Source organism: Brienomyrus brachyistius, chromosome 13 (genome assembly GCF_023856365.1).
Source record: "Brienomyrus brachyistius isolate T26 chromosome 13, BBRACH_0.4, whole genome shotgun sequence".
Lineage (NCBI taxonomy): Eukaryota > Metazoa > Chordata > Actinopteri > Osteoglossiformes > Mormyridae > Brienomyrus > Brienomyrus brachyistius.
In genome coordinates, this window is record NC_064545.1 from 4560717 (window position 1) to 4632805 (window position 72089).

A 72089-nucleotide genomic window follows, 5' to 3' on the forward strand; every position below is an offset into this window, starting at 1 on the left:
CGTGTTAGCATATTAGCGTATTAGCATATTAGCAAATTAGCATATTAGCATATTAGCATATTAGCATATTAGCATATTAGCATAGCATATTAGCATATTAGCATACTAGCATATTAGCGTGTTAGCATATTAGCATATTAGCATACTAACATATTAACGTATTAGCATATTAGCATATTAGCATATTACCATTGCATATTAGCATATTAACATATTAGCATGTTAGCATATTAACGTATTAGCATATTAGCATACTAGCATATTAGCATATTAGCATACTAGCATATTAGTGTATTAGCATATTAGCATATTAACATATTAATATATTAGCATATTAGCATTTTAGCGTGTTAGCATATTAACATATTAGTGTATTAGCATGTTAGCATATTAGCATATTAGCATATTAACATACTAGCATATTAACGTGTTAGCATATCATATTAGCATATTAGCATATTAACATAGTGTGTTAGCATATTAGCATATTAGCATATTAATATATTAGCATATTAACATTTTAGCATACTAGCATTTTAGTGTGTTAGCATATTAGCGTATTAGCATAATATATTAGCATACTAAGATATTAGCGTGTTAGCATTTTAGCATGTTAGCATTTTAGCATATTAGCATATTAACATTTTAGCATACTAGCATTTTAGTGTGTTAGCATATTAGCATATTAGCATATTAGCATACTAGCTTAGTAGCGTGTTAGCATATTAGCGTATTACCATATTTGCATATTAACATATTAGCATACTAGCATACTAGCATTTTAGCGTGTTAGCATATTAGCATATTAGCGTATTAGCATATTAGCATATTAGCATACTAACATATTAACGTGTTAGCATATTATCATATTAGCATATTAGCATATTAGCATATTAGCACACTAGCATATTAGCATGTTAACGTGTTAGCATATTAACATATTAGCATATTAGCATATTAACATATTAGCATATTAGCATAGTAGCATACTAGCTTATTAGCGTGTTAGCATATTAGCATATTAGCATATTAGCATATTAGCATAGCGTATTAACATATTAGCATATTAGCATACTAGCATTTTAGCGTGTTAGCATATTAACGTATTAGCATATTAGCAAACTAGCATATTAGCATATTACCATAGCATATTAGCATATTAGCATATTAGCGTGTTAACATATTAGTGTATTAGCATATTAGCATATTAACAAATTAGCGTGTTAGCATGTTAAATGCCATAGCATGCTATTAGCATGTTAGCATGTTAGTATATAAAACGCTTTAGCATGCTCAGATTAGCATATTAGCATATTAGCATATTAGCATATTAGCATAGCGTGTTAGCATATTAGCGTATTAACGTATTAGCATATTAGCATATTAGTATATTAGCATACTAGTATATTAGTGTGTTAGCATATTAGCGTATTAGCATATTAGCATATTATTGTGTTAGCATATTAGCATATTATCATATTAGCAAATTAGCATATTACCATAGCATATTAGCATACTAGCATATTAGCGTGTTAGCATATTAGCGTATTAACGTATTAGCATATTAGCATATTAGTATATTAGCATACTAGTATATTAGTGTTAGCATATTAACGTATTAGCATATTAGCATATTATTGTGTTAGCATATTAGCAAATTAGCATAATACCATAGCATATTAGCATACTAGCATATTAGCGTGTTAGCATATTAGCGTATTAGCATATTAGCATATTAGCATATTAGCATATTAGCACACTAGCATATTAGTGTGTTAGCATAGCAGCATATTAGCATATTAGCATATTAGCACACTAGCATATTAGTGTGTTAGCATAGCAGCATATTAGCATATTAGCATATTAGCATACTAATATATTAGCGTGTTAGCATAGCGTATTAGCATATTAGCATATTAGCATATTAGCATTATATCATACTAGCATTTTAATGTGTTAACATATTAGCGTATTAGCATATTAGCATATTAGCATAATAGCATATTAGCGTGTTAGCAAATTAGCGTATTAGCGTATTAGCATATTAGCATATTAGCATATTAGTATATTAGCATATTAGCTTATTAACGTGTTAGCATATTAACGTATTAGCATATTAACATATTAGCATATTAACATATTAGCATATTAGCATATTAGCATACCAGCATATTAGCGTATTAGCATATTAGCATATTAGTATATTAGCATTTTAGCATATTAGCATTTTAATGTGTTAGCATATTAGCATAATAGCATATTAGTGTTTTAGCATATTAGCATATTAGCGTATTAACATATTAGCATATTAGCATATTAGCATATTAACATAGCATACTAGCTTATTAGCGTGTTAGCATATTAACGTATTAGCATATTAGCATATTAGCATATTAGCATATTAGCATACTAGCATTTTAGTGTGTTAGCATATTAACATATTAGCATATTAGCAAATTAACATTTTAGTGTGTTAGCATATTAACATATTAGCATATTAGCAAATTAACATATTAGCATATTACCATAGCATATTAGCATATTAGCACATTAACATGTTAGCATATTAACGTATTAGCATATTAGCATATTAGCATATTAGTATACTAGCATTTTAGCGTGTTAGCATATTAGCGTATTTGCATATTAGCAAATTAACATATTATCATATTAGCATATTACCATAGCAGATTAGCATACTAGCATATTAGCATATTACCATAGCATATTAACATACTAGCATATTAGCATACTAGCATACTAACATATTAGCATATTAGTGTATTACCATATTAACAAATTAGCATATTAGCATATTAGCATATTAGCATAGCATATTAGCATACTAGCATATTAGCATGTTAGCATATTAGCATATTAGCGTATTAGCATATTAGCATATTAGCATATTAACATACTAACATATTATCATATTAGCATATTAGCATATTAGCATATTAGCACACTAGCATATTAGCATGTTAGCGTGTTAGCATATTAACATATTAGCATATTAGCATATTAGCATATTAACATATTAGCATATTAGCATGCTAGCATACTAGCTTATTAGCGTGTTAGCATATTAACATATTAGCATATTAGCATACTAGCATAGCGTATTAACATATTAGCATATTAGCATATTAGCATATTAGCATATTAGCATAGCGTGTTGACATATTAGCATATTAGCATATTAGCGTGTTAGCATATTAGCATGTTAGCATATTACCGTGTTAGCGTATTAACATATTAGCATATTAGCATATTAACATATTAGCATATTAGCATATTAGCATATTAGCATACAAGCATATTAGCGTGTTAGCATATTAACGTATTACCATATTAGCATATTAACATATTAACATATTAGCGTATTAGCATATTAGCATATTAGCATACTAGCATGTTAGCATGTTAGTGTTTTAGCATATTAGCATAGCATATTAGCATATTAGCATGTTAGCATATTAACATATTAGCATATTAGCATATTAGCATACTAGCATAGCGTATTAACATATTAGCATATTAGCATACTAGTATTTTAGCATGTTAGCATATTAACGTATTAGCATATTAGCAAATTAGCATATTAGCAAATTAGCATATTAGCATATTACCATAGCATATTAGCATATTAGCATATTAGCGTGTTAGCATATTAACGTATTAGCATATTAACATACTAGCGTATTAGCATATTAGCATATTAGCATATTAGCATATCAGTATACTAGCATTTTAGCGTGTTAGCATATTAGCGTATTAGCATATTAGCAAATTAGCATATTAGCATATTAGCATATTAGCATATTAGCATATTAGCATAGCATATTAGCATACTAGCATATTAGCGTGTTAGCATATTAGCATATTAGCATACTAACATATTAACGTATTAGCATATTAGCAAATTAGCATATTAGCATATTACCATAGCATATTAGCATATTAGCCTGTTAGCATATTAACGTATTAGCATATTAACATACTAGCGTATTAGCATATTAGCATATTAGCATATTAGCATATTAGCATATTAATATACTAGCATTTTAGCGTGTTAGCGTATTAGCATATTAGCATATTAGAAAATTAGCATATTAGCATATTAGCATATTAGCATATTAGCGTATTAGCATAGCATATTAGCATACTAGCATATTAGCGTGTTAGCATATTAGCATATTAGTATATTAGCATATTAGCATATTAGCATACTAACATATTAACGTGTTAGCATATCGTATTAGCATATTAGCATATTAGCATATTAGCACACTAGCATATAAGCGTGTTAGCATGTTAGCATATTAGCATATTAGCATATTAGCATATTAGCATATTAGCATATAAGCATACTAGCATAGCGTGTTGGCATATTAACATATTAACATATTAGCGTGTTAGCATATTAGCGTGTCAGCGTATTAGCATATTAGCATATTAACATATTAGCATATTAGCATACCAGCATATTAGCGTGTTAGCATATTAACGTATTACCATATTAGCATATTAGCATATTAACATATTAACATATTAGCGTGTTAGCATATTAGCGTATTAGCATATTAGCATATTAGCATATTAGCATACTAGCATGTTAGCATGTTAGCATATTAGCGTATTAGCATATTAGCATAGCATATTAGCATATTAGCATATTAGCATATTAGCATATTAGCGTGTTAGCATATTAGCGTATTAGCATATTAGCGTATTAGCATATTAGTGTACTAGCATATTAGCATACTAGCATATTACTGTATTAGCATATTCGCATATTAGCATACTAGCATGTTAGCATATTAGCGTATTAGCATATTAGCATATTAGCATATTAGCATATTAGTGTATTAGCATATTAGCATATTAACATATTAGCATGTTAGCATATTAGCATATTAGCATATTAGCATAGCATATTAGCATAGCATATTAGCGTATTAACATATTAGCATATTAGCATATTAGTTTAACATATTAGCATATTAGCGTATTAGCATATTAGCGTGTTAGCATATTAGCGTGTTAGCATATTAGCGTATTACCATATTACCATATTAGCATATTAGCATATTAGCATATTATCATATTAGCGTGTTAGTATATTAGTGTATTAGCATATTAGCGTGTTAGCATATTAGCATGTTAACATACTAGCATATTAACGTGTTAGCATATTAGCGTATTAGCATGTTAGGATATTAGCATATTAGCATGCTCAGATCAGGCTGAATCTTTTGATCTACGTCTTCAGCGCCTCCCAGATTCAGAATCTGCAGTTATCTGAAAACTTAGCATATTAGCATATTAGCATAACAGCATATTAGCATATTAGCATATTAGCGTGTTAACATATTAGCGTATTATGTTAAATGCCATAGCATGCTATTAGCATGTTAGCATATTAGTCTGTAAAATGCTTTAACATGCTCAGAATAGGTTGAATCTTTTGATCTAGGTGTACATCGTCTCCCAGATTCAGAATCTGTAGTTATCTCAAAACTTAGCATGTTGGCATATTAGCGTATTAGCATATTAGCATATTAGCGTGTTTGCATATTAGCGTGTTAGCATATTACCGTGTTAGCGTATTAACATATTAGCATATTAGCATATTAACATATTAGCATATTAGCATATTAGCATACTAGTATATTAGCATACTAGCATATTAGCGTGTTAGCATATTAACGTATTACCATATTAGCACATTAGCATATTAGCATATTAACGTATTAACATATTAGCGTGTTAGCATATTAGCATATTAGCATACTAGCATGTTAACATGTTAGCATATTAGCATATTAGCATATTACCATAGCATATTAGCATAGCATATTAGCATATTAGCATATTAGCATATTAGCTTAACGTGTTAGCATATTAGTGTATTAGCGTATTAGCATATTAGCATATTAGCGTGTTAGCATATTAGTGTTTTAGCATATTAGCATATTAGCATATTAGCATATTAGCATAGCGTATTAACATATTAGCATATTAGCATACTAGTATTTTAACATGTTAGCATATTAACGTATTAGCATATTAGCAAATTAGCATATTAGCATATTACCATAGCATATTAGCATATTAGCGTGTTAGCATATTAACGTATTAGCATATTAACATACTAGCGTATTAGCATATTAGCATATTAGTATACTAGCATTTTAGCGTGTTAGCGTATTAGCATATTAGCATATTAGAAAATTAGCATATTAGCATATTAGCATATTAGCATATTAGCATATTAGCATAGCATATTAGCATACTAGCATATTAGCGTGTTAGCATATTAGCATATTAGTATATTAGCATATTAGCATATTAGCATACTAACATATTAACGTGTTAGCATATCGTATTAGCATATTAGCATATTAGCATATTAGCACACTAGCATATTAGCGTGTTAGCATGTTAGCATATTAGCATATTAGCATATTAGCATATTAGCATATTAACATATTAGCATATTAGCATACTAGCATAGCGTGTTGGCATATTAGCATATTAACATATTAGCATGTTAGCATATTAGCATATTAGCATATTAGCATACTAGCATAGCGTGTTGGCATATTAACATATTAACATATTAGCGTGTTAGCATATTAGCGTGTCAGCGTATTAACATATTAGCATATTAGCATATTAACATATTAGCATATTAGCATACTAGCATATTAGCGTGTTAGCATATTAACGTATTACCATATTAGCATATTAGCATATTAACATATTAACATATTAGCGTGTTAGCATATTAGCGTATTAGCATATTAGCATATTAGCATACTAGCATGTTAGCATGTTAGCATATTAGCGTATTAGCATATTAGCATAGCATATTAGCATATTAGCATATTAGCATATTAGCATATTAGCATATTAGCGTGTTAGCATATTAGCGTATTAGCATATTAGTGTACTAGCATATTAGCATATTACCATAGCATATTAGCATATTAGCATATTAGCGTGTTAACATATTAGTGTATTAGCATATTAGCATATTAGCATATTAACAAATTAGCGTGTTAGCATGTTAAATGCCATAGCATGCTATTAGCATGTTAGCATGTTAGTATATAAAACGCTTTAGCATGCTCAGATTAGCATATTAGCATATTAGCATATTAGCATATTAGCATATTAGTATATTAGCATACTAGTATATTAGTGTGTTAGCATATTAGCGTATTAGCATATTAGCATATTATTGTGTTAGCATATTAGCATATTATCATATTAGTAAATTAGCATATTACCATAGCATATTAGCATACTAGCATATTAGCGTGTTAGCATATTAGCGTATTAACGTATTAGCATATTAGCATATTAGTATATTAGCATACTAGTATATTAGTGTTAGCATATTAACGTATTAGCATATTAGCATATTATTCTGTTAGCATATTAGCAAATTAACATATTACCATAGCATATTAGCATACTAGCATATTAGCGTGTTAGCATATTAGCGTATTAGCATATTAGCATATTAGCATATTAGCATATTAGCACACTAGCATATTAGTGTGTTAGCATATCAGCATATTAGCATATTAATATATTAGCATACTAATATATTAGCGTGTTAGCGTAGCGTATTAGCATATTAGCATATTAGCATATTAGCATTTTATCATACTAGCATTTTAATGTGTTAACATATTAGCGTATTAGCATATTAGCATATTAGCATAATAGCATATTAGCGTGTTAGCAAATTAGCGTATTAGCGTATTAGCATATTAGCATATTAGCATATTAGCATATTAGCGTATTAGCATATTAGCATATTAGTATATTAGCATTTTAGCATTTTAGCATTTTAATGTGTTAGCATATAAGCATACTAGCATATTAGTGTTTTAGCATATTAGCATATTAGCGTATTAACATATTAGCATATTAGCATATTAGCATATTAACATAGCATACTAGCTTATTAGAGTGTTAGCATATTAACATATTAGCATATTAGCATATTAGCATATTAGCATATTAGCATATTAGCATACTAGCATTTTAGTGTGTTAGCATATTAACATATTAGCATATTAGCAAATTAACATATTAGCATATTACCATAGCATATTAGCATATTAGCATATTAACATGTTAGCATATTAACGTATTAGCATATTAGCATATTAGCATATTAGTATACTAGCATTTTAGCGTGTTAGCATATTAGCGTATTAGCGTATTAGCATATTAGCAAATTAGCATATTAGCATATTAGCATATTAGCATATTACCATAGCAGATTAGCATACTAGCATATTAGCATATTAGCATATTACCATAGCATATTAGCATACTAGCATATTAGCATACTAGCATATTAGCATACTAGCATATTAGCATACTAGCATATTAGCATACTAGCATACTAACATATTAGCATATTAGTGTATTAGCATATTAACAAATTAGCATATTAGCATATTAGCATATTAGCATAGCATATTAGCATACTAGCATATTAGCATGTTAGCATATTAACATACTAACATATTATCGTATTAGCATATTAGCATATTAACATATTAGCATATTAGCATATTAGCATACTAGCATACTAGTTTATTAGCATCTTAGCATATTAACATATTAGCATATTAGCATACTAGCATAGCGTATTAACATATTAGCATATTAGCATATTAGCATATTAGCATATTAGCATACTAGCATAGCGTGTTGACATATTAGCATATTAGCATATTAGCATATTAGCATATTAGCGTGTTAGCATATTAGCGTGTTGGCATATTACCGTGTTAGCGTATTAACATATTAGCATATTAGCATATTAACATATTAGCATATTAGCATATTAGCATACAAGCATATTAGCGTGTTAGCATATTAACGTATTACCATATTAGCATATTAGCATATTAGCATATTAACATATTACCATATTAGCGTGTTATCATATTAGCGTATTAGCATATTAGCATATTAGCATACTAGCATGTTAGCATGTTAGTGTTTTAGCATATTAGCATAGCATATTAGCATATTAGCATGTTAGCATATTAACATATTAGCATATTAGCATATTAGGATACTAGCATAGCGTATTAACATATTAGCATATTAGCATACTAGTATTTTAGCATGTTAGCATATTAACGTATTAGCATATTAGCAAATTAGCATATTAGCATATTACCATAGCATATTAGCATATTAGCATATTAGCGTGTTAGCATAATAACGTATTAGCATATTAACATACTAGCGTATTAGCATATTAGCATATTAGCATATTAGCATATTAGTATACTAGCATTTTAGCGTGTTAGCATATTAGCGTATTAGCATATTAGCAAATTAGCATATTTGCATATTAACATATTAGTATATTAGCATATTAGCATAGCATATTAGCATATTAGCATACTAGCATATTAGCGTGTTAGCATATTAGCATATTAGCATACTAACATATTAGCGTGTTAGCATATTATCATATTAGCATATTAGCATATTAGCATATTAGCATACTAGCATTTTAGCGTGTTAGCATATTAACGTATTAGCATATTAGCAAATTAGCATATTAGCATATTACCATAGCATATTAGCATATTAACATATTAGCATGTTAGCATATTAACGTATTAGCATATTAGCATACTAGCATATTAGCATATTAGCATATTAGCATACTAGCATATTAGTGTATTAGCATATTAGCATATTAACAAATTAACATATTAGCATATTAGCATTTTAGCGTGTTAGCATATTAACATATTAGTGTATTAGCATGTTAGCATATTTGCATATTAGCATATTAACATACTAGCATATTAACGTGTTAGCATATCATATTAGCATATTAGCATACTAACATATTAGTGTGTTAGCATATTAGCATATTAGCATATTAACATATTAGCATATTAACATTTTAGCATACTAGCATTTTAGTGTGTTAGCATATTAGCGTATTAGCATAATATATTAGCATACTAAGATATTAGCGTGTTAGCATTTTAGCATATTAGCATATTAACATTTTAGCATACTAGCATTTTAGTGTGTTAGCATATTAGCATATTAGCATACTAGCTTAGTAGCGTGTTAGCATATTAGCGTATTACCATATTTGCATATTAACATATTAGCATACTAGCATACTAGCATTTTAGCGTGTTAGCATATTAGCATATTAGCGTATTAGCATATTAGCATATTAGCATACTAACATATTAACGTGTTAGCATATTATCGTATTAGCATATTAGCATATTAGCATATTAGCATATTAGCATATTAACACACTAGCATATTAGCATGTTAACGTGTTAGCATATTAACATATTAGCATATTAGCATATTAACATATTAGCATATTAGCATAGTAGCATACTAGCTTATTAGCATGTTAGCATATTAGCATATTAGCATATTAGCATACTAACATAGCGTATTAACATATTAGCATATTAGCATACTAGCAAAGCGTGTTGGCATATTAGCATATTAGCATATTAGCATATTAGCGTGTTAACATATTACCGTGTTAGCGTATTAACATATTAGCATATTAGCATACTAGCATATTAGCGTGTTAGCATATTAACGTATTACCATATTAGCATATTAGCATATTAACATATTAACATATTAGCGTGTTAGCATATTAGCGTATTAACATATTAGCATATTAGCATACTAGCATGTTATCATGTTAGCATATTAGCATATTAGCATATTAGCATATTAGCATAGCATATTAGCATAGCATATTAGCATATTAGCATATTAGCATATTAGCATATTAGCTTAACGTGTTAGCATATTAGTGTATTAGCATATTAGCGTATTAGCATATTAGCGTGTTAGCATATTTGTTTTAGAATATTAACATATTAGCATATTAACATTTTAGCATACTAGCATTTTAGTGTGTTAGCATATTAGCGTATTAGCATAATATATTAGCATACTAAGATATTAGCGTGTTAGCATTTTAGCATATTAGCATATTAACATTTTAGCATACTAGCATTTTAGTGTGTTAGCATATTAGCATATTAGCATATTAGCATACTAGCTTAGTAGCGTGTTAGCATATTAGCGTATTACCATATTTGCATATTAACATATTAGCATACTAGCATACTAGCATTTTAGCGTGTTAGCATATTAGCATATTAGCGTATTAGCATATTAGCATATTAGCATACTAACATATTAACGTGTTAGCATATTATCGTATTAGCATATTAGCATATTAGCATATTAGCATATTAGCATATTAACACACTAGCATATTAGCATGTTAACGTGTTAGCATATTAACATATTAGCATATTAGCATATTAACATATTAGCATATTAGCATAGTAGCATACTAGCTTATTAGCATGTTAGCATATTAGCATATTAGCATATTAGCATACTAACATAGCGTATTAACATATTAGCATATTAGCATACTAGCAAAGCGTGTTGGCATATTAGCATATTAGCATATTAGCATATTAGCGTGTTAACATATTACCGTGTTAGCGTATTAATATATTAGCATATTAGCATACTAGCATATTAGCGTGTTAGCATATTAACGTATTACCATATTAGCATATTAGCATATTAACATATTAACATATTAGCGTGTTAGCATATTAGCGTATTAACATATTAGCATATTAGCATACTAGCATGTTAGCATGTTAGCATATTAGCATATTAGCATATTAGCATATTAGCATAGCATATTAGCATAGCATATTAGCATAGCATATTAGCATATTAGCATATTAGCATATTAGCTTAACGTGTTAGCATATTAGTGTATTAGCATATTAGCATATTAGCATATTAGCGTGTTAGCATATTTGTGTTTTAGAATATTAACATATAAGCATATTAGCATATTAGCGTGTTAGCATATTAGCATATTAGCATATTAGCATATTAGCATACTAGCATAGCGTATTAACATATTAGCATATTAGCATACTAGTATTTTAGCATGTTAGCATATTAACGTATTAGCATATTAGCATATTAGTGTATTAGCATATTAGCATATTAGCATACTAACATATTAGCGTGTTAGCATGTTAGCATATTAGCATATTAACATATTAGCATATTAACACATTAGCATACTAGCATACTAGCTTATTAGCGTGTTAGCATATTAGCATATTAACATATTAGCGTTTTAGCATATTAGCATATTAGCATATTAACATATTAGCATATTAACATATTAGCATACTAGCATACTAGCTTATTAGCGTGTTAGCATGTTAGCATGTTAACATATTAGCGTATTAGCATATTAGCATATTAGCATAGCATATTAGTGTATTAGCATGTTAGCATGTAAAATGCATTTGCATGCTATTAGCATGTTAGCGTGTTAGTATGAAAAATGCTTTAGCATGCTCAGATCAGGCTGAATCTTTTGATCTACGTCTTCACCGCCTCCCAGATTCAGAATCTGCAGTTATCTCAAAACTTAGCATGTTAGCATATTAGCATATTAGCATATTAGTATAATAGCATATTAACATATTAGCATACTAGCATATTAGCATATTAGCATATTAGTATAATAGCATATTAGCATATTAGCATACTAGCATATTAATGTTTTAGCATATTAGCATATTAGCATATTAGCATTTTAGTGTGTTAGCATATTAGCGTATTAGGATATTAGCATATTAACATTCTAGCATATTAGCGTTTTAGCATATTAGCATATTAGCATATTAGCATACTAGCTTATTAGCGTGTTAGCATATTAGCATATTAACGTATTAGCATATTAGCATATTAGCATATTAGCATATTAGGATATTAGCATATTAGCATACTAACATTTTAGCGTGTTAGCATATTAACGTATTAGCATATTAGCAAATTAACATATTAGCATATTAACATAGCATATTAGCATATTAGCATATAAGCGTGTTAGCATATTAATGTATTAACATATTAGCATATTAGCATATTAGCATATTAGCATATTAGCATATTAGCATACTAGCATTTTAGCATATTAGCATATTAGCATACTAGCTTATTAGCGTGTTAACATATTAGCATATTAGCATATTAGCATATTAGCATATAAGCATATTAGCATACTAGCATTTTAGCGTGTTAGCATATTAACGTATTAGCATATTAGCAAATTAGCACATTAGCATATTACCATAGCATATTAGCATATTAACATATTAGCGTGTTAGCATATTAACGTATTAGCATATCAGCATACTAACATATTAGCATACTAGCATATTAGCGTATTAGCATATTAGTGTATTAGCATATTAGCATATTAGCATACTAGCATTTTAGCATGTTAGCATATTAACGTATTAGCATATTAGCATATTACCATAGCATATTAGCATACTAGCATATTAGCGTATTAGCATATTAGTGTATTAGCATATTAGCATAGCATGCTAACATAGCGTGTTAGCATATTAGCGTATTAACATATTAGCATATTAACATATTAGCACATTAGCACATTAGCACATTAGCATATTAGCATTTTAGCATACTAGTATTTTAATGTTTTAGCGTATTAGCGTATTAGCATATTAGCATATTAGCATACTAACATGTTAGCGTGTTGGCATATTAGTGTATTAGCATATTAGCATACTAAAATATTAGTGTTTTAACATATTATCGTATTAGCATATAAGCATTTTAGCAGACTAGCATTTTAGCATACTAGCATTTTAGCATACTAGCATTTTAGCGTGTTAGCATATTAGCGCATTAGCATATTAGCAAATTAGCATATTAGCATATTAACATATTAGTATATTAGCATATTAGCATAGCATATTAGCATACTAGCATATTAGCGTGTTAGCATATTAGCATATTAGCATACTAACATATTAGCGTGTTAGCATATCATATTAGCATATTAGCATATTAGCATATTAGCATATTAGCATATTAGCATATTAGCATATTAGCATACTAGCATTTTAGCGTGTTAGCATATTAACGTATTAGCATATTAGCAAATTAGCATATTAGCATATTACCATAGCATATTAGCATATTAACATATTAGCATGTTAGCATATTAACGTATTAGCATATTAGCATACTAGCATATTAGCATATTAGCATATTAGCATATTAGCATACTAGCATATTAGCATATTAGCATATTAACATATTAACATATTAGCATATTAACATTTTAGCGTGTTAGCATATTAACATATTAGTGTATTAGCATGTTAGCATATTTGCATATTAGCATATTAACATACTAGCATATTAACGTGTTAGCATATCATATTAGCATATTAGCATACTAACATATTAGTGTGTTAGCATATTAGCATATTAGCATATTAACATATTAGCATATTAACATTTTAGCATACTAGCATTTTAGTGTGTTAGCATATTAGCATATTAGCATATTAGCATATTAGCTTAGTAGCGTGTTAGCATATTAGCGTATTACCATATTTGCATATTAACATATTAGCATACTAGCATACTAGCATTTTAGCGTGTTAGCATATTAGCATATTAGCGTATTAGCATATTAGTATATTAGCATATTAGCATATTAGCATATTAACACACTAGCATATTAGCATGTTAACGTGTTAGCATATTAACATTTTAGCATATTAGCATATTAACATATTAGCATATTAGCATAGTAGCATACTAGCTTATTAGCATGTTAGCATATTAGCATATTAGCATATTAGCATATTAGCATATTAGCATACTAACATAGCGTATTAACATATTAGCATATTAGCATACTAGCAAAGCGTGTTGGCATATTAGCATATTAGCATATTAGCGTGTTAACATATTACCGTGTTAGCGTATTAACATATTAGCATATTAGCATATTAACATATTAGCATATTAGCATATTAGCATACTAGCATATTAGCGTGTTAGCATATTAACGTATTACCATATTAGCATATTAGCATATTAACATATTAACATATTAGCGTGTTAGCATATTAGCGTATTAACATATTAGCATATTAGCATACTAGCATGTTAGCATGTTAGCATATTAGCATATTAGCATATTAGCATAGCATATTAGCATAGCATATTAGCATATTAGCATATTAGCATATTAGCTTAACGTGTTAGCATATTAGTGTATTAGCATATTAGCATATTAGCGTGTTAGCATATTTGTGTTTTAGAATATTAACATATAAGCATATTAGCATATTAGCGTGTTAGCTTATTAGCATATTAGCATATTAGCATAGCATACTAGCATAGCGTATTAACATATTAGCATATTAGCATACTAGTATTTTAGCATGTTAGCATATTAACGTATTAGCATATTAGCATATTAGTGTATTAGCATATTAGCATACTAACATATTAGCGTGTTAGCATATTAGCATATTAGCATATTAACATATTAACATATTAACATATTAGCATACTAGCATACTAGCTTATTAGCGTGTTAGCATGTTAGCATGTTAACATATTAGCGTATTAGCATATTAGCATAGCATATTAGTGTATTAGCATGTTAGCATATTAGCATATTAGCATAACGTGTTAGCGTATTAGCAAATTAGCATATTAGCATATTAACGTGTTAGCATATTAGCATATTAGCATATTAGATCAGGCTGAATCTTTTGATCTAGGTGTACAGCGCTTCCCAGATTCAGAATCTGCAGTTAGCTCAAGGCTTAGCATGTTAGCATGCTAGCATATTACCGTGTTAGCATATTAGCAAATTAGCATATTAGCATGTTAAATGCCATAGCCTGCTATTACCTATTGAGCTAATCAGCTCAGATTAGCATATTAGCATATTAGCATACTAGCATAGCGTGTTAGCATATTAGCATATTAGCTTATTAGCATTTAGCATATTAGCATATTAGCATACTAACTTATTAGCGTGTTAGCATATTAACGTATTAGCATATTAGCAAATTAGCATATTAGCATATTAGCATATTAGCGTGTTAGAATATTAACGTATTAGCATATTAGCATACTAGCATATTAGCATATTAGCATATTAGCATACTAGCATTTTAGGATGTTAGCATATTAGCGTATTAGCGTGTTAGCATATTAGCGTGTTAGCATATTAGCGTATTAGCATATTAGCATATTAGCATACTAGCATTTTAGCATGTTAGCATGTTAGCATATTAACGTATTAGCATATTATCATTGCATATTAGCATACTAGCATATTAGCGTGTTAGCATATTAGCGTATTAGCATATTAGCATATTAGCATAGCGTATTAACATATTAACATATTAGCATATTAGCATACTAGCATATGAGCGTGTTGGCATATTAGTGTATTAGCATATTAGCATATTAGCATATTAGCATACTAGCATATTAGCGTATTAGCATATTAGCATATTAGCATATTAATATATTTGCATTTTAGCCTACTAGCATTTTAGTGTGTTAGCATATTAGCGTATTAGCATATTAGCATATTAGCATACTAGCATATTAGCGTTTTAGCATATTAGCATATTAGCATATTAGCATACTAGCTAATTAGCGTGTTAGCATATTAGCGTATTAGCATATTATCATATTAGCATATTAGCATACTAGCATTTTAGCATAACATATTAACGTATTAGCATATTAGCAAATTAGCAAATTAGCATATTAGCATATTACCATAGCATATTAGCATATTAGCATATTAGCGTGTTAGCATATTAACGTATTAGCATATTAGCATATTAGCATATTAGCATACTAGCATTTTAGCGTGTTAGCATAGCGTATTAGCATATTAGCATATTAGTGAGTTAGCATATTAGCGTATTAGCATATTAACATTTTAGAATATTAGCATGTTAGCATGTTAGCATATTAATGTATTAGCATAGCATATTAGCATAGCATATCAGCGTATTAGCATATTAGCATACTAGCATGCTAGCATATTAGCGTTTTAGCATATTAGCATATTAGCGTGTTAGCATATTAACATATTAGCATATTAGCATATTACCATATTAGAGTGTTAGCATATTAGAGTATTAGCATATTAACATACTAACATATTAGCATGTTAGCATATTATCATATTAGCATATTACCATAGCATATTAGCATATTAGCATATTAGCGTGTTAGCATATTAACGTATTAGCATATTAGCATACTAGCATATTAGCATACTAGCATATTAGCATATTAGTGTATTAGCATATTAGCATATTAGCATATTAGCATACTAGCATTTTAGCGTGTTAGCATAGCGTATTAGCATATTAGCAAATTAGCATATTAGCGTGTTAGCATATTAGCATATTAACGTATTAGCATATTAGCATATTAGCATACTAGCATATCGTATTAACATATTAACATATTAGCATATTAGCATACTAGCATATGAGCGTGTTGGCATATTAGTGTATTAGTGTATTAGCATATTAGCATATTAGCATATTAGCATACTAGCATATTAGTGTATTAGCGTATTAGCATTTTAGCAAACTAGCATTTTAGTGTGTTAGCATATCAGCGTATTAGCATATTAGCATACTAGCATATTAGCGTTTTAGCATATTAACATAGCATATTAGCATATTAGCATACTAGCTTATTAGCGTGTTAGCATATTAGCGTATTAGCATATTAGCATATTAGCATATTAGCATACTAGCATTTTAGCGTGTTAGCATATTAACGTATTAGCATATTAGCAAATTAGCATTTTAGCGTGTTAGCATATTAGCGTATTAGCATATTAGCAAATTAGCATATTAGCATATTAACATACTAGCATATTAGCGTGTTAGCATATTATAATATGCTATGCTAATATGCTAATATGCTAGTATGCTAATATGCTAATATGCTAATACGCTAATATGGTAACACACTAAAATGCTAGTATGCTAAAATGTTAATATGCTAATACGCTAATATGCTAATACACTAATATGTTTGTATGCTAATATGCTAATACACTAATATGCTAATACACTAATATGCCAACACGCTAATATGCTAGTATGTTAATATGCTAATATGCTAATACACTAATATGCTAATACACTAATATGCTAATACACTAATATGCTAACACATTAAAATGCTAGTATGCTAGTATGCTAATATGCTAATACGCTAATATGTTAATACGCTAATATGCTAATACGCTAATATGCTAATACGTTAATATGCTTACACGCTAATATGTTAGTATGCTATGCTAATATGCTAATACGCTAATATGCTAACATGCTAATATGCTAGTATGCTAATATGCTAATATGCTAATATGCTAATATGCTAACACGCTAATATGCTAGTTTGCTAATACGCTAATATGCTAACACACTAATATGCTAATATGCTAATATGCTAACACACTAATTTGCTAGTATGCTAATATGTTAATATGCTATGCTAATACGCTAATACGCTAATATGCTTACACGCTAATATGCTAGTATGCTAATATGCTAAGCTGATATCCTAATATGCTAACACGCTATGCTAGTATGCTAATATGCTAATATGTTAATATGCTAATATGTTAATATGCTACTATGCCAATCTGAGCTGATCTGAGCATGCTAAAGCATTTTATATACTAACACGCTAACATGCTAATAGCATGCTATGGCATTTAACATGCTAACACGCTAATATGCTAATATGCTAATATGCTAGTATGCAAATATGCTAATATGCTAAAACGTTATGCTAGTAGGCTAATATGCTAATATGCTTATATAATATGCCAACACGCTAATATGCTAGTATGCTAATATGCTAATATGTTAATACACTATGTTAGTATGCTAAAATGCTAATATGCTAACACACTAATACGCTAACACGTTATTATGCTAATATGTTAATATGCTAATACACTATGCCAACACGCTAATATGCTAGTACGCTAATATGCTAATATGCTAATATGTTAATATGCTATGCTAATATGCTAATATGCTAATATGCTAATATGTTAATACGTTAATATGCTAACACGTTAATAAGCTAATATGCTAATATACTAATATGCTAATATGCTAATATGCTAATACGCTAATACGTTAATATGCTAACATGCTAATATGCTAGTATGCTAATATGCTAGTATGCTAATATGCTAATATGCTAATACGTTAATATGCTAACACATTAAAATGCTAGTATGCTAAAATGCTAATATGCTAATATGCTAATATGCTAATACGCTATGCTAACACGCTAATATGTTAGCATGCTAATATGCTAATATGCTAATATGCTGATATGCTAACACGCTAATATGCTAGTATGCTAATGTGCTAATATGCTAATATGCTAATACGTTAATATGCTAAAACGCTAATATGCTAGTATGCTAATATGTATGGTAATATGCTAATTTGCTAATATGCTAATATGCTAACACAATAATATGCTAATATGCTAATACGCTAATATGCTAACACACTAATATACTAGTATGCTAATATACTAATATGCTAATATGCTAATACGTTAATATGCTAGTATGCTAATATGCTATGGTAATATGGTAATATGCTAATTTGCTAATATGCTAATAAGCTAATATGCTAATAAGCTAATATGCTAACAGAATAATATGCTAATATGCTAATACGCTAATATGCTAATATGCTAATACGCTAATATGCTAATATGCTAACACGCTAATATGCTAGTATGCTAATATGCTATGGCAATATGCTAATTTGCTAATATGCTAATATGCTAATACGCTAATATGCTAACACACTAATATACTAGTATGCTAATATGCTAATATGCTATGGTAATATGCTAATATGCTAATATGCTAATATGCTAATTTGCTAATATGCTAATATGTTAATATGCTAACATACTAAAATACTAGTATGCTAATATGTTAATATGCTAATACACTAATATGCTAACATGCTAACATGCTAGTATGATAATATGCTAATATGCTAATACGCTAATATGCTAACACGCTAATATGTTAATTGTTATGTTAATATGCTAATACGCTAATATGGTAATACGTTAATATGCGAACACGCTAATATGCTAGTATGCTAATATGCTAATATGCTAATATGCTAATATGTTAATACGCTAACACGGTAATATGCTAACACGCTAATATGCTAATATGCTAATATGCTAACACGCTAATAAGCTAGTATGCTAGTATGCTAATATGCTAATATGTTAATATGCTAATATGCTAACACGCTAACACGCTAATATGCTAGTGTGCTAATATGCTAATATGCTAATATGCTAATACGATATGCTAACACGCTAATATGCTAGTGTGCTAATATGCTAATATGCTAATATGCTAATACGATAATATGCTAACACGCTAATATGTTAGTATGCTAATATGCTAATATGCTAATACGCTAATATGCTAATATGCTAACACGCTAATATGCTAGTATGCTAATATGCTATGCTAATATGCTAGTATGCTAATATGCTATGGTAATATGCTAATATGCTAACACAGTAATATGCTAAAATTGTTAATACGCTAATATGCTAACATGTTAAATTAATATGCTAATATGCTAATATGCTAACACACTAATATACTAGTATGCTAATGTACTAATATGCTAATATGCTAATACGTTAATATGCTAATATGCTAACACGCTAATATGCTAGTATGCTAATATGCTAATATGCTAATATGCTAATAAGCTAATATGCTAACACGCTATGCTAATATGCTAATATGTTAACACGCTAATATGCTAATATGCTAATACGCTAATATGCTAATATGCTAACATGTTAAACTAATATGCTAATATGCTAATATGCTAACACACTAATATACTAGTATGCTAATATACTAATATGCTAATATGCTAATACGTTAATATGCTAATATGCTAACACGCTAATATGCTAGTATGCTAATATGCTATGGTAATATGGTAATATGGTAATATGCTAATTTGCTAATATGCTAATATGCTAATATGCTAACACAATAATATGCTAATATGCTAATACGCTAATATGCTAACACACTAATATATTAGTATGCTAATATACTAATATGCTAATATGTTAATCTGAGCTGATCTGAGCATGCTAAAGCGTTTTATATACTAACACGCTAACATGCTAATAGCATGCTATGGCATTTAACATGCTAACACGCTAACACGCTAATATGCTAATATGCTATGGTAATATGCTAATATGCTAGTTTGCTAGTTTGCTAATATGCTAATACGTTAATATGCTAACACATTAAAATGCTAGTATGTTAAAATGCTAATATGCTAATACGCTAATATGCTAATACGCTAATATGCTAATACACTAATATGTTTGTATGCTAATATGCTAATACACTAATATGCCAACACGCTAATATGCTAGTATGTTAATATGCTAATATGCTAATACACTAATATGCTAACACATTAAAATGCTAGTATGCTAATATGCTAATACGCTAATATGCTAACACACTAATATGCTAATATGCTAATATGCTAACACACTAATATGCTAGTATGCTAATATGTTAATATGCTATGCTAATACGCTGATACGCGAATATGCTAACACGCTAATATGCTAGTATGCTAATATGCTAAGCTGATATGCTAATATGCTAACACGCTATGCTAGTATGCTAATATGCTAATATGTTAATACACTATGTTAGTATGCTAATATGCTAATATACTAACACGCTAATAAGCTAGTATGCTAATATGCTAATATGTCAATATGCTATGTTAGTATGCTAATATACTAATATGCTAACACGCTAATATGCTAACACGCTAATAAGCTAGTATGCAAATATGCTAATATGCTAATACGTTAATATGCTAACATGCTACGTTTTGAGATAACTGCAGATTCTGAATCTGGGAGGCGCTGTACACCTAGATCAAAAGATTCAGCCTATTCTGAGCATGGTAAAGCGTTTTACATACTATCACGCTAACATGCTAATAGCATGCTATGGCATTTTACATGCTAACACGCTAATATGCTAACACGCTAATTTTTAAGTTCCACTCTAGTTCCACTCCAAAAGGACACTCCGGGACAACTCTTGATTCACCTTTCATTAAGTTTTAATTTACCAACATAGACTTGTTGGTTTCAAGTTAATCTACCAATGTTTGAACCGTCAGGTTGATAACCTACAAAGCACCGATACAGAGGTTCACTATGTCATTTTGTAATATGTTAAAACAATACATGAGCTTTTTAGATTACATTAATTAAATAAAATTTAGCATGTTAGTATATTAGCGTATTAGCATATTAGCATAGCATATTAGCATAGCATATTAGCGTATTAGCATATTAGCATATTAGTTTAACATGTTAGCATATTAACGTATTAGCATATTAGCATATTAGCATATTAGCATATTAGCGTGTTAGCATATTAGCGTATTACCATATTACCATATTAGCATATTAGCATATTACCATATTAGCGTGTTAGTATATTAGTGTATTAGCATATGAGCATGTTAACATACTAGCATATTAACGTGTTAGCATATTAGCATATTAGCATGCTCAGATCAGGCTGAATCTTTTGATCTACGTCTTCAGCGCCTCCCAGATTCAGAATCTGCAGTTATCTGAAAACTTAGCATATTAGCATATTAGCATAACAGCATATTAGCATATTAGCATATTAGCGTGTTAGCATATTAGCGTATTATGTTAAATGCCATAGCATGCTATTAGCATGTTAGCGTATTAGTCTGTAAAATGCTTTAACATGCTCAGAATAGGCTGAATCTTTTGATATAGGTGTACAGCGCCTCCCAGATGTTAGGACTCTTCTTCTTCATGAAGAACCCATGCGGGCCCCATAAAGATAGGTATACCCTACATGTGTGTGTTTGTGAATGAACTGTGTGTGTGGTGTTTGAGTATGCCTTGTGATACGTTGGTGCCCTTTCCTGTGTTGTTCCCTGCCTCGTGTCTGTAGCTTCTGGGATCCACCTGACCTCCTGTTCCAAAAGGCAAATTGATCCCCCAACCCTGAACAGGAGAAGCGGTTTCAGAAAATGGATGAATGTTCCCAGAGGTGTGAGGCAATAGTGCGAACCACTGCACCACTCTATAGTATATGTAGAAGAAAACTGTGTGTTTTTGAATCTCCCTGCCGGCCCCTGGAGGTTTGAGCTTCCCCTTTGAGTCTGGTGACTCCCAAGGTTTTTTCCTTCTAGGGACTTTTTCCTTACCATTGTCGCCTATGGCTTACTCACTTGGCGCTTTGGGTGGGTATGTTGTAAAGTTATTTCAGACAATCTAATTTTATGATGACGTGCTATACTTTGTTATGTAATTTTCTATTTACTCAACAAATTTATTGTTTGATAACAAAAAACACTTGTTTCATACATTTTCCCTCCGAACATATCCTGCGTCACTTTCCTCTTGCTCCTGCATTCAAAATGAACGATTGTGATGCACTGCACTGCAATCCTCCAACTTGCAAGCAAAACTAGCTCTTAAAGAAAATGATTGAATAAATTAGTTTATAGCATGTTTACTCCATAAACACATCAGTGACCGAGTACAACCATTGTGGACCAGGCGCCTGGCTTTGGCTATTTTTAGGCCATTAAGCTAGCAAACGTGGCTTGGTTATGACGTAAAATAACTTGTGACTTTAAATTGTTAAAATAAATGTCCTGTGTATAAAGTGAGGTTTGAAACCGACACCATGCCGCTTCAGTGAGGGTCAGCTTAAGTAATATTCTTTCCGTCATGAAATTAAGCCATGGTTTCATGATACTAAGTCGGAATTTCATTATATAAAGAAGTCTTTATTTCAAGGAATGAGGAGATGTTTACAAGATTGGAAAGTCATTCTCGTGATATTAAACCATTACTCGATGAAATTTAGCCATGGATTCAAGAAACTGAGTCAAAATGTCATGATATAAATAAGTCTCAATTCCAAGGAAACATGAGATGGTTCCTTGATGGAAAGTCATTGTCGTGATATTAAGTTATTCCTTGATGAAACTTAGACTTGGTTTAATGAAACAACCTCAGAATGTCATGATTTGCTGGTCTACATTCCAAGGAAACATGAGATGTTTCCTTAATAGAAAGTCATTCTCGTGATATTTAGCCATTACTACATGAAATTTAGCCATAGTTTCATGAAACTGTCAAGATTTCTTCATATGAGTAAGACTTCAATGCAAGGAAACATGAGATGATTACGCGATGGTAAGTCATTCTCGTGATATTAATTCATTCCGTCATGAATTTAAGCCATGATTTCATTAAACTGTCAGAATCTCATGATATGCAAAAGTCTTGGTGGAGAAGTCCTTATGATGGAAAATCATTAGCGTGAAATTTAAACCATTACTTGATGAAATTTAGCCATGGTTTTATGAATCCAAATCTGCTCCCCTGTAGGATAGGAAACCACAGTTTAGTATGATTCAATAGCATATTTCCTACTTTTCAACAGCCTGTTGATTAACATTAAGGCCACAAATTAGCATTAGAAACTAAGGCTAGGCTTAGGGTTAGAAAAATTGTTTAATATTCAGACATTAACATGTTTTTTTTATGACAGGTTATCTCAACTGTAGGATTGGAAACCATAGTTTAGCATGTTTTTGTCTACAATTTTTTTTTATTTTATTTTCATTATTTAAACACATTGAAATACAGCCTATTACAATTGTGCAGTTTTCCAAATATCATACAAACATAAGATTGCTGAATTTACTCTAGAGGGATAAAAAAAGAGAAAAGAGATAAACAAAACAACACTAAACAAGAATATTACTCCTGTTTCTGCCCATGGTAATCAATTCAAAGTTGGCTTTTATAATCCTACTGAATACTAAATGAAACAAATATGTTAAAGATTTTATCACTCTAAGAGGTCGAAACTGATTTTGTCCGTAAAGATTAGACATCCACTTCTTTATCCATTAAATCCAATTCTTTAATATTGATAATGAAAGGACTCCATATACTTTCAAATACATACTGTGAGGGACCGAGATGGCAGGCATGAGGCACACAGCTAAATTAGAAAAAAATCCTTTTTAATTTACAAAAAGAAAACAATTTAACAAAAGAAATAAATCTGGGCCCACAAAGAAAATCAACTTCACACCACAGCTAACAATACAACTAAACCAACAAGCTGACTTCTCAAACAAGACACCATAAGGACTATATATACTGGTTGGCCAACCCACAAGATACAAAAGAAAAAAGTAACAATAACAAATACCACAAATAAATCAAAACAGAACAATCAACTAATGCTTCAATCAAAATAAACAAAATCAAATTAACTCCAAAAACATACCTAAACAATAAAATAAAACTAAATACCAAACTATTCCACCCCCAACAAACAACCAGTTGGAGTTGTCCAATTTCCTGTCTTTTAGCCCACCTTCCATATTGGCCACCTCTTTGCCTGGAACAGCCGGGAATCCCTTCAGTACTCCGCACGGTAAATCAAAAAGAAACACAATTAAACTCAAAACACATTATTCCACAGTTAACCAAATGTGCGCGCTTCATCCAGCAAACTGGGTAAATGTGTTAAATAAGGAAACAAAATAATTAAATATTTAAATCAATTAATTAAATATTAATTAAATCAAATATTAATTATCAATATGCTACAACTAAACAAACATAAAAACCATGAAATGATACCTCCCTTCAACTTAACTGTGTGGCTGTAGAGGCAGCCATCACACACATCCCCCCTTCAGAAACCTCGCTGCAGCAGCGGGACAGGTAATCTGCTGTGACGTTGTCTCGGCCCGGAACATGGACGATTGTAAACCGGAAGGGCTGCATGGCCAGGTACCATCTTGTGATCCTCCCATTAGTGTCTTTCATACGTTCCAGCCACTGAAGAGCCTTGTGGTCGGTCTCCAACATAAATTCCCTACCCAGCAGATAATATTTAAAGGAATCCAGGGCCCATTTGATAGCCAAAGCCTCCTTCTCGATGGTGGAATAACGACACTCCCTGGGAAAAAGCTTACGGCTTATAAAAGCAACAGGATGTCGGTCCTCTGGGAGACCCTGCAAAAGCACAGCCCCAATTCCCCTGTCGGAAGCATCAGTCTGTACAATAAATGATTTATCAAAGTCTGGATTGTGAAGCACTGGGTCCTTACTCAAGGCCTGCTGGACATCACGAAATGCTGCTGTTGCTTCGGCAGTCCACTGCACCTGATTAGGAGATCTTGAGCCAGTCATATCAGTCAATAGAGCAGCCCTAGCTGAAAAGTTGGGTATGAAACGATGGTAAAATCCAGCCATCCCCATGAAGGACCTCAGCTGCTTCCTCGTCTGTGGCAGAGGACACGCCTCAATAGCCTTGACCTTCTGAACCTGGGGCCTTACCACTCCACTACCTACAATGAACCCCAGATATTCAGTCTCCATTTTAGCAAACACGCACTTTGCAGGATTGACGGTCACGCCTGCAGAATGCAGACACTCCAGCACTCTCTGCAAGTGATCCAAATGCTCTTGCCAGGTGTTGCTGAAAATGACAATGTCATCCAAGTATGCACAAGTAAAATCTGATAGTCCATCCAATACCCGATCCATCAGCCTTTGGAAGGTTGCGGGGGCCCCATGCAAGCCAAAAGGAAGAACCGTAAATTGGTAAAGACCCCATGGGGTCCTAAATGCTGTTAACTCCCGAGACCGCTTGGTCAAGGGTACTTGCCAATAACCTTTACACAAATCCATTGTGGTCAAATACTTTGCCTTACCTAAACGGTCAATCAACTCATCAATCCGTGGAGTTGGATATGAATCAAACTTTGAAACAGAGTTAAGATACCGGAAGTCAATACAAAATCTAATTGTTCCATCCTTCTTGGGAACCAAGACCACCGGATTACACCACTCACTCCTTGAAGCTTCAATAATCCCCCTTGCCTGCATAAAATCCACTTCCTCCTTTAGAGCTCCAAGAAGACGTTCTGGTATCCTATAACTCCTACGCTTTACCGCTGCATCAATTTTCAAACAAATATCATGCACCACCAAATGTGTACGACCCGGATGCTCCTCAAATACCTCCGGATTAAGTAAGGATTTCACCTGCATCTGTTGCTGTTCGGCGAGATGGCCCAGATCCACTTCAGGGGTCGAGGGTAGAGGCAAGTACTCATCTACCTCTTCCTCTTCTTCCACACTCCTGATCAGCAACACCTTACTCCCTTCTTCAGGTCCTGGCACCCACTCTTTCAAAAGGTTCACATGAAGCACTCTACTGGACCGATGGTGCCCTGGAGTGGCAACCTGATAAGTAGTAGATCCCAACTTCCTCTGCACCTCAAAGGGACCTTGCCATTTTGCCAACAATTTGCTTTCAGTAGTAGGCAACATCACCAAAACCTTCTGCCCGGGGGCAAAGCTCCTCTGCCGAGCTGATCGATCGTACCAAACCCTCTGACGATGTTGCGCATCTGCCATATGCATTTGAGCCAGCTCACTCATATCTTTCAGTTTCTCTCTCATCTGTACCACATACGAAATAACATTAACAGACTTGGTCTTCCCCTGGTCCTCTTCCCAAGTTTGTCTCAACAAGGAGAGCGGCCCTCTAACCTCATGCCCATAAAGCAACTCGAAGGGGGAAAACCCTGTAGAGGCCTGTGGTACTTCCCTGTACGCAAAGAGCAAATAGGGGAGCCATTGGTCCCAGTCTGAACCCGTATCATTTACAAATCGCCGGAGCATCTGCTTAAGAGTTTGATTAAACCGTTCCGTCAACCCATCTGTCTGTGGATGGTAAGGTGTAGTCCGCATGCTTTTAATACCAAGTAGCTTGTATACCTGTTGAAGCAGTGATGACATAAAATTAGTTCCCTGGTCCGTTAAAATCCCCAAAGGAAACCCAACCCTTGAAAATAATTGCACCAAGGAAAATGCCACAGCCTTTGCCTTAACAGACTTTAAGGGGAAAACTTCAGGGTATTTTGTTGCATAGTCTGTAACAACCAACATATACCGATTACCCATCTTGCTCCTCTCCACGGGACCAACAACATCCATACCCAATCGCTCAAATGGAGTAGCAATAATAGGCAAAGGCTGAAGTGGAGCTTTAGAAGGGCCTTTGGCTGATGTCAACTGACACTGAGGGCAGCTTCTACAGAATTTAGCCACATCAGACTGCAAGCCAGGCCAATAGAAATGCCGTTTAATACGAGCTGTAGTCTTGTGTCTCCCCAGATGACCAGCCCAAGGAATGGAATGACCCAAGGTAAGTACAAGTTGCCGAACCATATTAGGGACCATCAACTGTACTACTGACCCCTGCCGTCGATACAACACACCTTTCTGCAGGAAATACTTTTCCCTTCTGTCCACCAGCCTCAGTTCTTGCCTCCCCCTCCCTTACCCCCGGGAAAAAGGGAGCCAAACTTGAATCGTTGTGCTGCATTTCCACCATGTTAACCGGGATCTCATAACCCAAGAGCATGTCAGGAGCTACACCCTCTGGTGGATTCACAACAGTATGCTGAAATTTCTCACGCCGCCTTTGGGTCCGTGGCTTCCTAGACTTCCCAGGCCGCGTCTCCAGGTCAACACCAAAAAAAGGCAGTCCACTGAGGGTTGAAGGAGGTTCTTCTACCCGTTTACCTCGGGCCCGGGTAACCACAATATTACAGTTCTGGATTGGAGATAACAGGTCAAAAAGGACTGGCATATCCCGGCCCAAGACCACTGGAAACGGCAAACGATCAGCAACGCCAACCGTTAATAAATAGACTTGACCACCGACCTCAATGTAAACATCTGCTGTAGGGTAAAACTTCTCGTCCCCATGTATACAGCAAATGGGAAGAGTCTCCAGTAAACTGATTGCATTGGTGGGTACAAACTGTCTCTGAACCAGGGTCTGGTCACTACCTGAATCAATTAAAGCTTTAAGAGGTCTCCCGTTTATTTTGACAGACCTGGTTTGATGTGCACCCAACATGGGTTTTACTTCCGAACATGGCACCAAACACATTTGGGTGAGCTTAGCTGGATTCCTAGGGCACCTAGACTTGATATGACCATCTTGTCCACACAGATAACACACAGGTATTTTACCTTGCTTTGATGCTGACTGATTCTCTCTCATAAGGAGCTTACTCCCCCCCGATGTTGGATTTTGAGGGTACTGAGCGGGTGTTTGCCTATGGGAGACTCTGGCAGTTTTCCATGCTGCATAACTCCATGGTTCCCCCTTCCTGCGAGCAGCTACAAACACATCAGCCAGATTGGCCGCCTCAGCAGCAGATACTGGATCATGTTCCCTAATCCAGACCTGCAATTCTGGAGACAACATCCTGAGATACTGTTCCAGAATTATTACTTCCCCAATCTCACAGACTGTCTTACCATGGGGCTGAGTCCATTTGTTATACAGCTCCTTCAGCCTCACATACAACTCTTTAGGGGTTTCTCCACGTCCAACTTCTGAAGAGCGAAACCTCTGTCTGTAAGCCTCAGGGTTGATGTCATATTTCCTTAAAATTGCTGCTTTTACACAATCATAATCATTAGACTCATCCAAATCCATCTGAACATACGCACTCCTGGCCTTACCAGTTAACAGGGGGAGGAGGCGAAAAACCCAGTCCAGCTTGGGCCACCGGCATGCTGCAGCAATTCTTTCAAATGTTAACAAAAAATGCTCCACATCATCGTCATCCATTAACTTTTCCAATTTAGGGTCACTAAAGGAGCGGGGCTGCCCCGTGAAAGTACTGACTCGCTCACGGCCTGGTACAAGCATACCTGGGGCTTGTGGGGGTGGGTAAAGTCCCTCAGAAACCTCCTGTGACTCTGGTCCTGTCACCAATAGCTCTGGAACAGAAGTGCGAGCCTGCACCTCCAGCTGCAAAAGTTGAAATTGATGTTGTAAAGCTTTAAAGCGCTGCTCCTGTCGTGCCGCTTCTTCACTCATCCGTGCTTCTCGTGCCTCTTGCTGCCCCATAAATGCCCGAAAGATTGCTGGCAGTTCTGCTAAGGACTGTTCTCCCATGGTTTCCCCGTCGGTGCCTATAGGGCCTTCAGAGGCTCCAGCTTCTTCTACCTCAGCCCCAGCAGTCTGGGCCTCTACCCCGGCCTGTATCTCTGTCCCAGCCAAGCTCACTTTCAATCCTTTACCTCCACGGAGCATCATTCAAAAACTTAACCAAAAAAAAAAACTGTGTCCTCTACCCAACGATCCCACCGCTGCCACCATATGTGAGGGACCGAGATGGCAGGCATGAGGCACACAGCTAAATTAGAAAAAAATCCTTTTTAATTTACAAAAAGAAAACAATTTAACAAAAGAAATAAATCTGGGCCCACAAAGAAAATCAACTTCACACCACAGCTAACAATACAACTAAACCAACAAGCTGACTTCTCAAACGACACCATAAGGACTATATATACTGGTTGGCCAACCCACAAGATACAAAAGAAAAAAGTAACAATAACAAATACCACAAATAAATCAAAACAGAACAATCAACTAATGCTTCAATCAAAATAAACAAAATCAAATTAACTCCAAAAACATACCTAAACAATAAAATAAAACTAAATACCAAACTATTCCACCCCCAACAAACAACCAGTTGGAGTTGTCCAATTTCCTGTCTTTTAGCCCAGCTTCCATATTGGCCACCTCTTTGCCTGGAACAGCCGGGAATCCCTTCAGTACTCCGCACGGTAAATCAAAAAGAAACACAATTAAACTCAAAACACATTATTCCACAGTTAACCAAATGTGCGCGCTTCATCCAGCAAACTGGGTAAATGTGTTAAATAAGGAAACAAAATAATTAAATATTTAAATCAATTAATTAAATATTAATTAAATCAAATATTAATTATCAATATGCTACAACTAAACAAACATAAAAACCATGAAATGATACCTCCCTTCAACTTAACTGTGTGGCTGTAGAGGCAGCCATCACACACATCCCCCCTTCAGAAACCTCGCTGCAGCAGCGGGACAGGTAATCTGCTGTGACGTTGTCTCGGCCCGGAACATGGACGATTGTAAACCGGAAGGGCTGCATGGCCAGGTACCATCTTGTGATCCTCCCATTAGTGTCTTTCATACGTTCCAGCCACTGAAGAGCCTTGTGGTCGGTCTCCAACATAAATTCCCTACCCAGCAGATAATATTTAAAGGAATCCAGGGCCCATTTGATAGCCAAAGCCTCCTTCTCGATGGTGGAATAACGACACTCCCTGGGAAAAAGCTTACGGCTTATAAAAGCAACAGGATGTCGGTCCTCTGGGAGACCCTGCAAAAGCACAGCCCCAATTCCCCTGTCGGAAGCATCAGTCTGTACAATAAATGATTTATCAAAGTCTGGATTGTGAAGCACTGGGTCCTTACTCAAGGCCTGCTGGACATCACGAAATGCTGCTGTTGCTTCGGCAGTCCACTGCACCTGATTAGGAGATCTTGAGCCAGTCATATCAGTCAATAGAGCAGCCCTAGCTGAAAAGTTGGGTATGAAACGATGGTAAAATCCAGCCATCCCCATGAAGGACCTCAGCTGCTTCCTCGTCTGTGGCAGAGGACACGCCTCAATAGCCTTGACCTTCTGAACCTGGGGCCTTACCACTCCACTACCTACAATGAACCCCAGATATTCAGTCTCCATTTTAGCAAACACGCACTTTGCAGGATTGACGGTCACGCCTGCAGAATGCAGACACTCCAGCACTCTCTGCAAGTGATCCAAATGCTCTTGCCAGGTGTTGCTGAAAATGACAATGTCATCCAAGTATGCACAAGTAAAATCTGATAGTCCATCCAATACCCGATCCATCAGCCTTTGGAAGGTTGCGGGGGCCCCATGCAAGCCAAAAGGAAGAACCGTAAATTGGTAAAGACCCCATGGGGTCCTAAATGCTGTTAACTCCCGAGACCGCTTGGTCAAGGGTACTTGCCAATAACCTTTACACAAATCCATTGTGGTCAAATACTTTGCCTTACCTAAACGGTCAATCAACTCATCAATCCGTGGAGTTGGATATGAATCAAACTTTGAAACAGAGTTAAGATACCGGAAGTCAATACAAAATCTAATTGTTCCATCCTTCTTGGGAACCAAGACCACCGGATTACACCACTCACTCCTTGAAGCTTCAATAATCCCCCTTGCCTGCATAAAATCCACTTCCTCCTTTAGAGCTCCAAGAAGACGTTCTGGTATCCTATAACTCCTACGCTTTACCGCTGCATCAATTTTCAAACAAATATCATGCACCACCAAATGTGTACGACCCGGATGCTCCTCAAATACCTCCGGATTAAGTAAGGATTTCACCTGCATCTGTTGCTGTTCGGCGAGATGGCCCAGATCCACTTCAGGGGTCGAGGGTAGAGGCAAGTACTCATCTACCTCTTCCTCTTCTTCCACACTCCTGATCAGCAACACCTTACTCCCTTCTTCAGGTCCTGGCACCCACTCTTTCAAAAGGTTCACATGAAGCACTCTACTGGACCGATGGTGCCCTGGAGTGGCAACCTGATAAGTAGTAGATCCCAACTTCCTCTGCACCTCAAAGGGACCTTGCCATTTTGCCAACAATTTGCTTTCAGTAGTAGGCAACATCACCAAAACCTTCTGCCCGGGGGCAAAGCTCCTCTGCCGAGCTGATCGATCGTACCAAACCCTCTGACGATGTTGCGCATCTGCCATATGCATTTGAGCCAGCTCACTCATATCTTTCAGTTTCTCTCTCATCTGTACCACATACGAAATAACATTAACAGACTTGGTCTTCCCCTGGTCCTCTTCCCAAGTTTGTCTCAACAAGGAGAGCGGCCCTCTAACCTCATGCCCATAAAGCAACTCGAAGGGGGAAAACCCTGTAGAGGCCTGTGGTACTTCCCTGTACGCAAAGAGCAAATAGGGGAGCCATTGGTCCCAGTCTGAACCCGTATCATTTACAAATCGCCGGAGCATCTGCTTAAGAGTTTGATTAAACCGTTCCGTCAACCCATCTGTCTGTGGATGGTAAGGTGTAGTCCGCATGCTTTTAATACCAAGTAGCTTGTATACCTGTTGAAGCAGTGATGACATAAAATTAGTTCCCTGGTCCGTTAAAATCCCCAAAGGAAACCCAACCCTTGAAAATAATTGCACCAAGGAAAATGCCACAGCCTTTGCCTTAACAGACTTTAAGGGGAAAACTTCAGGGTATTTTGTTGCATAGTCTGTAACAACCAACATATACCGATTACCCATCTTGCTCCTCTCCACGGGACCAACAACATCCATACCCAATCGCTCAAATGGAGTAGCAATAATAGGCAAAGGCTGAAGTGGAGCTTTAGAAGGGCCTTTGGCTGATGTCAACTGACACTGAGGGCAGCTTCTACAGAATTTAGCCACATCAGACTGCAAGCCAGGCCAATAGAAATGCCGTTTAATACGAGCTGTAGTCTTGTGTCTCCCCAGATGACCAGCCCAAGGAATGGAATGACCCAAGGTAAGTACAAGTTGCCGAACCATATTAGGGACCATCAACTGTACTACTGACCCCTGCCGTCGATACAACACACCTTTCTGCAGGAAATACTTTTCCCTTCTGTCCACCAGCCTCAGTTCTTGCCTCCCCCTCCCTTACCCCCGGGAAAAAGGGAGCCAAACTTGAATCGTTGTGCTGCATTTCCACCATGTTAACCGGGATCTCATAACCCAAGAGCATGTCAGGAGCTACACCCTCTGGTGGATTCACAACAGTATGCTGAAATTTCTCACGCCGCCTTTGGGTCCGTGGCTTCCTAGACTTCCCAGGCCGCGTCTCCAGGTCAACACCAAAAAAAGGCAGTCCACTGAGGGTTGAAGGAGGTTCTTCTACCCGTTTACCTCGGGCCCGGGTAACCACAATATTACAGTTCTGGATTGGAGATAACAGGTCAAAAAGGACTGGCATATCCCGGCCCAAGACCACTGGAAACGGCAAACGATCAGCAACGCCAACCGTTAATAAATAGACTTGACCACCGACCTCAATGTAAACATCTGCTGTAGGGTAAAACTTCTCGTCCCCATGTATACAGCAAATGGGAAGAGTCTCCAGTAAACTGATTGCATTGGTGGGTACAAACTGTCTCTGAACCAGGGTCTGGTCACTACCTGAATCAATTAAAGCTTTAAGAGGTCTCCCGTTTATTTTGACAGACCTGGTTTGATGTGCACCCAACATGGGTTTTACTTCCGAACATGGCACCAAACACATTTGGGTGAGCTTAGCTGGATTCCTAGGGCACCTAGACTTGATATGACCATCTTGTCCACACAGATAACACACAGGTATTTTACCTTGCTTTGATGCTGACTGATTCTCTCTCATAAGGAGCTTACTCCCCCCCGATGTTGGATTTTGAGGGTACTGAGCGGGTGTTTGCCTATGGGAGACTCTGGCAGTTTTCCATGCTGCATAACTCCATGGTTCCCCCTTCCTGCGAGCAGCTACAAACACATCAGCCAGATTGGCCGCCTCAGCAGCAGATACTGGATCATGTTCCCTAATCCAGACCTGCAATTCTGGAGACAACATCCTGAGATACTGTTCCAGAATTATTACTTCCCCAATCTCACAGACTGTCTTACCATGGGGCTGAGTCCATTTGTTATACAGCTCCTTCAGCCTCACATACAACTCTTTAGGGGTTTCTCCACGTCCAACTTCTGAAGAGCGAAACCTCTGTCTGTAAGCCTCAGGGTTGATGTCATATTTCCTTAAAATTGCTGCTTTTACACAATCATAATCATTAGACTCATCCAAATCCATCTGAACATACGCACTCCTGGCCTTACCAGTTAACAGGGGGAGGAGGCGAAAAACCCAGTCCAGCTTGGGCCACCGGCATGCTGCAGCAATTCTTTCAAATGTTAACAAAAAATGCTCCACATCATCGTCATCCATTAACTTTTCCAATTTAGGGTCACTAAAGGAGCGGGGCTGCCCCGTGAAAGTACTGACTCGCTCACGGCCTGGTACAAGCATACCTGGGGCTTGTGGGGGTGGGTAGAGTCCCTCAGAAACCTCCTGTGACTCTGGTCCTGTCACCAATAGCTCTGGAACAGAAGTGCGAGCCTGCACCTCCAGCTGCAAAAGTTGAAATTGATGTTGTAAAGCTTTAAAGCGCTGCTCCTGTCGTGCCGCTTCTTCACTCATCCGTGCTTCTCGTGCCTCTTGCTGCCCCATAAATGCCCGAAAGATTGCTGGCAGTTCTGCTAAGGACTGTTCTCCCATGGTTTCCCCGTCGGTGCCTATAGGGCCTTCAGAGGCTCCAGCTTCTTCTACCTCAGCCCCAGCAGTCTGGGCCTCTACCCCGGCCTGTATCTCTGTCCCAGCCAAGCTCACTTTCAATCCTTTACCTCCACGGAGCATCATTCAAAAACTTAACCAAAAAAAAAAACTGTGTCCTCTACCCAACGATCCCACCGCTGCCACCATATGTGAGGGACCGAGATGGCAGGCATGAGGCACACAGCTAAATTAGAAAAAAATCCTTTTTAATTTACAAAAAGAAAACAATTTAACAAAAGAAATAAATCTGGGCCCACAAAGAAAATCAACTTCACACCACAGCTAACAATACAACTAAACCAACAAGCTGACTTCTCAAACGACACCATAAGGACTATATATACTGGTTGGCCAACCCACAAGATACAAAAGAAAAAAGTAACAATAACAAATACCACAAATAAATCAAAACAGAACAATCAACTAATGCTTCAATCAAAATAAACAAAATCAAATTAACTCCAAAAACATACCTAAACAATAAAATAAAACTAAATACCAAACTATTCCACCCCCAACAAACAACCAGTTGGAGTTGTCCAATTTCCTGTCTTTTAGCCCAGCTTCCATATTGGCCACCTCTTTGCCTGGAACAGCCGGGAATCCCTTCAGTACTCCGCACGGTAAATCAAAAAGAAACACAATTAAACTCAAAACACATTATTCCACAGTTAACCAAATGTGCGCGCTTCATCCAGCAAACTGGGTAAATGTGTTAAATAAGGAAACAAAATAATTAAATATTTAAATCAATTAATTAAATATTAATTAAATCAAATATTAATTATCAATATGCTACAACTAAACAAACATAAAAACCATGAAATGATACCTCCCTTCAACTTAACTGTGTGGCTGTAGAGGCAGCCATCACACACATCCCCCCTTCAGAAACCTCGCTGCAGCAGCGGGACAGGTAATCTGCTGTGACGTTGTCTCGGCCCGGAACATGGACGATTGTAAACCGGAAGGGCTGCATGGCCAGGTACCATCTTGTGATCCTCCCATTAGTGTCTTTCATACGTTCCAGCCACTGAAGAGCCTTGTGGTCGGTCTCCAACATAAATTCCCTACCCAGCAGATAATATTTAAAGGAATCCAGGGCCCATTTGATAGCCAAAGCCTCCTTCTCGATGGTGGAATAACGACACTCCCTGGGAAAAAGCTTACGGCTTATAAAAGCAACAGGATGTCGGTCCTCTGGGAGACCCTGCAAAAGCACAGCCCCAATTCCCCTGTCGGAAGCATCAGTCTGTACAATAAATGATTTATCAAAGTCTGGATTGTGAAGCACTGGGTCCTTACTCAAGGCCTGCTGGACATCACGAAATGCTGCTGTTGCTTCGGCAGTCCACTGCACCTGATTAGGAGATCTTGAGCCAGTCATATCAGTCAATAGAGCAGCCCTAGCTGAAAAGTTGGGTATGAAACGATGGTAAAATCCAGCCATCCCCATGAAGGACCTCAGCTGCTTCCTCGTCTGTGGCAGAGGACACGCCTCAATAGCCTTGACCTTCTGAACCTGGGGCCTTACCACTCCACTACCTACAATGAACCCCAGATATTCAGTCTCCATTTTAGCAAACACGCACTTTGCAGGATTGACGGTCACGCCTGCAGAATGCAGACACTCCAGCACTCTCTGCAAGTGATCCAAATGCTCTTGCCAGGTGTTGCTGAAAATGACAATGTCATCCAAGTATGCACAAGTAAAATCTGATAGTCCATCCAATACCCGATCCATCAGCCTTTGGAAGGTTGCGGGGGCCCCATGCAAGCCAAAAGGAAGAACCGTAAATTGGTAAAGACCCCATGGGGTCCTAAATGCTGTTAACTCCCGAGACCGCTTGGTCAAGGGTACTTGCCAATAACCTTTACACAAATCCATTGTGGTCAAATACTTTGCCTTACCTAAACGGTCAATCAACTCATCAATCCGTGGAGTTGGATATGAATCAAACTTTGAAACAGAGTTAAGATACCGGAAGTCAATACAAAATCTAATTGTTCCATCCTTCTTGGGAACCAAGACCACCGGATTACACCACTCACTCCTTGAAGCTTCAATAATCCCCCTTGCCTGCATAAAATCCACTTCCTCCTTTAGAGCTCCAAGAAGACGTTCTGGTATCCTATAACTCCTACGCTTTACCGCTGCATCAATTTTCAAACAAATATCATGCACCACCAAATGTGTACGACCCGGATGCTCCTCAAATACCTCCGGATTAAGTAAGGATTTCACCTGCATCTGTTGCTGTTCGGCGAGATGGCCCAGATCCACTTCAGGGGTCGAGGGTAGAGGCAAGTACTCATCTACCTCTTCCTCTTCTTCCACACTCCTGATCAGCAACACCTTACTCCCTTCTTCAGGTCCTGGCACCCACTCTTTCAAAAGGTTCACATGAAGCACTCTACTGGACCGATGGTGCCCTGGAGTGGCAACCTGATAAGTAGTAGATCCCAACTTCCTCTGCACCTCAAAGGGACCTTGCCATTTTGCCAACAATTTGCTTTCAGTAGTAGGCAACATCACCAAAACCTTCTGCCCGGGGGCAAAGCTCCTCTGCCGAGCTGATCGATCGTACCAAACCCTCTGACGATGTTGCGCATCTGCCATATGCATTTGAGCCAGCTCACTCATATCTTTCAGTTTCTCTCTCATCTGTACCACATACGAAATAACATTAACAGACTTGGTCTTCCCCTGGTCCTCTTCCCAAGTTTGTCTCAACAAGGAGAGCGGCCCTCTAACCTCATGCCCATAAAGCAACTCGAAGGGGGAAAACCCTGTAGAGGCCTGTGGTACTTCCCTGTACGCAAAGAGCAAATAGGGGAGCCATTGGTCCCAGTCTGAACCCGTATCATTTACAAATCGCCGGAGCATCTGCTTAAGAGTTTGATTAAACCGTTCCGTCAACCCATCTGTCTGTGGATGGTAAGGTGTAGTCCGCATGCTTTTAATACCAAGTAGCTTGTATACCTGTTGAAGCAGTGATGACATAAAATTAGTTCCCTGGTCCGTTAAAATCCCCAAAGGAAACCCAACCCTTGAAAATAATTGCACCAAGGAAAATGCCACAGCCTTTTCCTTAACAGACTTTAAGGGGAAAACTTCAGGGTATTTTGTTGCATAGTCTGTAACAACCAACATATACCGATTACCCATCTTGCTCCTCTCCACGGGACCAACAACATCCATACCCAATCGCTCAAATGGAGTAGCAATAATAGGCAAAGGCTGAAGTGGAGCTTTAGAAGGGCCTTTGGCTGATGTCAACTGACACTGAGGGCAGCTTCTACAGAATTTAGCCACATCAGACTGCAAGCCAGGCCAATAGAAATGCCGTTTAATACGAGCTGTAGTCTTGTGTCTCCCCAGATGACCAGCCCAAGGAATGGAATGACCCAAGGTAAGTACAAGTTGCCGAACCATATTAGGGACCATCAACTGTACTACTGACCCCTGCCGTCGATACAACACACCTTTCTGCAGGAAATACTTTTCCCTTCTGTCCACCAGCCTCAGTTCTTGCCTCCCCCTCCCTTACCCCCGGGAAAAAGGGAGCCAAACTTGAATCGTTGTGCTGCATTTCCACCATGTTAACCGGGATCTCATAACCCAAGAGCATGTCAGGAGCTACACCCTCTGGTGGATTCACAACAGTATGCTGAAATTTCTCACGCCGCCTTTGGGTCCGTGGCTTCCTAGACTTCCCAGGCCGCGTCTCCAGGTCAACACCAAAAAAAGGCAGTCCACTGAGGGTTGAAGGAGGTTCTTCTACCCGTTTACCTCGGGCCCGGGTAACCACAATATTACAGTTCTGGATTGGAGATAACAGGTCAAAAAGGACTGGCATATCCCGGCCCAAGACCACTGGAAACGGCAAACGATCAGCAACGCCAACCGTTAATAAATAGACTTGACCACCGACCTCAATGTAAACATCTGCTGTAGGGTAAAACTTCTCGTCCCCATGTATACAGCAAATGGGAAGAGTCTCCAGTAAACTGATTGCATTGGTGGGTACAAACTGTCTCTGAACCAGGGTCTGGTCACTACCTGAATCAATTAAAGCTTTAAGAGGTCTCCCGTTTATTTTGACAGACCTGGTTTGATGTGCACCCAACATGGGTTTTACTTCCGAACATGGCACCAAACACATTTGGGTGAGCTTAGCTGGATTCCTAGGGCACCTAGACTTGATATGACCATCTTGTCCACACAGATAACACACAGGTATTTTACCTTGCTTTGATGCTGACTGATTCTCTCTCATAAGGAGCTTACTCCCCCCCGATGTTGGATTTTGAGGGTACTGAGCGGGTGTTTGCCTATGGGAGACTCTGGCAGTTTTCCATGCTGCATAACTCCATGGTTCCCCCTTCCTGCGAGCAGCTACAAACACATCAGCCAGATTGGCCGCCTCAGCAGCAGATACTGGATCATGTTCCCTAATCCAGACCTGCAATTCTGGAGACAACATCCTGAGATACTGTTCCAGAATTATTACTTCCCCAATCTCACAGACTGTCTTACCATGGGGCTGAGTCCATTTGTTATACAGCTCCTTCAGCCTCACATACAACTCTTTAGGGGTTTCTCCACGTCCAACTTCTGAAGAGCGAAACCTCTGTCTGTAAGCCTCAGGGTTGATGTCATATTTCCTTAAAATTGCTGCTTTTACACAATCATAATCATTAGACTCATCCAAATCCATCTGAACATACGCACTCCTGGCCTTACCAGTTAACAGGGGGAGGAGGCGAAAAACCCAGTCCAGCTTGGGCCACCGGCATGCTGCAGCAATTCTTTCAAATGTTAACAAAAAATGCTCCACATCATCGTCATCCATTAACTTTTCCAATTTAGGGTCACTAAAGGAGCGGGGCTGCCCCGTGAAAGTACTGACTCGCTCACGGCCTGGTACAAGCATACCTGGGGCTTGTGGGGGTGGGTAGAGTCCCTCAGAAACCTCCTGTGACTCTGGTCCTGTCACCAATAGCTCTGGAACAGAAGTGCGAGCCTGCACCTCCAGCTGCAAAAGTTGAAATTGATGTTGTAAAGCTTTAAAGCGCTGCTCCTGTCGTGCCGCTTCTTCACTCATCCGTGCTTCTCGTGCCTCTTGCTGCCCCATAAATGCCCGAAAGATTGCTGGCAGTTCTGCTAAGGACTGTTCTCCCATGGTTTCCCCGTCGGTGCCTATAGGGCCTTCAGAGGCTCCAGCTTCTTCTACCTCAGCCCCAGCAGTCTGGGCCTCTACCCCGGCCTGTATCTCTGTCCCAGCCAAGCTCACTTTCAATCCTTTACCTCCACGGAGCATCATTCAAAAACTTAACCAAAAAAAAAAACTGTGTCCTCTACCCAACGATCCCACCGCTGCCACCATATGTGAGGGACCGAGATGGCAGGCATGAGGCACACAGCTAAATTAGAAAAAAATCCTTTTTAATTTACAAAAAGAAAACAATTTAACAAAAGAAATAAATCTGGGCCCACAAAGAAAATCAACTTCACACCACAGCTAACAATACAACTAAACCAACAAGCTGACTTCTCAAACAAGACACCATAAGGACTATATATACTGGTTGGCCAACCCACAAGATACAAAAGAAAAAAGTAACAATAACAAATACCACAAATAAATCAAAACAGAACAATCAACTAATGCTTCAATCAAAATAAACAAAATCAAATTAACTCCAAAAACATACCTAAACAATAAAATAAAACTAAATACCAAACTATTCCACCCCCAACAAACAACCAGTTGGAGTTGTCCAATTTCCTGTCTTTTAGCCCAGCTTCCATATTGGCCACCTCTTTGCCTGGAACAGCCGGGAATCCCTTCAGTACTCCGCACGGTAAATCAAAAAGAAACACAATTAAACTCAAAACACATTATTCCGCAGTTAACCAAATGTGCGCGCTTCATCCAGCAAACTGGGTAAATGTGTTAAATAAGGAAACAAAATAATTAAATATTTAAATCAATTAATTAAATATTAATTAAATCAAATATTAATTATCAATATGCTACAACTAAACAAACATAAAAACCATGAAATGATACCTCCCTTCAACTTAACTGTGTGGCTGTAGAGGCAGCCATCACACATACTGTTTGGCCTTTACGTTATCTTTTCTAATGGAAGCCTCGACAACATCTGTCTTATCCACTGACTAGTACTTCGTCTGTCCAAAACAGAGCTATACATTTTTTTGGCATAAAGCACACTGAGGACTATAAATGCTTGTTCACTTCTACTATAATTATGTGTCTCTGGGTATAATTCAAGCAGAAAAAGCTTAGGGTCCAGTAGAATTTGTTTTAAAATTATCTTTTCAATTATGACTTTATATTTTCCCAAAATAATTGAAAAATTTTGCATTGCCAAATACAGTGAAACAAACTTCCTCTAACTTCCTTACATTATCTGCATATGTCTGGTATGTCTTTATTATATCTGTTTAATTCAACTGGTGTTACATACTTCCGCATTACCCATTCATACTGTATAAATTTAAGCCGTGAATTTATAGACATTGTGTGAACTTTAGTACAAGCTTCTTTCCAATCTTCTTCTGAAACTTCTAATTGCAAAACTTCCTTCCATGCATTCAACTTATATTGTGAATTCTTAGGTGAGTAAGCTGTTAGCAATTCATAAAATTCAGTTATAATACCTTTTATCAGATTATCCTTTATCATAATTTTTTCTAAAAATGAAAGTGAAGGCCTACTAAGAACATTATCTTGACTACTTTAACGAAGCATCTCAGCTGGAGGTTTCCGATTAAGACTAAATTTAAACTCAAAAGACAACATAATATCACAGTCAGTCAAATAGAGATCATTTTAAGTCCCTTCGATTCGCACAGTTTGAACATTGCATTCGCTCTTCCTGGTACATGGACCTGATTCACCCATATTGGACTATATTGAGATAATGAATGAGAGTCATTTAAATAATTTTATACATCATACTATATCTTTAACATATGTCTTACAATTGGATTTTTAATTCTTTCCCGTAAATTTCTTGCTGTGTCCGAATATATATATATATGAGGGAAGAGGTAGGGTTAGATTACGAGATTCCATTTCTATCCAATGCGGCGACTCATTTGCAGAAAAATAGAACATAATAGACGTCAGTTGTGCTGCCCAGTAGTACCACAATGTATTTGGACATTTTAAACCTCCTCTGTCAGATGGTAAATAAAACAAAGATAAACGAAGTCTTGCCTATTGTTCCATATAAATCTGACAAACATGGGTTTGACTGAAAACAAACCTGAAGGAGGCGATAAGGGTATATTTTGAAATAAAGTAGTTTGTAGTATGTTCGTTTTTTAAATATTAACTTTCCCAATTACAGATACTGGTAGTGGCATCCATCTATCTATTGATTCAATAAATTCTTCCATTAAAGGTTCATAGTTGGAATAAACAATATTTTCCAATCTTGGCAAAATCTGTACTCCCAAGTATTTAAACAGATCAACAACATTAAACATTTATCTCCAAAATTGGATTTCTTCTTTCACTTGAATTAGCAGTATTGTAGAATATTTTGTGTTGTTTACCCTATAAACCAGATATATTACCAAACGTTTTAATTAGCTGCAGCACAGCCGGAACTGATTTACTTAATTTTGACATGAATAGTATGACATCGGCAGCATACAAGGATATTCTGTGTTCTGTCTGTCCTATTGTTATTCCACAAATTTGCTGATTTGAACTTATTCCAATTGCAAGAGGTTCAATTACTAGCGTAAACAACAAAGGACAGAGTGGGCAACCCTGTCGGCAACCTTTATTAATTTTTATTGGTTTTGAAATATTTCTATTAGCCAAAATATCTGCGGGTGAATTTTTGTATATTACTTTAACCCATTTATTGAAGCTTTCTCCAAGTCCAAATCTTTCTAAAACACTGAAAAGTCCTTTTCGGTATCTAATGATAGGACTGCTGTATCTGACATCGCTTTATTAGTGTGAATAATGTTTAATACCCTTCTTACATTGTGGAATCCCTGTCTTCCCAATATAAATCCATTTTGATCTTTATTAATAATGTTTGGCAATAATTTTTGTAACCTTTTTGCCAAAAGTTTACATATTATCTTAAGGTCAGAATTTAACAAACTTATGGGTCTCATATTTTCACATTTGTTAGAGGATTTACCTGGTTTTGGCAATAAGGTAATTAGAGCATTATTCATCGAGGTTGTGAAACTACCTTCCTGAAATGCCTCAAGGAACATTTCCATAAGAGGAGTTAGCAGTTTATTTTTACATTTTTTATACACATATATTGGGAGACCGTCTGGTCCTGCTCTTTTTCCTTACTTCATGCTATCGATACTGCGATGACCGCCTGTTTATCCTTGTAGTTCAGAAACCTAGCGTTCACGGCGGCGCCTTGGAGTCCTTCATGGGTCCAATGCTGTGCGCCCTTTCGATAATACCTGAGGACTGTAACGTCACAGCATCCAACACCTCTGTGATCCACTTCTCCAAAAAGGAGCATGCATCTTGTCCCTCGGCACCTTCCGGAAGGCCTTCCATTCTTAAGTTATTCAAGCGGGATCTGGTTTCCAAGTCCACGAGTTCATCCTACAGAGACTTGTTTTTTGACTACAACTGATTTACTTTAGCTTGCAAGAGAGCAACCACGTCCTCCGCGTATGATATCCTCAATTCAGCCTGCGACACTCATTCATTGCAGTCGATCATTTCCTTCATACTTTCAAGCGCCGTCATAATTCCATCAAATCTGGATGAAAATTCAGTTTTCATGGATTTATGGCAGCTAATATTACATCCGCTTTCACTCCTACACCACTGGTCGCGTCCTCCGCCATATATTCGTTATCTTTCCGTGTCTCACCGCAAATCCGATAAACAGTTAGCTTCGTCATTTTGCTATTTTCTTTTCATACTTTGCCAGACTTCGACATTATATTATTAACATCAACACTATGCGACCAGGTCTTTTTAAATGGCAGAATTCTTAGCAAATTATAGTAATTAAGACAGAGCAGTGTGAGACACGTATTCTCAGCTGGCCGCCATAGCTGGAAGTCCTTCGTTTAGCATGTTTTAATAGCATATTTCCCACTTTTCAACAACATGTTGATTAACATTAATGCCCCATATTAGGGTTTGGGTTAGCAAACTGAGGTTAGGGTTAGAAAAATTATGGCATATCCAGACATGACCATGTGTTTTTATGACAGTTGTGATCTCCTGTAGTAGAGGAAACTACACATAGTATTATACTATGCATATTTCCTACTTTTCAACAGCCTGTTGATTAACATTATATCCACAAATTATCGTTAGCAAACTTAGGGTAGGGTTAGGGTTAGGGTTTAGTGTTAGGGTAGGGTTAGATTTAGGATTAGGATTAGGATTAAGATTAGGATTAGGATTAGGATTTTGGTTAGGATTAGGATTTAAATTAAGATTAGGATTAAGATTTGCATTAGGATTAGCATTAGGTTTATGGTTAGGATTAGGGTTAGGGTTAGTGCTAGGGTTAGGATTAGCACTAGATTTATCGAGTTTTTATGCTCTGCTAAGTGTGTCCGAACGTGTTTGTCACACCTGCTGTTATTTTCGCAGGTCTTCAGCCCCATACTTCTCTTGCTTTTGTTGTGCAAACAGACCCATTACCTGTGAGGCCTGGCACATTTGCATTTTTTACTCAGAGTAGCTCAAATCCAAGGCAGACTAAACCTCTGTGTATGACATTAAAACATTCACAAAAGTCTGCCATATCAATACCAAATATCCCACACACTGACTGACCTGCAAATATGAAAAGACGCACATTCACAAAATATATGGAAGCACAAGTCTGTGTTATTTATTAAAGAAATTGAGTGTAAATAGAATGAAAAGTTGCTAATAGAATGAAATGAATAAAATGAAAACATGCTAACACTTCTGTCTGCAATGCATGTTTGTATATAAATGTCATAAGCTGAGTGAAGACATGGTTTTTGAAATGCTCATACAAATACAGAATAAAATGTCATTTCATTTTCATTGGCCATCACTAAATTATATCACCAAAAGTGAATTTTGTTTTTGTGTGCTCTCTCCAGCTTTGCATGTTGGCTGTTCAAGTAAAAATTGATGTATCCGTGCCTCAGTTCTAGGTTCATCTCTCGTCATCTTTCTACCTTTTCTCTCAGTGGTTTATGTCCCACACAGTCTATCGATCTTTCAAAGTCTGTAGTTACCTCTACTACAGGAGATCACAACTGTCATAAAAACACATGGTCATGTCTGGATATGCCATCATTTTTCTAACCCTAACCTCAGTTTGCTAACCCAAACCCTAATTTGGGGCATTAATGTTAATCAACATGTTGTTGAAAAGTGGGAAATATGCTATTAAAACATGCTAAACGAAGGACTTCCGGCTATGGCGGCCAGCTGAGAATACGTGTCTCACACTGCTCTGTCTTAATTACTATAATTTGCTAAGAATTCTGCCATTTAAAAAGACCTGGTCGCATAGTGTTGATGTTAATAATATAATGTCGAAGTCTGGCAAAGTATGAAAAGAAAATAGCAAAATGACTAAGCTAACTGTTTATCGGATTTGCGGTGAGACACGGAAAGATAACGAATATATGGCGGAGGACGCGACCAGTGGTGTAGGAGTGAAAGCGGATGAAATATTAGCTGCCATAAATCCATGAAAACTGAATTTTCATCCAGATTTGATGGAATTATGACGGCGCTTGAAAGTATGAAGGAAATGATCGACTGCAATGAATGAGTGTCGCAGGCTGAATTGAGGATATCATACGCGGAGGACGTGGTTGCTCTCTTGCAAGCTAAAGTAAATCAGTTGTAGTCAAAAAACAAGTCTCTGTAGGATGAACTCGTGGACTTGGAAACCAGATCCCGCTTGAATAACTTAAGAATGGAAGGCCTTCCGGAAGGTGCCGAGGGACAAGATGCATGCTCCTTTTTGGAGAAGTGGATCACAGAGGTGTTGGATGCTGTGACGTTACAGTCCTCAGGTATTATCGAAAGGGCGCACAGCATTGGACCCATGAAGGACTCCAAGGCGCCGCCTTGAACGCTAGGTTTCTGAACTACAAGGATAAACAGGCGGTCATCGCAGTATCGATAGCATGAAGTAAGGAAAAAGAGCAGGACCAGACGGTCTCCCAATATATGTGTATAAAAATGTAAAAATAAACTGCTAATTCCTCTTATGGAAATGTTCCTTGAGGCATTTCAGGAAGGTAGTTTCACAACCTCGATGAATAATGCTCTAATTACCTTATTGCCAAAACCAGGTAAATCCTCTAACAAATGTGAAAATATGAGACCCATAAGTTTGTTAAATTCTGACCTTAAGATAATATGTAAACTTTTGGCAAAAAGGTTACAAAAATTATTGCCAAACATTATTAATAAAGATCAAAATGGATTTATAATGGGAAGACAGGGATTCCACAATGTACGAAGGGTATTAAACATTATTCACACTAATAAAGCGATGTCAGATACAGCAGTCCTATCATTAGATACCGAAAAGGACTTTTCAGTGTTTTAGAAAGATTTGGACTTGGAGAAAGCTTCAATAAATGGGTTAAAGTAATATACAAAAATTCAACCGCAGATATTTTGGCTAATAGAAATATTTCAAAACCAATAAAAATTAATAAAGGTTGACGAAAGGGTTGCCCACTCTGTCCTTTGTTGTTTACGCTAGTAATTGAACCTCTTGCAATTGGAATAAGTTCAAATCAGCAAATTTTGGAATAACAATAGGACAGACAGAACACAGAATATCCTTGTATGCTGCCGATGTCATACTATTCATGTCAAAATTAAGTAAATCAGTTCCGGCTGTGCTGCAGCTAATTAAAACGTTTGGTAATATCTCTGGTTTATAGGGTAAACAACACAAATATTCTACAATACTGCTAATTCAAGTGAAAGAAGAAATCCAATTTTGGAGGTAAATGTTTAATGTTGTTGATCTGTTTAAATACTTGGGAGTACAGATTTTGCCCAGATTGGAAAATATTGTTTATTCCAACTATGAACCTTTAATGGAAGAATTTATTGAATCAATAGATAGATGGATGCCACTACCAGTATCTGTAATTGGGAAAGTTAATTTTTAAAAAACGAACATACTACCCAAACTACTTTATTTCAAAATATACCCTTATCGCCTCCTTCAGGTTTGTTTTCAGTCAAACCCATGTTTGTCAGATATATATGGAACAATAGGCAAGACTTCGTTTATCTTTGTTTTATTTACCATCTGACAGAGGAGGTTTAAAATGTCCAAATACATTGTGGTACTACTGGGCAGCACAACTGACGTCTATTATGTTCTATTTTTCTGCAAATGAGTCGCCGCATTGGATAGAAATGGAATCTCGTAATCTAACCCTACCTCTTCCCTCATATATATATATTCGGACACAGCAAGAAATTTACGGGAAAGAATTAAAAATCCAATTGTAAGACATATGTTAAAGATATAGTATGATGTATAAAATTATTTAAATGACTCTCATTCATTATCTCAATATAGTCCAATATGGGTGAATCAGGTCCATGTACCAGGAAGAGCGAATGCAATGTTCAAACTGTGCGAATCGAAGGGACTTAAAATGATCTCTATTTGACTGACTTTGATATTATGTTGTCTTTTGAGTTTAAATTTAGTCTTAATCGGAAACCTCCAGCTGAGATGCTTCGTTAAAGTAGTCAAGATAATGTTCTTAGTAGGCCTTCACTTTCATTTTTAGAAAAAATTATGATAAAGGATAATCTGATAAAAGGTATTATAACTGAATTTTATGAATTGCTAACAGCTTACTCACCTAAGAATTCACAATATAAGTTGAATGCATGGAAGGAAGTTTTGCAATTAGAAGTTTCAGAAGAAGATTGGAAAGAAGCTTGTACTAAAGTTCACACAATGTCTATAAATTCACGGCTTAAATTTATACAGTATGAATGGGTAATGCGGAAGTATGTAACACCGTTTGAATTAAACAGATATAATAAAGACATACCAGACATATGCAGATAATGTAAGGAAGTTAGAGGAAGTTTGTTTCACTGTATTTGGCAATGCAAAATTTTTCAATTATTTTGGGAAAATATAAAGTCATAATTGAAAAGATAATTTTAAAACAAATTCTACTGGACCCTAAGCTTTTTCTGCTTGAATTATACCCATAGACACATAATTATAGTAGAAGTGAACAAGCATTTATAGTCCTCAGTGTGCTTTATGCCAAAAAAATGTATAGCTCTGTTATGGACAGACGAAGTACTAGTCAGTGGATAAGACAGATGTTGTCGAGTCTTCCATTAGAAAAGATAACGTAAAGGCCAAACAGTATGTATTTGAAAGTATATGGAGTCCTTTCATTATCTATATTAAAGAATTGGATTTAATGGATAAAGAAGTGGATGTCTAATCTTTACGGACAAAATCAGTTTCGACCTCTTAGAGTGATGAAATCTTTAACATATTTGTTTCATTTAGTATTCAGTAGGATTATAAAAGCCAACTTTGAATTGATTACCATGGGCAGAAACAGGAGTAATATTCTTGTTTAGTGTTGTTTTGTTTATCTCTTCTCTTTTCTCTTTTTTTAATCCCTCTAGAGTAAATTTAGCAATCTTATGTTTGTATGATATTTGGAAAACTGCACAATTGTAATAGGCTGTATTTCAATGTGTTTAAATAATGAAAATAAAATAAAAAAATATTGTAGACAAAAACATGCTAAACTATGGTTTCCAATCCTACAGTTGAGATGACCTGTCATAAAAAAAAACATGTTAATGTCTGAATATTAAACAATTTTTCTAACCCTAAGCCTATCCTTAGTTTCTAATGCTAATTTGTGGCCTTAATGTTAATCAACAGGCTGTTGAAAAGTAGGAAATATGCTATTGAATCATACTAAACTGTGGTTTCCTATCCTACAGGGGAGCAGATTTGGATTCATAAAACCATGGCTAAATTTCATCAAGTAATGGTTTAAATTTCACGCTAATGATTTTCCATCATAAGGACTTCTCCACCAAGACTTTTGCATATCATGAGATTCTGACAGTTTAATGAAATCATGGCTTAAATTCATGACGGAATGAATTAATATCACGAGAATGACTTACCATCGCGTAATCATCTCATGTTTCCTTGCATTGAAGTCATACTCATATGAAGAAATCTTGACAGTTTCATGAAACTATGGCTAAATTTCATGTAGTAATGGCTAAATATCACGAGAATGACTTTCTATTAAGGAAACATCTCATGTTTCCTTGGAATGTAGACCTGCAAATCATGACATTCTGAGGTTGTTTCATTAAACCAAGTCTAAGTTTCATCAAGGAATAACTTATATCACGACAATGACTTTCCATCAAGGAAACATCTCATGTTTCCTTGGAATTGAGACTTTTTTATATCATGACATTTTGACTCAGTTTCTTGAATCCATGGCTAAATTTCATCGAGTAATGGTTTAATATCACGAGAATGACTTTCCAATCTTGTAAACATCTCCTCATTCCTTGAAATAAAGACTTCTTTATATAATGAAATTCCGACTTAGTATCATGAAACCATGGCTTAATTTCATGACGGAAAGAATATTACTTAAGCTGACCCTCACTGAAGCGGCATGGTGTCGGTTTCAAACCTCACTTTATACACAGGACATTTATTTTAACAATTTAAAGTCACAAGTTATTTTACGTCATAACCAAGCCACGTTTGCTAGCTTAATGGCCGAAAAATAGCCAAAGCCAGGCGCCTGGTCCACAATGGTTGTACTCGGTCACTGATGTGTTTATGGAGTAAACATGCTATAAACTAATTTATTCAATCATTTTCTTTAAGGGCTAGTTTTGCTTGCAAGTTGGAGGATTGCAGTGCAGTGCATCACAATCGTTCATTTTGAATGCAGGAGCAAGAGGAAAGTGACGCAGGATATGTTCGGAGGGAAAATGTATGAAACAAGTGTTTTTTGTTATCAAACAATAAATTTGTTGAGTAAATAGAAAATTACATAACAAAGTATAGCACGTCATCATAAAATTAGATTGTCTGAAATAACTTTACAACATACCCACCCAAAGCGCCAAGTGAGTAAGCCATAGGCGACAATGGTAAGGAAAAAGTCCCTAGAAGGAAAAAACCTTGGGAGTCACCAGACTCAAAGGGGAAGCTCAAACCTCCAGGGGCCGGCAGGGAGATTCAAAAACACACAGTTTTCTTCTACATATACTATAGAGTGGTGCAGTGGTTCGCACTATTGCCTAACACCTCTGGGAACATTCATCCATTTTCTGAAACTGCTTCTCCTGTTCAGGGTTGTGGGGATCAATTTGCATTTTGGAACAGGAGGTCAGGTGGATCCCAGAAGCTACAGACACGAGGCAGTGAACAACCCAGAAAAGGGCACCAACGTATCACAAGGCATACTCAAACACCACACACACAGTTCATTCACAAACACACACATGTTAACATGCTAATATGCTAATACACTAATATGCTAACACGTTAATATGCTAGTATGTTAACATGCTAATATGCTAATACACTAATATACTAACACGCTAATATGCTAATATGCTAATATGGTAATACGCTAATATGCTAACACGCTAATATGCTAATATGCTAATATGCTAATATGCTAATACGCGAATATGCTAACATGTTAAACTAATATGCTAATATGCTAATAAGCTAATATGCTATGCTAATATGCTAATACGCTATGCTAACATGCTAATATGCTAATATGCTAATATGCTAATATGCTAATATGCTAATATTCTAATACGCTAATATGCTAATATGCTAATATGCTAATACGCTAATATGCTAACATGCTAGTATGCTAATATGCTAATATGCTTATACACTAATATGCTAACACGCTAATATGGTAGTATGCTAATATGCTAACACGCTAATATGCTAGTATGCTAATATGCTAGTATGCTAATATGCTAGTATGCTAATATGCTAATACGCTAACACGCTAATATGCTAACACGCTAATATGCTAACACGCTAATATGCTAATATGCTAATATGCTAATATGCTAATATGCTATGGTAATATGCTAATATGCTAATATGCTAATACGCTAATATGCTAACACACTAATATGTTAGTATGCTAATATGCTAATATGCTAATACGCTAATATGCTAACACGCTAATATGCTAGTTTGCTAGTATGCTAGTATGCTAATATGCTAACACGCTAATATGCTAATATGCTAATATGCTAATATGCTAATATGCTAATATGCTAACACACTGATATGCTAGTATGCTAATATGCTATGGTAATATGCTAATATGCTAATAAGTTAATATGCTAACACAGTAATATGCTAAAATATATTAATACGCTAATATGCTAACAGACTAATATACTAGTATCCTAATATGTTAATATGCTAATATGCTAATATGCTAATATGCTAATAAGCTAATATGCTAATAAGCTAATATGCTAACACGCTATGCTAATATGCTAATATGCTAATATGCTAATCTGAGCTGATCTGAGCATGCTAAAGCATTTTATATACTAACACGATAACATGCCAATAGCATGCTATGGCATTTAACATGCTAACACGCTATGTTAATATGCTAATGTGCTAATATGCTAACAGGCTAATATGCTAATACGCTAATATGCTAACATGTTAAACTAATATGCTAATATGCTAATATGCTAATATGCTAATACGCTAATATGCTATGCTAATATACTATGCTAATATGCTAATACGCTAATATGCTAACATGCTAATATGCTAATACGCTAATACGCTAATATGCTAATATGCTAATATGCTAATACGCTAATATGTTAACATGCTAGTATGCTAATATGCTAATACGCTAATACACTAATGTGCTAACACGCTAATATGGTAGTATGCTAATATGCTAATATGCTAACACGCTAATATGCTAGTATGCTAATATGCTAATACGCTAATATGCTAACACGCTAATATGCTAATATGCTAATATGCTATGCTAATATGCTATGCTAATATGCTATGCTAATATGCTAATACGCTAATATGCTAACATGCTAACATGCTAGTATGCTATGCTAATATGCTAATACGCTAATATGCTAACACGTTAATATGTTAATATGTTAATATGTTAATATGCTAATATGCTAATATGGTAATACGTTAATATGCTAACACGCTAATATGCTAGTATGCTAATATGCTAATATGCTAATATGTTAATATGCTAATATGCTAATATGTTAATACGCTAACACGGTAATATGCTAACACGCTAATATGCTAATATGCTAATATGCCAACACGCTAATATGTTAGTATGCTAATATGCTAATACACTAATACGCTAATTTGCTAACACGCTAATATGCTAGTATGCTAATATACTATGCTAATATGCTAATACGCTAACATGCTAACACGCTAAAATGCTAGTATACTAATATGCTAATATGCTAAAATGCTAACACGCTAATATGCTAGTATGCTAATATATTATGCTAATACGCTAATATGCAAACACACTAAAATACTAGTATGTTAAAATGCTAATATGCTAATATGCTAATATGTTAACAAGTTAATATGCTAGTATTCTAATATGCTAATATGCTAATATGTTATGCTAATACACTAATACCTTAATATGCTAACACGCTAATATGCTAATATGCTAATATGCTAATATGCTAATACACTAATATGCTAGTATGCTAATATGCTAGTATGCTAATATGCTAGTATGTTGATATGCTAATACGTTAATATGCTAATACGTTAATATGCTAACACGCTAATATACTAATATGCTATGGTAATATGCTAATGTGCTAATTTGCTAATATGCTACTACGTTAATATGCTAACACGCTAAAATGCTAGTATGCTAATATGCTAATATGCTAATATGCTAATACACTAATATGCTAACACGCTAATATGCTAGTTTGCTAATATGCTAATATGCTAATATGCTAATACGATAATATACTGACGCTAATATGCTAATTTGCTAATATGCTAATATGCTAATATGCTAACACGCTAAAATGCTAGTATACTAATATGCTAATATGCTAAAACGCTAATATGCTAATATGCTAATATGCTAATATGCTAATATGCTAACACACTAAAATGCTAGTATGCTAAAATGCTAATATATTAATATGCTAATATGTTAATACGCTATGCTAGTATGCTAATATGCTAATATGCTAATACGTCAATATGCTAACACGTTAATAAGCTAATATGCTAATATGCTAATATGCTAATACGCTAATACGCTAATATGCTAACACGCTAATATGCTAGTATGCTAATATGCTAATACACTAATATGCTAACACATTAAAATGCTAGTATGCTAAAATGCTAATATGCTAATATGCTAATACGCTAATATGCTAACACGCTAATATGTTAGTATGCTAATATGCTAATATGGTAATACGCTAATATGCTAACACACTAATATGCTAATACGCTAATATGCTAACACGCTAATATGTTAGTATGCTAATATGCTAATATGCTAATACGCTAATATGCTAACACGCTAATATGCTAGTATGCTAGTATGCTAATATGCTAATATGCTAATATGCTAATATGCTAACACGCTAATATGTTAGTATGTTAATATGATAATACGCTAATATGCTAACACGCTAATATGCTAGTATGCTAATATGCTAATATGCTAATATGCTAATATGCTAATATGCTAACACACTAATATGCTAGTATGCTAATATGCTATGGTAATATGCTAATTTGCTAATATGTTAATATGCTAAAAGAGTAATATGCTAAAATATGTTAATACGTTAATATGCTAACACACTAATATACTAGTATCCTAATATGCTAATATGCTAATATGCTAATATGCTAATATGCTAATGAGCTAATATGCTAACACGCTATGCTAATATGCTAATATGCTAATCTGAGCTGATCTGAGCATGCTAAAGCATTTTATATACTAACACGCTAACATGCTAATAGCATGCTATGGCATTTAACATGCTAACACGCTAATATGTTAATATGCTAATACGCTAATATACTAACACGCTAATATGCTAATATGCTAAAACGCTAATATGCTAACATGTTAAACTAATATGCTAATATGCTAATATGCTAATACGCTAATATGCTAACATGCTAATATGTTATGCTAATATGCTAATATACTAATATGCTAATACGCTAATATGCTAACACACTAATATACTAGTATGCTAATATACTAATATGCTAATATGCTAATACGTTAATATGCTAATATGCTAACACGCTAATATGCTAGTATGCTAATATACTATGGTAATATGGTAATATGCTAATATGCTAATATGCTAATATGCTAACACAATAATATGCTAATATGCTAATACGCTAATATGCTAACACACTAATATACTAGTATGGCTAATATACTATGCTAATATGCTAATACGTTAATACGCTAATATGCTAACACACTAATATACTAGTATGCTAATATACTAATATGCTAATATGCTAATACGTTAATATGCTAATATGCTAACACGCTAATATGCTAATATGCTAATATGCTAACACAATAATATGCAAATATGCTAATACGCTAATATGCTAACACACGAATATACTAGTATGCTAATATACTAATATGCTAATATGCTAATACGTTAATACGCTAATATGCTAACACGATAATATGCTAGTATGCTAATATGCTATGGTAATATGCTAATTTGCTAATATGCTAATATGCTAATATGCTAATATGCTAATATGCTAACATAATAATATGCTAATACGCTAATACGCTAATATGCTAACACACTAATATACTAGTATGCTAATATACCAATATGCTAATATGCTAATACGTTAATACGTTAATACGCTAATATGCTAACATGCTATGCTAATATGCTAATATGCTAATCTGAGCTGATCTGAGCATGCTAAAGCGTTTTATATACTAACACGCTAACATGCTAATAGCATGCTATGGCATTTAACATGCTAACACGCTAATATGTTAATATGCTAATATGCTAATATGCTAATACACTAATATGCTAACACGCTAATATGCTAATATGCTAATATGCTATGGTAATATGCTAATATGCTAGTTTGCTAGTTTGCTAATATGCTAATACGTTAATATGCTAACACATTAAAATGCTAGTATGCTAAAATGCTAATATGCTAATATGCTAATACTCTAATATGCTAATATGCTAATATGCTAACACGCTAATATGTTAGTATGCTATGCTAATATGCTAATACGCTAATATGCTAACGCTAATATGCTAGTATGCTAATATGCTAATATGCTAATACGCTAATATGCTAATATGCTAACACATTAATATGCTAGTATGCTAATATGCTAATATGCTAATACGCTAATATGCTAACACACTAAAATACTAGTATGCTAAAATGTTAATATGCTAATATGCTAAAATGCTAACACGCTAATATGCTAGTATGCTAATATATTATGCTAATACGCTAATATGCTAACACACTAAAATACTAGTATGCTAAAATGCTAATATGCTAATATGCTAATATGCTAATATGTTAACACGTTAATATGCTAGTATGTTAATATGCTAGTATGTTAATATGCTAATATGCTAATATGTTAACATGCTAATACACTAATACGTTAATATGCTAACATGCTAAAATGCTAATATGCTAATATGCTAATATGCTAATACACTAATATGCTAGTATGCTAATATGCTAGTATGTTGATATGCTAATACGTTAATATGCTAATACGTTAATATGCTAACACGCTAATATGCTAATATGCTATGGTAATAAGCTAATGTGCTAATTTGCTAATATGCTACTACGTTAATATGCTAACACGCTAAAATGCTAGTATGCTAATATGCTAATGTGCTAATATGCTAATACACTAATATGCTAACACGCTAATATGCTAGTTTGCTAATATGCTAATATGCTAATATGCTAATACAATAATATGCTAAGACGCTAATATGCTAGTATGCTAATATGCTAATATGTTAATACGCTAATACGCTAATATGCTAATATGCTAACACGCTAATATGCTAGTATGCTAATATGCTAATATGCTAATATGCTAATATGCTAATACGCTAATATGCTAACACGCTAATATGCTAGTATGTTAATATGCTAATACACTAATATGCTAAAACGCTAATATGCTAATATGCTAATATGCTAATACGCTGATATGCTAACACGCTAATATGTTAGTATAGTAATATGCTAATATGCTAATACGCTAATATGCTAACATGTTAAAATGCTAGTATGCTAGTATGCTAATATGCTAATATGTTAACAAGTTAATATGCTAGTATTCTAATATGCTAATATGCTAATATGTTATGCTAATACACTAATACGTTAATATGCTAACACGCTAATATGCTAATATGCTAATATGCTAATATGCTAATATGCTAATACACTAATATGCTAGTATGCTAATATGCTAGTATGCTAATATGCTAGTATGTTGATATGCTAATACGTTAATAAGCTAATACGTTAATATGCTAACACGCTAATATACTAATATGCTATGGTAATATGCTAATGTGCTAATTTGCTAATACGCTACTACGTTAATATGCTAACACGCTAAAATGCTAGTATGCTAATATGCTAATATGCTAATATGCTAATACACTAATATGCTAACACGCTAATATGCTAGTTTGCTAATATGCTAATATGCTAATATGCTAATATGCTAATACGATAATATACTAAGACGCTAATATGCTAGTATGCTAATATGCTAATATGTTAATACGCTAATACGCTAACATGCTAATATGCTAACACGCTAATATGCTAGTATGCTAATATGCTATGCTAATATGCTAATATGCTAATATGCTAATATGCTAATTTGCTAATATGCTAATACGCTAATATGCTAACACGTTAAAATGCTAGTATACTAATATGCTAATATGCTAAAACGCTAATATGCTAATATGCTAATATGCTAATATGCTAATATGCTAATATGCTAATATGCTAATATGCTAATACGCTAATATGCTAACACACTAAAATGCTAGTATGCTAAAATGCTAATATATTAATATGCTAATATGTTAATACGCTATGCTAGTATGCTAATATGCTAATACGTCAATATGCTAACACGTTAATAAGCTAATATGCTAATATGCTAATATGCTAATATGCTAATACGCTAATACGCTAATATGCTAACACGCTAATACGCTAATATGCTAACACGCTAATATGCTAGTATGCTAATATGCTAATACACTAATATGCTAACACATTAAAATGCTAGTATGCTAAAATGCTAATATGCTAATATGCTAATACGCTAATATGCTAACACGCTAATATGTTAGTATGCTAATATGCTAATATGCTAATACGCTAATATGCTAACACGCTAATATGCTAATATGCTAATATGCTAATATGCTAACACGCTAATATGTTAGTATGCTAATATGCTAATATGCTAATATGCTAATACGCTAATATGCTAACACGCTAATATGCTAGTATGCTAGTATGCTAATATGCTAATATGCTAATATGCTAATATGCTAACACGCTAATATGTTAGTATGTTAATATGATAATACGCTAATATGCTAACACGCTAATATGCTAGTATGCTAATATGCTAATATGCTAATATGCTAATATGCTAATATGCTAACACACTAATATGCTAGTATGCTAATATGCTATGGTAATATGCTAATTTGCTAATATGTTAATATGCTAAAAGAGTAATATGCTAAAATATGTTAATACGCTAATATGCTAACACACTAATATACTAGTATCCTAATATGCTAATATGCTAATATGCTAATATGCTAATATGCTAATGAGCTAATATGCTAACACGCTATGCTAATATGCTAATATGCTAATATGCTAATCTGAGCTGATCTGAGCATGCTAAAGCATTTTATATACTAACACGCTAACATGCTAATAGCATGCTATGGCATTTAACATGCTAACACGCTAATATGTTAATATGCTAATACGCTAATATACTAACACGCTAATATGCTAATATGCTTATACGCTAATATGCTAACATGTTAAACTAATATGCTAATATGCTAATATGCTAATATGCTAATACGCTAATATGCTATGCTAATACGCTAAAATGCTAACATGCTAATATGTTAATATGCTAATATGCTAAAATACTAATATGCTAATACGCTAATATGCTAACACACTAATATACTAGTATGCTAATATACTAATATGCTAATATGCTAATACGTTAATATGCTAATATGCTAACACGCTAATATGCTAGTATGCTAATATACTATGGTAATATGGTAATATGGTAATATGCTAATATGCTAATATGCTAACACAATAATATGCTAATATGCTAATACGCTAATATGCTAACACACTAATATACTAGTATGCTAATATACTAATATGCTAATATGCTAATACGTTAATATGCTAATATGCTAACACGCTAATATGCTAGTATGCTAATATGCTATGGTAATATGGTAATATGCTAATTTGCTAATATGCTAATATGCTAATATGCTAACACAATAATATGCTAATATGCTAATACGCTAATATGCTAACACACGAATATACTAGTATGCTAATATACTAATATGCTAATATGCTAATACGTTAATACGCTAATATGCTAACACGATAATATGCTAGTATGCTAATATGCTATGGTAATATGCTAATTTGCTAATATGCTAATATGCTAATATGCTAATATGCTAACATAATAATATGCTAATATGCTAATACGCTAATATGCTAACACACTAATATACTAGTATGCTAATATACCAATATGCTAATATGCTAATACGTTAATACGCTAATATGCTAACATGCTATGCTAATATGCTAATATGCTAATCTGAGCTGATCTGAGCATGCTAAAGCATTTTATATACTAACACGCTAACATGCTAATAGCATGCTATGGCATTTAACATGCTAACACGCTAATATGTTAATATGCTAATATGCTAATATGCTAATACACTAATATGCTAACACGCTAATATGCTAATATGCTAATATGCTATGGTAATATGCTAATATGCTAGTTTACTAGTTTGCTAATATGCTAATACGTTAATATGCTAACACATTAAAATGCTAGTATGCTAAAATGCTAATATGCTAATATGCTAATACTCTAATATGCTAATATGCTAATATGCTAATATGCTAACACGCTAATATGTTAGTATGCTATGCTAATATGCTAATACGCTAATATGCTAACGCTAATATGCTAGTATGCTAATATGCTAATATGCTAATACGCTAATATGCTAATATGCTAACACATTAATATGCTAGTATGTTAATATGCTAATATGCTAATACGCCAATATGCTAACACACTATAATACTAGTATGCTAAAATGTTAATATGCTAATATGCTAAAATGCTAACACGCTAATATGCTAGTATGCTAATATATTATGCTAATACGCTAATATGCTAACACACTAATATACTAGTATGCTAAAATGCTAATATGCTAATATGCTAATATGCTAATATGCTAATATGTTAACACGTTAATATGCTAGTATGTTAATATGCTAATATGCTAATATGTTAACATGCTAATACACTAATACGTTAATATGCTAACATGCTAAAATGCTAATATGCTAATATGCTAATATGCTAATATGCTAATACACTAATATGCTAGTATGCTAATATGCTAGTATGCTAATATGCTAGTATGTTGATATGCTAATACGTTAATATGCTAATACGTTAATATGCTAACACGCTAATATGCTAATATGCTAATACGCTAATACGCTAATACGCTAATACGCTAATATGCTAACACGCTAATATGCTAGTATGCTAATATGCTAATACACTAATATGCTAACACATTAAAATGCTAGTATGCTAAAATGCTAATATGCTAATATGCTAATACGCTAATATGCTAACACGCTAATATGTTAGTATGCTAATATGCTAATATGCTAATACGCTAATATGCTAACACGCTAATATGCTAATATGCTAATACGCTAATATGCTAATATGCTAATATGCTAGTATGCTAATATGCTGGTATGCTAATATGCTAGTATGCTGATATGCTAATACGTTAATATGCTAATACACTAATATGCTAACACGCTAATATGCTAGTGTGCTAATATGCTAATATGCTAATATGCTAATACGATAATATGCTAGTATGCTAATGTGCTAATATGCTAATACGCTAATACGCTAATACGCTAATATGCTAATATGCAAAAACGCTAATATGCTAGTATGCTAATATGCTATGCTAATATGCTAATATGCTAATATGCTAATATGCTAATTTGCTAATATGCTAATATGCTAATATGCTAATATGCTAATATGCTAATATGCTAACACGCTAAAATGCTAGTATACTAATATGCTAATATGCTAATATACTAACACGCTAAAATGCTAGTATGTTTATATGCTAATATGCTAATATGCTAAAACGCTAATATGCTAGTATGCTAATATGCTAATATGCTAATACGCTAATATGCTAACACACTAAAATGCTAGTATGCTATAATGCTATGCTAATATGCTAACACGCTAAAATGCTAGTATGTTAAAATGCTAATATATTAATATGCTAATATGCTAATATGCTATGCTAATATCCTAATACATTAATATGCCAACTCGCTCATATGCTAGTATGCTAATATGCTAATATGTTATGTTAATACGCTATGCTAGTATGGTAATATGCTAATACGTCAATATGCTAACACGTTAATAAGCTAATATGCTAATATGCTAATACGCTAATACGCTAATATGCTAACACGCTAATATGCTAGTATGCTAATATGCTAATACACTAATATGCTAACACATTAAAATGCTAGTATGCTAAAATGCTAATATGCTAATATGCTAATATTCTAACACGCTAATATGTTAGTATGCTAATATGCTATGCTAATATGCTAACACGCTAAAATGCTAGTATACTAATATGCTAATATGCTAATATGCTAATATGCTAATACGCTAGTATGTTAATATGCTAATACGTTAATATGCTAACACGCTAAAATGCTAATATGCTAATATGCTAATAAGCTAATATGCTAATATGCTAATACACTAATATGCTAGTATGCTAATATGCTAGTATGCTCATATGCTAGTATGCTGATATGCTACTACGTTAATATGCTAATACATTAATATGCTAACACGCTAATATGCTATGGTAATATGCTAATGTGCTAATTTGCTAATATGCTACTACGTTAATATGCTAACACGCTAAAATGCTAGTATGCTAATATGCTAATATGCTAATATGCTAATATGCTAATACGATAATATGCTATGATGCTAATATGCTAGTATGCTAATATGCTAATACGCTAATACGCTAATATGCTAATATGCTAACACGCTAATATGCTAGTATGCTAATATGCTATGGTAATATGCTAATATTCTAATATGCTAATATGCTAATTTGTTAATATGCTAATATGCTAATATGCTAACACGCTAAAATGCTAGTATGCTAATATGCTAATATGCTAATATGCTAAAACGCTAATATGCTAGTATGCTAATATGCTAATATGCTAATACGCTAATATGCTAACACACTAAAATGCTAGTATGTTAAAATTCTAATATATTAATATGCTAATATGCTAATATGCTATGCTAATATCCTAATACATTAAAATGCCAACACGCTCATATGCTAGTATGCTAATATGCTAATATGTTAATATGTTAATATGCTATGCTAGTATGCTAATACGCTAATACGCTAATATGCTAACACGCTAATATGCTAGTATGCTAATATGCTAATACACTAATATGCTAACACATTAAAATGCTAGTATGCTAAAATGCTAATATGCTAATATGCTAATACGCTAATATGCTAACACGCTAATATGTTAGTATGCTAATATGCTAATATGCTAATACGCTAATATGCTAACACGCTAATATGCTAGTATGCTAGTATGCTAATATGCTAATATGCTAACACGCTAATATGTTAGTATGCTAATATGCTATGCTAATATGCTAACACGTTAAAATGCTAGAATACTAATATGCTAATATGCTAATATGCTAATATGCTAATACGCTAGTATGTTAATATGCTAATACGTTAATATGCTAACATGCTAATATGCTAATATGCTAATATGCTAATATGCTAATATGCTATGGTAATATGCTAATATGCTAATATGCTAATATGCTAATATGCTAATTTGCTAATATGCTAATATGTTAATATGCTAACATGCTAAAATACTAGTATGCTAATATGCTAATATGTTAATACGCTATGCTAATATGCTAATATGCTAATATGCTAATATGCTAATATGCTAACACGCTAATATGCTAATATGCTAATATACTAAAATGCTAATATGCTAACATGCTAATATGCTAATATGTTAATATGCTAATTTGCTAATATGCTAATACGCTAATATGCTAACACACTAAAATGCTAGTATACTAATATGCTAATATGCTAATATGCTAATATGTTAATATGCTAATATGCTAACACGTTAATATGCTAGTGTGCTAATATGCTAATATGCTAATATGCTAATACGATAACATGCTAAGACGCTAATATGCTAGTATGCTAATATGCTAATATGCTAATATGCTAATACGCTAATACGCTAATATGCTAATATGCTAATATGTTAATATGCTAACACGCTAATATGCTAGTATGCTAATATGCTATTGTAATATGATAATATGCTAATATGCTAATATGATAATATGCTAATTTGCTAATATGCTAATACGCTAATATGCTAACACGCTAAAATGCTAGTATACTGATATGCTAATATGCTAATATGCTAAAACGCTAATATGCTAGTATGCTAATATGCTAATATTCTAATACGCTAATATGCTAACACACTAAAATGCTAGTATGCTAAAATGCTAATTTATTAATATGCTAATATGCTAATATGCTATGCTAATATCCTAATACATTAGTATGCCAACACGCTCATATGGTAGTATGCTAATATGATAATATGATAATATGTTAATATGTTAATACGCTATGCTAGTATGCTAATATGCTAATATGCTAATACGTCAATATGCTAACACGTTAATAAGCTAATATACTAATATACTAGTATGCTAATATGCTAATACTCTAATATGCTAACACGCTAATATGCTAGTATGCTAGTATGCTAATATGCTAATATGCTAATATGCTAACACACTAATATGCTAGTATGCTAATATGCTATGGTAATATGCTAATATGCTAATATGTTAATATGCTAACACAGTAATATGCTAAAATATGTTAATACGTTAATATGCTAACAGACTAATATACTAGTATGCTAATATGTTAATATGCTAATATGCTAATATGCTAATATGCTAATCTGAGCTGATCTGAGCATGCTAAAGCATTTTATATACTAACATGCTAACATGCTAATAGCATGCTATGGCATTTAACATGCTAACACGCTAATATGTTAATATGCTAATATGCTAACATGCTAATATGCTAATATGCTAATACGCTAATATGCTAACATGTTAAACTAATATGCTATTATGCTAATATGCTAATACGATAATATGCTATGCTAATATGCTATGCTAATATGCTAATACGCTAATATGCTAACATGCTAATATGCTAATATGCTAATATGCTAATATGTTAATATGCTAATATGCTAATATGCTAATATGCTAATACGCTAATATGTTAACATGCTAGTATGCTAATATGCTAATATGCTAATACACTAATATGTTAACACGCTAATATGGTAGTATGCTAATATGCTAATATGCTAAAATGCTAATATGCTAGTATGCTAATATGCTAGTATGCTAATATGCCAATACGCTAATATGCTAGTGTGCTAATATGCTAATATGCTAATATGCTAATACGATAACATGCTAAGACGCTAATATGCTAGTATGCTAATATGCTAATATGCTAATATGCTAATACGCTAATACGCTAATATGCTAATATGCTAATATGTTAATATGCTAACACGCTAATATGCTAGTATGCTAATATGCTATTGTAATATGATAATATGCTAATATGCTAATATGCTAATATGATAATATGCTAATTTGCTAATATGCTAATACGCTAATATGCTAACACGCTAAAATGCTAGTATACTGATATGCTAATATGCTAATATGCTAAAACGCTAATATGCTAGTATGCTAATATGCTAATATGCTAATATGCTAACACGCTAATAAGCTAGTATGCTAGTATGCTAATATGCTAATATGTTAATATGCTAATATGCTAATATGCTAATATGCTAATATGCTAACATGCTAACACGCTAATATGCTAGTGTGCTAATATGTCAATATGCTAATATGCTAATACGATAATATGCTAACACGCTAATATGTTAGTATGCTAATATGCTAATATGCTAATACACTGATATGCTAATATGCTAACACGCTAATATGCTAGTATGCTAATATACTATGCTAATATGCTAATATGCTAATATGCTAATATGCTAATATGCTAATATGCTAATACACTAATATGCTAACATGCTAACATGCTAGTATGATAATATGCTAATATGCTAATATGCTAATACGATAATATGCTAACACGCTAAAATGCTAGTATACTAATATGCTAATATGCTAATATGCTAATATGCTAATATGCTCGTATGTTAATATGCTAATACGTTAATATGCTAACACGCTAATATGCTAATATGCTAATATGCTAATATGCTATGGTAATATGCTAATATGCTAATATGCTAATTTACTAATATGCTAATATGTTAATATGCTAACATGCTAAAATAATAGTATGCTAATATGCTAATATGTTAATACGCTATGCTAATATGCTAATATGCTAATATGCTAATATGCTAACACGCTAATATGCTAATATGCTAATATGCTAATATACTAAAATGCTAATATGCTAACATGCTAATATGCTAATATGTTAATATGCTAAAACGTTAATATGCTAGTATGTTAATATGCTAATATGCTAATACGCTAATATGCTAATACGTTAATATGCTAACACGCTAAAATGCTAATATGCTAATATGCTAATAAGCTAAGTTGCTAATATGCTAATACACTAATATGCTAGTATGCTAATATGCTAGTATGCTCATATGCTAGTATGCTGATATGCTACTACGTTAATATGCTAATACATTAATATGCTAACACGCTAATATGCAATGGTAATATGCTAATGTGCTAATTTGCTAATATGCTACTACGTTAATATGCTAACACGCTAAAATGCTAGTATGCTAATATGCTAATATGCTAATATGCTAATACGATAATATGCTAAGATTCTAATATGCTAGTATGCTAATATGCTAATACGCTAATACGCTAATATGCTAATATGCTAATATGCTAACACGCTAATATGCTAGTATGCTAATATGCTATGGTAATATGCTAATATTCTAATATGCTAATATGCTAATTTGTTAATATGCTAATATGCTAATATGCTAACACGCTAAAATGCTAGTATGCTAATATGCTAATATGCTAATATGCTAATATGCTAAAACGCTAATATGCTAGTATGCTAATATGCTAATATGCTAATACGCTAATATGCTAACACACTAAAATGCTAGTATGCTAAAATTCTAATATATTAATATGCTAATATGCTAATATGCTATGCTAATATCCTAATACATTAATATGCCAACACGCTCATATGCTAGTATGCTAATATGCTAATATGTTAATATGTTAATATGCTATGCTAGTATGCTAATACGCTAATACGCTAATATGCTAACACGCTAATATGCTAGTATGCTTATATGCTAATACACTAATATGCTAACACATTAAAATGCTAGTATGCTAAAATGCTAATATGCTAATATGCTAATACGCTAATATGCTATCACGCTAATATGTTAGTATGCTAATATGCTAATATGCTAATACGCTAATATGCTAACACGCTAATATGCTAGTATGCTAGTATGCTAATATGCTAATATGCTAACACGCTAATATGTTAGTATGCTAATATGCTATGCTAATATGCTAACACGCTAAAATGCTAGAATACTAATATGCTAATATGCTAATATGCTAATATGCTAATACGCTAGTATGTTAATATGCTAATACGTTAATATGCTAACACGCTAATATGCTAATATGCTAATATGCTAATATGCTATGGTAATATGCTAATATGCTAATTTGCTAATATTCTAATATGTTAATATGCTAACATGCTAAAATACTAGTATGCTAATATGCTAATATGCTAATATGTTAATACGCTATGCTAATATGCTAATATGCTAATATGTTAACACGCTAATATGCTAATATGCTAATATACTAAAATGCTAATATGCTAACATGCTAATATGCTAATATGCTAATATGCTAATATGTTAATATGCTAATATGCTAATATGCTAATATGCTAATACGCTAATATGCTAATACGTTAATATGCTAACACGCTAAAATGCTAAAACGCTAAAATGCTAAAACGCTAATATGCTAGTATGTTAATATGCTAATATGCTAATACGCTAATATGCTAATACGTTAATATGCTAACACGCTAAAATGCTAATATGCTAATATGCTAATGAGCTAATATGTTAATATGCTAATACACTAATATGCTAGTATGCTAATATGCTAGTATGCTCATATGCTAGTATGCTGATATGCTACTACGTTAATATGCTAATACATTAATATGCTAACACGCTAATATGCTATGGTAATATGCTAATGTGCTAATTTGCTAATATGCTACTACATTAATATGCTAACACGCTAAAATGCTAGTATGCTAATATGCTAATATGCTAATATGCTAATATGCTAATATGCTAATATGCTAACACGCTAATATGCTAGTATGCTAATATGCTATGGTAATATGCTAATATGCTAATATGCTAATTTGCTAATATGCTAATATGTTAATATGCTAACATGCTAAAATACTAGTATGCTAATATGCTAATATGTTAATACGCTATGCTAATATGCTAATATGCTAATATGCTAATATGCTAACACGCTAATATGCTAATATGCTAATATACTAAAATGCTCATATGCTAACATGCTAATATGCTAATATGTTAATATGCTAAAACGCTAATATGCTAGTATGTTAATATGCTAATATGCTAATACGCTAATATGCTAATACGTTAATATGCTAACACGCTAAAATGCTAATATGCTAATATGCTAATAAGCTAATATGCTAATATGCTAATACACTAATATGCTAGTATGCTAATATGCTAGTATGCTCATATGCTAGTATGCTGATATGCTACTACGTTAATATGCTAATACATTAATATGCTAACACGCTAATATGCTATGGTAATATGCTAATGTGCTAATTTGCTAATATGCTACTACATTAATATGCTAACACGCTAAAATGCTAGTATGCTAATATGCTAATATGCTAATATGCTAATATGCTAATACGATAATATGCTAAGATGCTAATATGCTAGTATGCTAATATGCTAATACGCTAATACGCTTATATGCTAATATGCTAATATGCTAACACGCTAATATGCTAGTATGCTATGGTAATATGCTAATATTCTAATATGCTAATATGCTAATTTGTTAATATGCTAATATGCTAATATGCTAACACGCTAAAATGCTAGTATGCTAATATGCTAATATGCTAATATGCTAAAACGCTAATATGCTAGTATGCTAATATGCTAATATGCTAATACGCTAATATGCTAACACACTAAAATGCTAGTATGCAAAAATTCTAATATATTAATATGCTAATATGCTAATATGCTATGCTAATATCCTAATACATTAATATGCCAACACGCTCATATGCTAGTATGCTAATATGCTAATATGTTAATATGTTAATATGCTATGCTAGTATGCTAATACGCTAATACGCTAATATGCTAACACGCTAATATGCTAGTATGTTAATATGCTAATACACTAATATGTTAACACATTAAAATGCTAGTATGCTAAAATGCTAATATGCTAATATGCTAATACGCTAATATGCTAACACGCTAATATGTTAGTATGCTAATATGCTAATATGCTAATACGCTAATATGATAACACGCTAAAATGCTAGAATACTAATATGCTAATATGCTAATATGCTAATATGCTAATACGCTAGTATGTTAATATGCTAATACGCTAATATGCTAACACGCTAATATGCTAATATGCTAATATGCTAATATGCTATGGTAATATGCTAATATGCTAATATGCTAATTTGCTAATATGCTAATATGTTAATATGCTAACATGCTAAAATACTAGTATGCTAATATGCTAATATGTTAATACGCTATGCTAATATGCTAATATGCTAATATGCTAATATGCTAACACGCTAATATGCTAATATGCTAATATACTAAAATGCTAACATGTTAATATGCTAATATGTTAATATGCTAATTTGCTAATATGCTAATACGCTAATATGCTAACACGCTAAAATGCTAGTATACTAATATGCTAATATGCTAATATGTTAATATGCTAATATGCTAACACGTTAATATGCTAGTGTGCTAATATGCTAATATGCTAATACGATAATATGCTAAGACGCTAATATGCTAGTATGCTAATATGCTAATATGGGAATACGCTAATACGCTAATATGCTAATATGCTAATATGCTAATATGTTAATATGCTAACACGCTAATATGCTAGTATGCTAGTATGCTAATATGCAATGGTAATATGATAATATGCTAATATGCTAATATGCAAATTTGCTAATATGCTAATACGCTAATATGCTAACACGCTAAAATGCTAGTATACTGATATGCTAATATGCTAATATGCTAAAACGCTAATATGCTAGTATGCTAATATGCTAATATTCTAATACGCTAATATGCTAACACACTAAAATGCTAGTATGCTAAAATGCTAATTTATTAATATGCTAATATGCTAATATACTATGCTAATATCCTAATACATTAATATGCCAACACGCACATATGGTAGTATGCTAATATGATAATATGTTAATATGTTAATACGCTATGCTAGTATGCTAATATGCTAATATGCTAATACGTCAATATGCTAACACGTTAATAAGCTAATATGCTAATATACTAGTATGCTAATATGCTAATACGTTAATATGCTAACACACTAATATGCTAGTATGCTAATATGCTATGGTAATATGCTAATATGCTAATATGTTAATATGCTAACACAGTAATATGCTAAAATATGTTAATACGTTAATATGCTAATATGTTAATATGCTAATCTGAGCTGATCTGAGCATGCTAAAGCATTTTATATACTAACACGCTAACATGCTAATAGCATGCTATGGCATTTAACATGCTAACACGCTAATATGTTAATATGCAAATATGCTAACATGCTAATATGCTAATATGCTAATACGCTAATATGCTAACATGTTAAACTAATATGCTATTATGCTAATATGCTAATACGCTAATATGCTATGCTAATATGCTATGCTAATATGCTAATACGCTAATATGCTAACATGCTAATATGCTAATATGCTAATATGCTAATATGTTAATATGCTAATATGCTAATATGCTAATACGCTAATATGTTAACATGCTAGTATGCTAATATGCTAATATGCTAATACACTAATATGTTAACACGCTAATATGGTAGTATGCTAATATTCTAATATGCTAAAACGCTAATATGCTAGTATGCTAATATGCTAGTATGCTAATATGCTAATACGCTAATATGCTAACACGCTAATATGCTAATATGCTAATATGCTAATATGCTAATATGCTATGCTAATATGCTATGCTAATATGCTATGCTAATATGCTAATACGCTAACATGCTAACATGCTAACATGCTAGTATGCTATGCTAATATGCTAATACGCTAATATGCAAACACGTTAATATGTTATGTTAATATGCTAATATGCTAATATGGTAATACGTTAATATGCTAACACGCTAATATGCTAATATGCTAATATGCTAATATGCTAATATGTTAATATGCTAATATGCTAATATGTTAATACGCTAAAACGGTAATATGCTAACACGCTAATATGCTAATATGCTAATATGCCAACACGTTATGCTAATATGCTAATATGCTAATATGCTAATATGCTAACACGCTAATAAGCTAGTATGCTAGTATGCTAATATGCTAATATGTTAATATGCTAATATGCTAATATGTTAATATGCTAATATGCTAATATGTTAATATGCTAATATGTTAACATGCTAACACGCTAATATGCTAGTGTGCTAATATGTTAATATGCTAATATGCTAATACGATAATATGCTAACACGCTAATATGTTAGTATGCTAATATGCTAATATGCTAATACACTGATATGCTAATATGCTAACACGCTAATATGCTAGTATGCTAATATACTATGCTAATATGCTAATATGTTAATATGCTAACACGCTAATATGCTAATATGCTAATATGCTAATATGCTAATACACTAATATGCTAACATGCTAACATGCTAGTATGATAATATGCTAATATGCTAATATGCTAATACGCTAATATGCTAACACGCTAATATGTTAATATGTTAATATGTTAATATGCTAATATGGTAATACGTCAATATGCTAACACGCTAATATGCTAGTATGCTAATATGCTAATATGCTAATATGCTAATATGTTAATACGCTAACACGGTAAAATGCTAACACGCTAATATGTTAATATGCTAATATGCTAATATGCCAACACGTTATGCTAGTATGCTAATATGCTAATATATTAATACGCTATGCTAGTATGCTAATATGCTAATATGCTAATATGATAACACGTTAATAAGCTAGTATGCTAGTATGCTAATATGCTAATATGTTAATATGCTAATATGCTATGCTAATATGCTATGCTAATATGCTATGCTAATATGCTATGCTAATATGATAACACGTTAATAAGCTAGTATGCTAGTATGCTAATATGCTAATATGTTAATATGCTAATATGCTATGCTAATATGCTATGCTAATATGCTATGCTAATATGCTATGCTAATATGCTAATACGCTAACATGCTAACATGCTAACATGCTAACATGCTAGTATGCTATGCTAATATGCTAATACGCTAATATGCAAACACGTTAATATGTTATGTTAATATGCTAATATGCTAATATGGTAATACGTTAATATGCTAACACGCTAATATGCTAGTATGCTAATATGCTAATATGCTAATATGTTAATATGCTAATATGCTAATATGTTAATACGCTAATATGCTA

General features: G+C 33.9%; 1 protein-coding gene across 1 annotated transcript; it reads right to left on the reverse strand.

Moving 5' to 3' along the window:
- Positions 1-38873: 38873 nt before the first annotated feature.
- LOC125706775 (uncharacterized) lies at positions 38874-40763 on the reverse strand. The gene is made up of 2 exons (XM_048973593.1): positions 39977-40763; positions 38874-39835 (listed from the first exon to the last, which is right to left on the reverse strand). Exons 1-2 carry the CDS (start codon positions 40761-40763, stop codon positions 38874-38876), a joined length of 1749 nt encoding a protein of 582 aa, XP_048829550.1.
- Between the last annotated feature and the right edge of the window lie 31326 nt (positions 40764-72089).

Coding starts and splice junctions, on each gene's coding strand:
- LOC125706775 (XM_048973593.1), bottom strand. CDS start 40,763: ATGATGCTCCGTGGAGGTAAAGGATTGAAAGTGAGCTTGGCTGGGACA. Junction 39,836..39,976: donor CAAATGGACTCAGCCCCATG/GTAAGACAGTCT, acceptor ATGTGTTTGTAG/CTGCTCGCAGGAAGGGGGAA.